The sequence below is a fragment of the Cricetulus griseus genome (genome assembly GCF_003668045.3).
Source record: "Cricetulus griseus strain 17A/GY chromosome 1 unlocalized genomic scaffold, alternate assembly CriGri-PICRH-1.0 chr1_1, whole genome shotgun sequence".
NCBI lineage: Eukaryota > Metazoa > Chordata > Mammalia > Rodentia > Cricetidae > Cricetulus > Cricetulus griseus.
In genome coordinates this window covers 120,888,973-120,961,061 of record NW_023276807.1, presented here as the reverse complement: position 1 = coordinate 120,961,061, position 72,089 = coordinate 120,888,973, and the positions used below count along the sequence as shown (strand labels likewise).

The 72,089-nt window shown below is 42.2% G+C and overlaps 1 protein-coding gene across 1 annotated transcript; it reads left to right on the top strand.

The window, feature by feature from the left end:
• Positions 1–28,106: 28,106 nt before the first annotated feature.
• Positions 28,107–59,853, top strand: Sepsecs (Sep (O-phosphoserine) tRNA:Sec (selenocysteine) tRNA synthase). Its single transcript, XM_027386961.2, has 11 exons — positions 28,107–28,278; positions 28,829–28,983; positions 31,736–31,854; positions 32,177–32,335; positions 33,513–33,666; positions 37,228–37,330; positions 41,965–42,094; positions 42,232–42,323; positions 50,217–50,310; positions 52,061–52,151; positions 55,566–59,853. Exons 1-11 carry the CDS (start codon positions 28,165–28,167, stop codon positions 55,855–55,857), a joined length of 1,503 nt encoding a protein of 500 aa, XP_027242762.1. The 5' UTR covers positions 28,107–28,164; the 3' UTR covers positions 55,858–59,853.
• The last annotated feature ends 12,236 nt before the right edge of the window (positions 59,854–72,089 follow it).

Below are 72,089 nucleotides of genomic sequence, written 5' to 3'. Positions count from 1 at the left end.
CATCATAAATAAGACAAGAATGGCTTATTCAGGGACAACTGCAATGTGCATTTATTTCTATGTAATCTCTGCTCTGCTTCTAATACTGTGCTTAGAAAAATTGTCACGGCCAATTGAATACCTCATTGTTCCTGACTGATGGATGGGAGTGGTTTGTTCTCAGAAAGGAGACAAGGTTTATTATCTGTGAGGAAATCAAAACACAAGTCTTCAGTAGAACGTTGCCTCGCAGCGACATGAACATTGCCTCAAATGGCACATGTATAAAAGGTCCATGTCCCAGCAGTTGTAAACACATGCTTGAGTTTGAAACTTTGTGATTTTATTAAACAATTTGCCTTATTTTGACTCAGTTTTATTTAACAGATTATGTATCAGTTTCCAGGGGCTGCTATAAAAAATGCCACTAATTTGGTAAGTTACAAACCTATTCTTTGGGTCTGTAGAGATGGCTCCGTATCAAGAGTGCTGGTTGTTCTTCGAGGGCATCTAAGTGCAGGTCCCAACACTCATGAGGAGCAGCTCACAATCACCTGACGCTCCAACTCTGGCCAGTCCGACATCTACCTTTGGACTCTGGGGCATCTACCCACATAACGCAGGTATCCACACATGCACACAGCATCCTACATACTCAAACAACCAGCAGAAAACTATTCCTTCACAATTCTGGAAGGCCAAGAGACCCAAGATCAAGGAGCTGGCTATCTGTCTTTTTCCCACAAAGGATCCAAGAAAGGAAGTTCCATTGCCTCTTCCAGTTTTGGTGACTTCGGGCAGACTTTGGCCTATGACTGCATTGCCCAGTATCTGACTATGTCTTTACAGAACTTTCTCTTCTGCTTTTACAGGGACTCTTGGCATTGGACTAAGGTAATTATCTGAAAAGTCCAGAGTGACCTCATTTTGAAACATTTAATTGCACCTGCAAAGATTTTTTTTTTCCAAGTGAGGTCACATTGATGAGAATTAGCATGTGAAACTATTTTGAGGGTTACTCTACCAACAGTAGTCATTTTTTTTGTGTGTGTTTGGTTTTGAGACATGGTTCATCGCTCAGGCTGACCTTGAACTCCCTGTGTATCTGAGGATGACTTAAGCTTCTGACCCTCCTCTTTCTACTTCTCAGATGCTAGAATTGCAGGTGTGTGCCACCTGGAAAACAGTATTCATTTTGAATATTATATGTTTGCCTTATTGTTTCTCCTTAACCCTGAAGAACTACCTGACTTTCTTGAGAGTGCTGTTGTTTGGAAGGAGAAACAAGTTGGGAAGCATGTAGTATAAATACACATGCCACCTACTGTTTGCTAAGAGTACCGCATGACAGTCCTTAGAGGCGACTCTGAATGCAGAAAAAGACAGAGCAGCATACAAAATAAAGTGGAGCTTATGGTACCTGCCAGCACATACAGCAGTATAAAGGGATGTTCGGGTACAGCTCCTTTTCAACCTTGAGCCTCAGCATACTCACCTGTCAAGGTGGGGAACTCACATGTTCCTTCATTTATTGCAACACTGTTATTTGCTCCTCCACTGGGTGATAGCAGCTGGGAATATGACAACTAGCCAGCAGGACCACAGACCCTTCCAGTTATTAATTCCCTTTTGTTGGATTATTGTGAATGGACTAGCTCCCCTTTCGGCAGTCATAACGGCCGAACACGTGCTTGTCTGACCTTGTCCTAGACACTAGAAAGTCAGATGCCTGCCTCATGACAAGGAACCAATCAGAAGTTAGCTGGTGGCGCTATGATTTACGACCCTGGGTGTACTTTATGGACAAGCACACAGCAATGACGCAGAGCATAGCAACCACCCTGGGAGGGCCTATGGGCCATAACAACCAGTTGGCCAATCAACACAGGGCAAACCCTCCAAGGCTGAAGGCACACCAATAGTGAGCCTGTGCGTACCTCTAGACACTTCCCTTAAGCTGCCCTGCAAGATCTCTTGGGAGGCCCTAGGTCTTGTCTTTGCTAGCCATCCGCCATGGTGGGTGGGTGAAAGACCCAAGCTAACATGGGGTTAGCTTGTTAAATTACAATAAAGCCTCATGCAGTGTGCAGCAAGCTCTCCAATCTGCCTGGTGATTGGGGTGACCGAGGTCGTGGCCTGGGACCCCGGATACCTGAGTTTTCTGGGGGTCTAACAATTGTAGGGGTAGAAGGCACTAATTCAAATAAAGGCTCTCCTTTAGTAGTTATGACATTCTTACTAGCCTTAAATTCTGTAAGATCCAAATGTCTAATTACAGCAGGATGCTTAGCACCTGGTCTTATCTTTTTGGTGATCTCCAGCTTGGAGGTGGCTGTGGGACTGTTGATTTCTACAGTCTGTTATTTTTTTCTATTATCATCTAGCTTAGGTAACTCTTCACATCTAAAAAACTACCAAATCCCTGGATTTTCAAGGCAAGAAGAAGGAAAGGGTTCTAAAAACACTCTTTGCTTTTTCCATACCATTCTAGATGCCCCTTTGGTTTGTGCATTCCAGGAGAGACCTGACTTGTCTTGGCGTTACTGAATATCATCTACACGCTGGATAATGTACTTAATCTAGAATATTCAAAGACAATGAATTGGTGTTCTTAAGACTCAAAGAAATTCCAAATTCTAATTCTAAAACTGGATCAGACAGACCTCAAACTCTCTTGGATGAAAGCTGTTCTTTGTTAGGTGTTCGGGCACCATTGTTTAGACTTCATGCTTAAAATTTTTAATATTATTTATCCTCTGTGTATGAATGCTTTGCCTCTATATCTGTATGTACTACCTGTCTGCCCTTGAAACTGGTTGTAAGCCTCCATGTGGATGCTGGAATAGAACTCCCTGGTCCTCTGCAAGGACAGCAAGTGCTCTTAACCATGGAGCCATCTCTTTAGCCCTAAGTCTTAGGAGTTTTAAACCCAAACACAATTGCTTCTTCTCCTTTCAGCTAAGATCAGTCATCCTTTCTGTTCTTGTCTGCTATGCCTTCTCTCCAAGGGCACCATATATGAAGGGCTAGAAAGACTTACCCTAATACAGATGTTATATAATGTTTTCCTGAGGACACAGTACCTATAAATATGCACCGTTCTGATGTATAAGTTTAAAAAAATCCAAATACAGGGGCTGGACAGATGGCTCAGCAGGTAAGAGCACCGGCTGTTCTTCCAAAGGTCCTGAGTTCAATTCCCAGCAACCACATGGTAGCTCCCAACCATCTGTAATGAGATCTAGTGCCCTCTTCTCGCCTGCGGGCATACAGACAGACAGAATTCTGTATACATAATAATTAATAAATAAATCTTAAAAAATTTCAACTGTAACACAGTTCCACATGAGCTTGGAATGTTCTTTGATGCTTTTATCACCTTTATCACCTATGAGCTTTTGCCACATCCATGATCCTCCGTACATCAACTCCACTCCCCCTAACATTGAGACATGTGTCTAAGCAATAAAGAACTCGGAATGTATTTTTCAAAAGTACACTTTCCAACATGGAAGAAATTTCATGAACCTCGCCATTTGCCTAAGGGCAGATGGTTTAAAGATCTCTCCTGTGATACATGAGTGACTGGAAAGCCGATTTAGGCGTCCACGACATTGTTATTTCATAGAGCTGCTTTAGAGGAAGAAATGGCTTAGGGGAATGTTTTTCTCCCAACGTTTTGTGCCTGTTGAAATAAGTCAAAACACCCAGTGTTCTTTGTCTTCGAAGGTGACACCGGTACCAGCACGACTGTCAGCTGCTGTCAGTCCCCAGCTTTGGAAGCAATGTCATCATGCTTTTAGTTTGCTCAGCATGTCTTTGAAGCATCACTGGGCTGTCTCTTCCACAGCTCACTGTTCAGCCAAATTGCACTATTTCAGCAGGAAGTCAGCTAAATACTTAAAAGCTAGTGGGGCAGGGTTTTCCTTGTTGAGGATTTAAGTCTGTGCTTTTCAAAGAGTTTCTCAGAGAGACAGCATCAACATCCCCTGAGGTTCCCAGTACACTGTAGATTCTTGTACTTCATCTTCAGACCAACAGACTTAGAAACTCTGGGAATACTCAGGTAAACTGCATTTTAGACAATATCTCATGGTGACTCTGATATGCTGATGGATTTGATGTCTGAGTTGAGGGGCTCCACACTCAGCACCTATGCTTGGTTTACTCATCTGTCTTTGTTTGCATATGGGTCATCAACTATTTTCAGAAGCTAGTTCCCAGAGTGTCCCCATAGGGTAGGCACATTCATCTGATGTAAGCCTGCCTTCCAAACCCTTTAAATAAAATCCTGTACAGTCAAATAATGTTTTCCTCAGTGACCAGGTAGCTCCCAAACAAAGAAAACAACCAAATTCATAATGTAAATGTATTCTGAGAGAAGACAAGTTTGAATAGTGGGAGCTGAATTACATGTAATCTTCAGCAGCAAAAGCCTCCGATTTCACTGATGATGGAACCCTTTCTGGTATATAATAACGAAACACAAACAGTGACCCGCTGGGATCTTCCTTCTGAGACAAGTCGGTTACAGGTCCAGCCAGGGCACATTGCACTGCCCTCTGGTCTCGTAGATACCATCGGTCTGGACTAGAGCTCCAAGCCCAGTCATAATTCTGTTCAACCAGTGTGTGCTTTGTGTGCTTTGTGTGTGTGTGTGTGTGTGTGTGTGTGTGTGTGTGTGTGTGTGTACGTACACATGGAGGTGGGCTGGCAATTTTGGCTGTCAATCTCCAGATGTACTGGGTTGTTTTGTTTTGTTTTTCAGTCAGGGCCTCTTAGCTGCCTAGAAAATCCTACATCTTCACCTGCCCCTGCCTCCCCAGTGTTGGAGTTTTATGCCTGTGCTACCATGGGTGGCTTTTTATTATAATTTCTGAGGGACTGATTTAGGTACATGCTTTCAAAGTAAGCACTGCACTGACTGAGCTATCATACTAGCGCCCTCAGATACTCATTTTATCTTCCAATTTTGAATAACTGTAGATTTGCTGGGAATATCTAAACAACGAAAGCAATAGTGTATAGAGAGATTTCATATACCCTGCATCCATATTCTTCAATAGAAACCAGAGTGACTATAGTATCATGTCAAAGTCAGGAAACAGATACTGGTCATTAGAATGATCCACAGGATTTGAGCTTTTATCAGTTTTGTGTGCACTGGGTGTATGTATGGTGTGTAATTTGGTGTGCGTTTTACAGAAGGTGTGGATCAGGAGAGCCACCACAAGGTCTCCTTCATAGTCATGACCATCCTTTCCCACCCCCATGCTTAGTCCTAGCAATGATAATCTATATTCCATCCCTATAACTTCATACAATCATTTTAATAGCATTTTAATATCCTTGAGGCAAACTCCAACCAAGCAGCGCTGCCTGCCTGGACCATCCAAGCATCTCTCAAGATACCAATTACTGTTTTGGTTAACACTCTAGTTACAAAGTTGCATAAAATTTTAGTGGTCAAACTATAATCCTAATATTCCTAAAAGTGTTCTTTTTAATGTATGATTTTGCTGAGTGCGTGGTTTTCAACAATATCAATTCTGTGTCACGGGAGAAATATTTGCATAGCAGCTTAAATAATAGAAGTTTAATTTTTATTCACAGAAGAGTTGAAGGAAAATGTTTAGTAAGCATTTTGTCTTCTTTTATTTTTTTTTTCTAAGTCAGGATCTTATGTCACACTTGTGTAGCTGGGGCTGGCCTTGAACCCCTGCTTCTCCTGATTCCATCTCCTATGTGCTGGATTTACAGGAGTCCACCACTGTGCCCAGTCATGGCAAGCATTTATTTTAAATTGTTATTCTTCATAAACTTCCATACATGTTCTTTGCTATTGATGTAGTCCATTTTTGTTACAATAACAGAGTATCAGAGACTGGGTGCCATATATGGAATGAGGTTTATTTTTGCTTTGACTCTGGAGGCCTGGAAGTCCAAGAATCCATGTGTAGCAGGGACACACTGTGAAGTACAGACATGGTAAACAGTATCACATGAGCAGTGGAATGCATACATAGAGCTAGTTGGTCTTAAAACTAGACCCCCCACACACAGATAACCCATTGATGGATTAATCCATTGATATTCAAATGGATTAATCCATTGATGGAGGGGCAGAGCCCTCCCAACCTAATCCTCTCTTAATGAGTCCACCTCTTAATTCTTAACAATTGGGATTCCATTTTAAATATGAGTGATGGTGGGGACATTTAGACCACAGCAGTTATCAATAGCTTTCATCACAAACTCTAATATTACCTTAAAACCTCACAGATGATGACAATCTGCAGTTCATTTCAGCAGATGTCCACATTATGAATCTTCATTAAGGAGAGTGTGGAGATATTTTATTTATGATCTAACAAATAAAGCTTCCTGAAGATCAGAGTACAAAGCTAGCCACAGCCATAGAGAGCAGACAGTGGTGGCCACATCTTTAATTCCAGTACTTGGAATACAGAGGCAGATGGATCTCTGTTAGCTCAAGGCCATGATGAGCTACACAAAATTGATCCAGTCTAAAAGAGAAACAGAGCTCACACAGAGGTTATTTCAGCACTTGGGATCCCATGCCTTTAATCCCAGCACTCGAGTGGCAGAGGCAGATGAATCTCTGTGTGTTGAGGCCAGCCTGCTCTACAGAGTTAGTTTCAGGATAGCCAGGGCTACACAGTCAAATCCTGTCTTGAAAAACAAAACAACAAAACAAAACAAAAGCAAAAAAAGGCCTAGAGCTGGTGAGGTGGTTTTTTGGGTAAAGATGCTGTCTGAGGATGAAGATACAGGCTAGACAACCTCAGCTTGATCCCTAGAACCAACCTAAAGGTGGAAGAAGAAAACTGTCTTCTGACTATGTGTTCTGTAGCAATTGCACCTCCCACCCTTACCCCTGCAAATAATGAGATTATTTTTTAATTGCTTAAAAACCAGCACAGGGAAAGCAATTGTACTTGTTGGTTTCTATTAAAAGTTTCTAAGAAACACACACACACACACACACACACACACACACACACACACACACACACTTTTTTAAAGAGAAGGTAGCTGTTTTGTTTGCTTTGTTTGTTATTTGTTTAAGATAGGGTCTCTCTGTGTAACTCTGGCTATTTATATAGACCAGGCTGGCCTTGAACTCACAGAGATCCTTCTGCCTCTGCCTCCTTTGTGCTTGGGTTAAAGGTGTACACTGCCATGCACAGCTTTTTTGTTTGCTTTTTAAAAAATTAAAATTGTGGTAGGGAGCAAGGGAGAAGGGGATATCTAAGCATCAAAGCAGAGACATCTCAAGACAAAGGATGAGGCAAGTACTCAATATGGTACTGATGGTATTTTAGAGATTAAATATTACTTATCAAGCAGTAATAATGGCAAGGAAATTCATGAGATCATCACAGAAGAGGGGTGGCAAAAGGGTAAGAGCCAGAGAGGATGTCTGTAGTAAAACTATTTGTTGAACAAAACAGCACAGTTGCACACATGAATTCATAAACTGCATGCACAAGATCAAGCCAGCCAAAATCCTAGCATGGATGGGCAAGGGGCTTGAGGAGTCCCACCCCTAACCGAATAGCCATTGGCAGTTGATGACTACTAGGAGAAAGAGAGTCAGTTTCTTCAGGATAAAGGCCCTGAGATGCTATTCATGCTCTGGTAGATGGTCCCACACCCATGCACATTCAGGCAGCATTGCATGTACTCAGTGGGTTTTAAATGTAAAAGACAAACAGAACAGAACACGAGAACTTGGGAGGAGAATAAGGGAGGAATTGGAAGGTAGGGAATGAAGGATGGAATGGATTCAAACATATTATATGCATGTGTGAATATTAAATAAACATTTAATTAAATAATCAGTGAGGATCCTCAGATCTGGAATGGGGCCCAGCTCCTACACAAGTTCTTAGTAATGCAGATTTCTTGAGTAGAAGGCTGAAATATGAATTCCTGTCATTTATCCTCAGTAATCACTTGTCAGCTTGTTTATTTTAAGGTAAATTTACATTGATAATTATTTTGATGAACCTAATATGATCCATTTTGAGTTTCCTAAGTCCATAGACATCAGGATAGCATTTCACGCTTGCTCCTGTTGCTCACCTGCCCACACCTTTTAACTGTTCCCTTTTACTAGCAAGCTCAATGGATGAATATATGAGTGTGTCTGGTGTGTGTGTACACACTCATGTGCAATGTCTATGCAGTTGTGTAAAGATCAGGGACCAAATTTGGTTGTCTTCCGCAATCTTTGCTAGCTTATATTTGTTTTGGGAACCTGTGACTTCAATGAACTCATCTAGACTGCCTCTGGCTGTGAAGCCGCAGGGATTCCAGTCTCCTGCTCCATAGCTCTGAGAATATAGAGGCTAGCCAGCACACCTAGCTTTTCAGCTAGAGATCTGAATTTATGTCCTCAAGTTTACATGGCAAGCACTTTACTGACTTGAGGCATCACCCAACACCCTTCAGTAAGCTTTCAACTTTATGAAAAGGTACCCTAAAATACAGTGGTTTAAAATGACCACTGTTAATTTTGGTCACAGTTCTGGCTTGGGCTCAATTGAGCAGCTTTTACTGCCCTTGACCAGGCTCATACTAGGTTGCTTTAACTGTGGGTGCTGAGTGTTGACTGAGCCATGACAGAAGTCAGGGTTACATGTTTCCTGTCATTCAACAGTCTAGAGCAGGTTTGTTCCCATGGTGGTATAAAGATTCCAACTGGAACGGTAGTGCCAACCCTTACGTGCAAGCTCTTTGTTCTAGTCCACTTTTATCTGGTTGGTCAGACACAGCGGCATGGCCAATTCGGGGGGAGTGGGGGGGCAGGGAACAGAATTGCCTGAGGACACTGATGCTGCAAGCAGGAAGCATTTGCTGGTGCTTTTGAAATCTGACTACACAAGTTGAAGTTGGCCTCTGATGCTGGCCCAGAAAGATCTATCAGGCTTGTTTTTATCACACACAACGGCTCTTTCACTTCCCTCCTCCTGGAACTTTCTTTTTCCCTGTCTTTGGCCAGGACCCTAATGTGTTTTGAAATGCTTCCTTCATTACAGGATGAGGGTTTTTAGTCATGTGCCACAACTCCTTACTCAGGCCTTATGAGCTACTTGCATTTATTCTCCTTCAGGAAACCAGATATTTCAAAAGGGCTTTGCTCATTTTTGCATACCTATAAAGTCAAGCAAATACTAATTACTACTATCTCCTTTTTGTTCTTTTCATACAATATATTTTGATCAGGTTTTTCTACTTCTCTAACTCCTCCCAGAACCTCCCTACCTCCTTACCCACCCAATTTTAAGTCTTTAGCTCTTTCTTTGTTTCTTTTTGTTTTGTTTTTTGAGACAGGGTTTCTCTGTGTAACATCTCTGGCCATCCTGGAGCTATGTATACCAGACTGGCCTCCAACTCACAGATATCTGCTTGCCTCTATCTCCTGTGTGCTAGGATTAAGGGCATGTACCTCCTTTGCCCATCTTTTCTAGCTCTTAAAAAAAAAAGACAAAATAACAAATTTAACAAGCAAAACAACAACCAAAAACAAACAAAGGAACAAACCAAAAAACTCACAACCAGGTGTGGTAGCTAACACGCCTTTAATCCTAGCATTTGGGAGGCATAGGAAGTTGAATCTTTGAGGTCCAGTGAGACCAGTCTGGTCTACAGAGTAAGTTCTAGGACCACGGCTACACAGAGAAAGCCTGTCTCAGAAAACAAAACAAAACAAAACAAGCGAACAAAAACAAAGAATGAAAATCAAAACAAACAAAAAACCAGTAAGAAGAAATGACAGGGGCTGGAGAGATGGCCCAGAGGTTAAGAGCACCGACTGCTCTTCCAGAGGTCCTGAGTTCAATTTTCAGCAACCACATGGTGGCTCACAACCATCCGTTATGAGATCTGGTGCCCTCTTCTGGTGTGATGATATAGATGGAAGCAGAATGTTGTATACATCATAAATAAATAAAATCTAAAAAAAAAAAAAAAAAAAAGAAATCAAAGCCGGGCATTGGTGGTGCACGCCTTTAATCCCAGCACTTGGGAGGCAGAGGCAGGTGGATCTCTGTGAGTTTGAGGCCAGCCTGGTCTCCAGAGCGAGTGCCAGGATAGGCTCCAAAGCTACACAGAGAAACCCTGTCTTGAAAAACAAAAAAACAAAAAAACAAAAAAACAAAAAAAAAAGAAGAAGAAAAGACAAAAAAAAGCAGAAAGTCCACAGAACAACAAACAAAAACAAAACCACCATAGAGTTCATTTTGTGTGTTGGCCTTACTCCTGAGCATGGGGCCTCCGCTGGAGTGTGGTTGATATGCCCAGTGAGGCTCCATAAAGGAAAATGGATTTTCTTTTGGCTAGTGGATATCAATTGCAAATAGTATCTTGATTAGGAGTGGGACTTCATATCCATTTTCCACTTTCTGCCGTGGAACTCTACAGGGCTTGTGCATGCTGCTTCAGTTTCTGTGAGTTCATGGCATATACAGTCTTACTGTGTCTGGAAGACACCATTTCCTTGGAGTCATCCATCACCTCTGGCTCTTACAATCTCTCTGCCTCCTTTTCCACATAGCTTTCTGAGCTTCGAGGGGAGCAGTTTGAAGACATCCCATTTAGGCATGAGTACTTCAAAGTCTCTCACTCTGCACATTGTCCAGTTATGGACCTCTGTGTTAATTCCCATCTATTGCAAGAAGAAGCTTCTCTGATGAGGGTTGAGTCAGGCACTGATCTGTGAGTATAGCAATATGTCAATAGGAGTCATTTTATTGCTATGTTCCTTAGCAGAATGATAATATTAAGTTTTCACATAAGGGCTATGACCTATTTGGTTTTTGATGGTAAGGTCCTATTGCTGAAGACAACGTTGTTTATGTCATCAAATATGGTGAAGTAGAACTGGTGCCAAACTACAATCCTACTGACTAATGTTCATTGATGGGAGAAGTCCTTCTGTGTATATGTTTGTCTGATTGGTTGATAAATAAAGCACTGTTGGACAATAGGAAAGCAAGATAGGTGGGGCTAGGAGTCGAGAAGGATTCTGGGAAATGTAGTAAAGACAAGAGTCATGATGTGATGGGGGGAAGGACACACATGCCCCATGTCCTCGATAAGATAAGTCTTTATAAAAAATATAGATTAGTAGTTATGGTTGGTACTTAAGACTGAAATAGCATATAAGAAATCCTAGTCATTGGCCAGCAGCATTGTACCTAATATTAATCTCTGTGTTATTTTGGGAACCCACATGATTTCGGGACTCAGGCAGCTGGTGGAAAGAGTTATCATTACGGTTCGTGGTGCTAAAAGGTACTCTGCATGCTGCCAGAGGAGGCATGTAATCATTGGTATCACCCAGCTACAAAACCTGTGACCTATAACAGGGACTTGCCTGCAGGATATACTGGAACAATAGTGGCACAAATGTCACAGGAGTAACAGTAATGGATAAAGAAACTCCATTGTATTCTAAGCATCCATCTTGGTACCCACTAGTCATCTATCTCTGAGTCTAGTCCCTGGAAGATAAATTCCCAGGAACCCTGTCTCAGTGCCCCTACACCCAAAAATGTACAACCATGATCATCTACTTGTTATGATATGACTAACTGCTTTTTTGGCTTCTGTAACTTGTCTATACAGATAAGCAAAGATTGTTTTGGGTCACTTAGCTTGGCAGAACAGATCAGTTTTTGCTCGTTTGTGTAGACATTGCAGGTCTTCTTGTGCTTTTTCCCTTCAAAAATCTTTCCCTTAACCCTCTTTTCACGGCGATCTCAAATTTGGCTCAGAGAGTGTTCATCCTGCTAGCAGCTAATCAGTAAATCATTTCATTATGATTGGATTGAGTCTATGGTTTTTTTCCCCAGGATCACAAGCTCCCTAACAGTAACCAAACATTTTTTACTTGAATTTAAGGCCCACTCTACAAGATAGAACCCAAACCTGACACTGCTAAAATAGTCAAGAACTAATTCCTATTATTTTTATTTAGACCTGTTAATTTTATGCATTTTAACCTCCACGTAAAAATTCCCACTGATTCCTTTAAAGGACAGGGAACTGAAGCGCAGAGAAGTGAAGTCACTTACCCAAGATCATGAAGCTAGGACATCAAGGCACACTTTGAATCCCCTCTCTTTTGATCTTGAGTCTGGCTGTTTCAGTTAGGCATGGCCCTGAATGAAAATAATTGCTTTTGAATAAGCCCCATGCAGACAAGTAAGAATTGACCCAGGAGTGTGCTTTTGTCCATGTTTTGACTGCTGGTCAGGCTTTGTGGGAGTAGATGACAATTGGAGGCTTAGTGAATTCCCACCACAACCTCAGATTTTGAATTTAGCTTTATAATGTAATTAGGGTAAAGCAAGAAGTTAGGGAATTGGGAAAGGAGACAGATTCTCCAAAAGGCAGCAGGAAACTTTTCAAATGCTAACACATCTGCAAGCAGTTCTCAAACTGCCTGTCACTGCTTAGTTAAAAACAAGCAGCTTGGGCTAGATGGGGTATGTCTTTAATCTCAGCACTCAGGCGGCAGAGGCAGGTGTATCTCTGAGTTCCAGGACAGCCTGGCCTATATAGTGAATTCCAGTCAAAAGTACAAAGTAAGATCCAACCAACATCAAAAAAACCCAACCAACCAACCAACAAAAACAAACCACAAAACATAAAAAGAAACAGCTTAAGATTTTAAAGTGACCGAGGAGCTAAAAGAGAAACAGATGACAGCAAATACAATTATCTGTGTCTTGCTGAGCAAGGCCACCAAAACTAAAAGGGGAAATGCATACGTAGCTCTCTTTTCTCAAACTCCTAACCCTAGTTTTTGGCACTAGTTTGGTTTCATTAGAGGTTTTTTCAACCTTGCTTCTTGTTTCCCTGACAGCTTGTGCAGGAAGGTGCTCTGCAGCAGGTGCCCCTAATCTTAAACCACTTCACCCAAGGATTGAAATGATTCTCCAATTGTCAGGGAACAGAGTCAAACATTTTCCCTTGGTACCTTAGAGATTCACAGGCTCAGTTGAGTTGAATCTCTACAACTGGCTTTACAACAGTCTCAAAAGGAAAACAGAGAGCTAATAGTTAATGCAAGAAATAAAACAGAAATGGGTCTATTTTCAATACCCAAAGTGCCTTAATAGTCTTAAGTTTACCTCGCCACAAGCTGGAGGTCGATGGTCCCTGGCCCCTCCCCTAGCTGGTGCCTGCCCTCTGTACTGTTAACTTAGCTCAAGTGGGGCTCAGCAGTAGAGTGCTCATTGCTTTTTCAGAGGAACCTATTTTGGTTCCCACCACCCAACTTGGTAGGATCCCATTCTGTAACCCCAGATTCAACACATTCTTCTGTCCTCTGAGGGTACCCATACATACATTCACACAGACAAATACAAATTCACACAAATAAAAATAAATACTAAAAAAAATTATAGCCGCCCAGCAGTGGTGGCTCATGCTTTTAATCCCAGCCCTGGGGAGGCAGAGGCAGGTGGATCTCATGAGTTCGAAGCCAGCCTGGTCTACAGAGTGAGTTCCAGGACAGCCTCCAAAACAATACAGAGAAACCCTGTCTCGAAAAACCAAAAAAAACAAAACAAAAACCAACCCCCAAACAAACAAACAAACAAAATTACAGCCTGCTCTGTGATTGAGCCTACATGTCTGAGAGACAGGAAGGGGTTCTCAAGCCACCGGAGGAGAGGACGTTTGGGGTGGGGCTACACTATATGCTGGGCAGCACCCAGCCAATAGGGAAGAGAACAGTTACTATAATATTGTTAGACCCCCCGGAAAATTCAGGTATCCAGGGTCCCAGGCCACGACCGAGGTCACCCTAATCACCAGGCAGATTCAAGAGCTTGATGCAAACTGCATGAGGCTTTATTGTATTTTTAACGAGCTAACCCCATGTTAGCTTGGGTCTTTCACCCACCCGCCATGGCAGATGTCTAGCAAAGACACCTCAAACCGGCTGCCAAGCAATCTTGTAGGGCAGCGTGAGGGGAGTGTCTAGGAGTATGCACAGGCTCAGGATTGGTGTGCCTCCAGGCTTGGAAGGCTTGCCCTGTGTTGATTGGCCAATTGGTTGTTATGGCCCATAGGCCCTCCCAGGGTGGTTGCTATGCTCTGTGCGTCATTGCTGTGCACTTGTCCATAAAGCACACCCAGAGCCATAAAGCATAGCGCCACCAGCTAACTTCTGATTGGTTCCTTGCCACGAGGCAGGCAGCTAACCTCTAGTGACCAAGACAAGGTCATAGCGAGCACGTGTTACTGTCATGGCTGCCGAAATGGGGGGCTGGTCCCTTCAATATATTACATCCCAACTGCAGTTTTCTCTCCCTCCAGTCCTCCTAAGCCTCCCATCCCCCAAACTCCCTGGATTTTTTTTTCCAACAACAACAACAAAAAAGGTAAAAAGAGAACATGGTGCCTAACAAGATACAATGAGACTGGACACATGCCCTCATATCAAGGCTGGATGAGGCAACCCTGTAGGAACAAAAGGGTCCCAAGAGCAGGTAAAAACAACTCCCATTGTTGGGAGTGCCACAAGAACACCAAGCTACACAACCATAAGGTTTATACAGAGGACCTAGCTCAGACCCATACAGGGTCCGCGCTTGTTGTTTCAGTCTCTATGAGCCCCTATGATCCCTGTTTAGTTGATTCTGTGGGCAGTGTTCTCATGCTGTCCTCAACCCCTCTGGCTCCTCCAATCCTTTCTCCCCACCCCAACCCAGAAGTTGGGCATCTTATGTAATTGGTTTGGGATTGGGTGATTCTGATTTGGAACAGGAGGAACTTATGTACAGACATACCTTGGAGTAACATTTCTAAAATACAAGATGTATTGTCATGAAGCAAATCGGGTTGGGTGTCTGAGGAGTTGGCACAGGACAACCAAGACCAAGCTATCAGCATGAAGAAGCACCAGAGGGACAAATAAGGGAATGGCAGACAAGGGAGAGAGGAGAAAAGGGACAAGGGAGAGAGGGAGGGGTATTTGTCCTGGGAGGGACAAAGGACTGCCTCTGAATAAAGAGGAAACAGAAAAGGTCCTTAGGCAAATGACAGTTTATAAAGAGTAAACCCCTGTGTTAGGATGAGTTGGTTAATTTTGATTGGATGGCTTGATGGATGGACCTTGGTAGTCAGCCTCAGGAGGAGGAAGTGGCCAAATGAATAGGCCTTGGTGGCTAGCTTTAGAATGTAACCTAACAGTTTAGCAAGGAAGAGGGAATGGGGACGGGCAAGACCTACGAGAGCCAAGTTTGCCATGCTTGGGCCTACTAGAGCCCTTCAGTGTCCTCTCCAAATAGAAAGTGGATTCTGGTTGGGACACAAGAGATTTGGGCATGGGGGGAGTGATGACTCATGACACAAGGTTGAAAGACCCCCGCAGAGGTACTTTCGTAGAAGGAGACCCACACCCAGGAATCAGCGAAACCACGAACTTTGGATGCAAGAGCAAGAGGGTTTATTAATAACACGGATATCCGGGGCTTAGCTTCTGTTTTGCCAAGCCCCGAGCCCCAGAAGGAGGGTCCTTTTTATAGGGGAAAACAGGCACAGTACAGAAGCGAAAAGCATCAAATCAGCATTTTCTCAAGGTTTAATAGTCAGGCGAAACGGCCTTATCTTCTGCTGGTCCAGATGGCTGGCCTTGGGATGGAGCGATCCGGAGCGATCCGGCGGGGGTTGGCCTTGCGCGGGGCGGGGAGTGAGGGCCAGCAGCTGCAGGGATCAAAAGGTCGGTCGGGGAGAGTGCTGGGGAGGGAAGGATGTATTCGCGCGCGCGCCCCGCCAGCTGCCGACCAGAGTAGAAAAGCTACGGCCCGGGGGGGGGGGGTCTTTCATCCCCCATTTCTCTTGTAACTGAATGGAATCTTTCATTCAGAGGTCTCTGGATATTCTGGATCTATCTGCTTTAGCTGGTGGTATTGTTGAGTTAAGACTAAGGTTTGTATGGCAGATAATCGTTCTCTAATGAATTGAGTTATCTTGTTCAGAATGCAGGGACCAAGTATAAGGATTAATAATAGAATAATCAGAGGTCCCATGAGAATAGATACAAGAGTAGTGAGCCAGGGCGACTTAGCAAACCATCCTTCGAACCATCCCTGTTGGGATTCAAATAATTGTCGTCTCTGGTTAAGTCTTTCTCTAAGCTTGGCCATGCTGTCTCTAACTATTCCTGTATGGTCTGCATAAAAGCAGCATTCTTCCTTGAGGGCAGCACATAGCCCCCCTTCCTGTAAAAATAATAAATCTAATCCTCGTCTGTTCTGCAGGACCACCTCAGAGAGTGATGTTAAGGATTTCTCGAGTGCACTGACTGACTCTTCTAGGACCTGGATATCTGTGTGCATGGCTTGTTGTAGAAGCTTAAAATGATTAATTCCCTGTAGGGCAACGGTTCCGGTCCCTATGCCGGCTGCTATGCCCCCCACTGTTATCCCTCCTAATAATAGGGCCACGGTAAAGGATATTGGCTCCCTCTTATATCGGGTTGATTTCCCTAGTACGCTGTAAACATATTCAGGTTGGTGGTATGTGACTTTGGGCCAAAGTTCTATCAATATACAAAAGTCAATGGTGGTGTTGAGAACAGTGGTAGAGACACAGGGAGTCAACCCAGTACTGCAAGCCCAATAAGTTCCATAAGGGGCAACAAGGTATCGGCTGTCCTGAGATAATGGCTCTACTTGGTTACATAATTCTTGATGTGAGGGAGGAATCCTGCCTATGCATAGCCCCTTTCCTGAGACCTCAGATATTGTGAGCTTGTGCTGCATAGCAGCTCCACAACTGGTAGGTGCTGAGGTCTGGTTGGAGTAGTTGCCCAGTATTGCCACGCCTTCATAATATGGGGGCCGGGAAACTAGGCATAACCAGCATTCCTGAGTCTTGTTGGGGTCTGAAAAATTTAAGGCTTGGTAAACTCCTTGGATTAATTGTAATAATCTATCTCCGGTACCTGGAGGGTCTCTGGTTATCTCGATGTTTAGGGCGTCTGGGGTGGGGGAGAAGATGACAGCACCTGGGGTAGGAGTGATAGCTTTAGGAACGGTAGGGGGTTCAGGGACTTGGAATTGGGTTGGGGCTTTCTGGTCCGCTATTACTGGGTTTGGCCCGACTGATTGTTGGCTTAGGGGAGTAATTTGTCTGTACAGGGAGAATAAGGTCACCGGATCTTTCCCTGCTCGGTACAGCCGGAGTCCCCAGACTTTAGGACTATCCCAAGTAGTCCTTTTTCCAGCATCTGTGAACCTTAGAATGAGAGGGTTGCATTTTCCTCCGGGGGTGGCGCCTTGAAAACCTCCCCCTCCGGCATTATCATAACAGGGTCCGCAGGCTCTTTGCCCACATCTCCATGGTCCTTTCCCTGCGTACCCTGGGATCTCCCTCCGTTTGAGAGTGATGAAATCCCAAGAGGAAGAGGGTTTCCAGTAAGCCTCCCCTGTGGTTTCACATCCCCAGCTTGCACAGTACCCTTCCTGTGGCCCCCCGCAGTCATGAGTTGGTCTATGGCCGGGGCAAACATAAAAATCCTTGCTTCTTGTTCCTATCCTTCCCCCAGGGTGGTGGCATCCGTACCCTGGGAATGGTTCCTGGTCAGAGGGATCCCAATCAGACCCTACTAAGTCACATAGGTCGACATAGAGAGGAGGGAACCCATCATGTAGAGTCCCTATATAAGTGCTGAGGTTGGCTATTTCCCCGGTCCCTAGATTGGCTATTTTCCAGGTGATATTATAAACCCTGTGGGGGTTAGTTGCTACATGGGGGGTAAACAGACAACCAATCAACAGGAGGGTGTACGAGAGAGTCTTATCTTTAAAGGATTTTGAGTGCGGTGTGCGGTCCATTCTGATGCAGTGGCTGAATCGGTGGGTCGGGCTGGCTTTACATGTGAAGCATGTATCCAAGCTGCAATGCCGTCTACTTTGAGTGCGGTGGGAGTGGTAAGCAAAACGATGTAGGGTCCCTTCCAGCGGGGTTCAAGGTTCTTGGCCTGGTGACGCCGGACCCAAACGGTGTCCCCGATCTGGAAGGAATGGGGGATGGTGGGATGGTCCCTCTGGTCTTTATAAGCTTGAGCAAGGGGTTTCCAGATCTCCCGTTGTACTAATTGTAGTGCCTGTAAATGAGCTTGGAGAGAAGGGGAGTTAGCAAAATCTGAGACATCTTGATCAAGAAAGTTAATGATAGGAGTAGGTACTCCATGCAGGATTTCAAAAGGTGTGAGCCCATGTGGCCCAGGGGTGTTGCGAGCATGATAGAGGGCTAGGGGGAGTAGGAGGACCCAGTCTCTAGTGCCAGTTGCAAGCGACAATTTTGTTAAAGTCTCCTTGATTGTTCTATTCATCCTTTCTACCTGTCCTGAACTTTGGGGTCTGTAAGCACAATGTAATTTCCAATCAATCCCCAACAAGGTGGCCACTGACTGACTTATCTGGGAGGTGAAGGCGGGCCCATTATCTGTTCCCAGTACCTGAGGCATCCCATAACGGGGAAAGATTTCTTCAAGCAATTTCTTAGTAACGATCTTGGCTGTTTCATGTTTAGTAGGGAAGGCTTCAACCCATCCTGAAAAGGTGTCTACAAAAACTAATAGATACTTGTATCCATATTTACCTGGTTTAATCTCAGTGAAATCTATCTCCCAATGTGTTCCGGGCCGGTAGCCTCTGACCCGGTTCCCGGGAGGAAGCTTCAGTCTGGATGCATTGACTCGGGTGCACGCATCACATTGTTCAGTTACCTGTTTTAAAATGTCATTCTTCCCCAAAAGGAAATTGAATTCCTCTTCTCGTTCGAGGAGCTCCCGCATCTTCTTGGAGCTCAGATGTGTCATCTTATGTAAAAATGTCACTAGGTACTTGGTTACCCGGTAGGGGATGACAGTCTTTCCTTCATAAGTCCAATCCCCGTTTGGTTCCTTTGTGGCTCCCAATTTCTCTAGGGTTTGGATGTCTCTTTGTTCATAGTCCCATGAGGGGGAGGGACGGTCGTTGGTGGGCTCTAGAGCCAGGAGGCTAGTGGTGTCTGTGGTCAGGGCCGCCTCTCGGGCAGCCAAGTCTGCCCTTCGATTGCCCCTGGCTTCAAGAGAATCCCCTTTTTGATGTCCGGGGCAATGTATGATACTTAAGGCGGAGGGCAGATGAAGAGCTCTTAGGAGAGCGAGGATTTCCTCCTTATTCTTAATGTCCTTCCCTTCTGAGGTAAGCAACCCCCTCTGTCTGTAAATTTCTCCATGTATGTGTGCAGTGGCGAAGGCATAACGACTGTCCGTGTACACGGTGAGCCTCTTTCCTTTTGCCAATTTTAGAGCCTGCGTGAGGGCAATGAGCTCCGCCCTCTGCGCGGAGGTTCCGGGAGGGAGTGCCTGAGCCCAGACGACCTATTCTCTGTGGTGACTGCCGTGCCCGCCCTTCGTTTTCCTTGATGCAAAAAGCTGCTTCCATCCGTGAACCAGATGTGGTCCGGGCTGGGTAGAGGCTGGTCAGTCAGGTCGGGTCTCGCCCCATGGGCCTCAGCCAGTACCTGTAAGCAATTATGAGCCTCTGGCTCCCCTGGGAGAGGGAGCAAGGTGGCTGGATTCAGAGTCACCAGAGGCCCAAAGTGGACCCGGTCTTTGTCCAACAGCATAGTCTGGTAATGAGTCATTCGGGCATTAGTGAGCCATCTGTCTGGAGGCTGTCTGATGACTGCCTCAACCGCATGAGGGGCATGTATGGTCAAAGGCTGCCCCAAGGTTAGCTTGTAAGAATCTTTTACTAGCAGGGCTATGGCGGCAATCATTCGGAGACAGGGTGGCCATCCCGATGCTACAGGATCCAATTTCTTGGAGAGGTATGCAGTGGGCCTTCTCCAAGGCCCCAGTTTTTGGGTGAGGACTCCCTTGGCATAGCCTTCTTTCTCATCTATAAAGAGTTCAAATGGCTTAGCTAAGTCCGGTAGACCCAGGGCTGGTGATTCAAGGAGAGCCTTTTTGATGTCGGTGAAGGCTTTCTTTTGGGGCTCTTCCCATTTAAAAGCAACCCCTGGCCGAGTGAGGGGGTAGAGGGGAGCCGCCATTTCGGCAAACCCGGGGATCCATAGGCGGCAGAAGCCTGCCGTTCCCAAGAACTCTCTCAGTTGGCGGGGATTTTGTGGGGTGGGAATGTCTAAGATGGCTCGCATACGGGCTTCCGTTAGCCATCGCCGTCCATCCTTTATCTTGTATCCTAAATAGGTCACCTGTTTCTGACATATCTGGGCCTTCTTGGCGGATGCCCGGTACCCTAGGCTCCCAAGAGTCTGGAGGAGGGCTTGAGTGCCTTCCTTGCATTCTTCTTTGGTTTTGGCTGCCAGGAGGATGTCATCTACATACTGTAAGAGGATTAGCGCGGGGTACCGGACCCGGAATCCTGCCAGGTCCTGATGTAAAGCTTCATCAAAAAGGGTGGGGCTGTTCTTAAACCCTTGAGGTAACCTAGTCCAAGTTAGCTGCCCAGAGATTCCAAGGTCAGCATCCTGCCATTCAAAGGCAAATATAGGTTGGCTGGTGGGATGCAGGCGGAGGCAGAAGAAGGCATCTTTAAGATCTAAGACTGTATACCAGGTATAGTTGGGTGGCAATCCGCTCAGCAAATTATAAGGGTTGGGGACAGTAGGGTGTATGTCCTCTATCCTTTTATTGACCTCCCTCAGATCCTGTACTGGCCTATAGTCATTGGTTCCTGGCTTCCTGACGGGCAACAAGGGTGTATTCCAAGGAGATTTACAGGGCGTCAGAATCCCTTGTTCAAGTAACCTTTTAATGTGTGGCCGGATTCCTTTGCGGGCCTCTTTAGGCATCAGGTACTGCTTGACGGATGCAGGAAGGGCGGCAGCTTTTAAGGTTACTATAATTGGGGCCTGGTTGATGGCAAGGCCCATCCCGCCTATCTCAGCCCAGGCTTGGGGAAACTCCAAGAGCCAGTGGTCAGGGGTTTCCTGGTTGCCTGGGTTAGTCTCTTTTTCATGGAGCCTATATTCATCTTCTATGGACATTGTCAAGATGGTGAGGGGAATTCCTTCTGGCCCTGTGACTTTGACTTTTGATTTCTCAAAGTGTATTTGAGCTTTTAGTTTGGACAATAGGTCCCGTCCTAGTAAGGGATAGGGGCAATCAGGCACATGGAGGAAAGAGTGCATGACCTTACCGGTCGCGAGCTGGAGCTGCCGATCTGTGGTCCAACGGTACTGCTTTCCACCCGTAGCCCCCTGTACCCATGCAGTCCGGTGACTCAGGGGTCCGGGTGACTGATTCAGAACGGAATGTTGTGCCCCTGTATCTACTAGGAAGGTGACCGGATGCCCCCCGACTTGCAGTGTTATCCTGGGCTCAGGGGGGGGGCTCCTGGCCCTGACTTCTCTAATCTTCTAGGTTTAGAAGGTCAGAGGTTCTTGGCCGTGGAGGCTTGGCCCGGGGGTTCTTAGGGCATTCTTTTGCCCAATGTCCTTTTTCTTTGCAGTAAGCGCATTGATCCCTGTCCAGGTGGGGCCCCCTTCTGCCATCCCTCTGCCTATTCTGTCTCTGACCTGTCACTACTGTGGCCAATAGCCTGCTCATCTCTCTATTCCGCTTACGGTCTCTTGCAGCCTCTTTTTCCTCAGCTTCTTTTCTCAGTCTTTCCTCTCTTTCCTGGGCTTCCTTTCTCCAACGTTCTTCTCTTTCTGTCTGTGTCTCTCTCTTATTAAAAATACGTTCTGCTTCCTTTAACAAGTCTTGGAGCGTATATCCTCGTAAATTTTCTAGCCTTTGGAGCTTGTTTCTTATGTCTGGAGCTGACTGCCAAATAAAGGACATAGAAACGCTGGTGGCCTGCCCTGGATCTTCCGGATCATAGGGAGTATACATTCTATATGCTCCTTTTAGTCTCTCTAGAAAAGTGGCGGGCGATTCCTCCGCCCCCTGTATCACCTGCTTTACCTGGGCCAAATTGGTGGGTCGGCGTCCTGCCCCCCGGAGACCCGCTACCAGCAACTGGCGATAGAGACGTAGATGGGTCCTACCTGCTTCAGTAGTAAAATCCCATTCAGGTCTTTCAAGAGGGCAAGCCGCATCGATTTCATTGGGCAGCTGGGTGGGCTGCCCGTTGGCTCCTGGGACATTCTTTCGTGCTTCTAGTAGAACGCGCTGTTTCTCCTCCGAGGTTAAGAGAACCTGCAAAATCTGTTCACAATCATCCCAGGTAGGTTGATGAGTTGTGAGGACCGATTCTATGAGAGATGTCAGCCTCACAGGGTCTGCAGAGAAGGAAGGATTATTATTTTTCCAGTTATAGAGGTCCGATGCTGAGAATGGCCAATATTGAGGTTGGCTATTCGGTCCAGTTCGGAGGGGCAAAGCGGTTGAATCTGGAACGGGCTGCTCCCTACGACCTCTTAGTCGGTGAGCCATTGGGGAAGGGTCAGGTGGGGGAGCTGAAGCCGTCTCTGCCGAGACGGCGGGGGCCGCTTCTGCCTCTGGCGGGGGCGGCAGCGCCGGGTATGGCGGGGGCTCCTCAATCAATAGGTCAGCCAACAGGTTTTCTCCCGGGGGAAGCACCTCAGGCGTCTTCTTTTCTTCAGCTTTAGCGTCCTTTACCGCTGTAGGGTAAAGGCTGGAGTGGGGAGGGAGCTGGGGATTGGAAAGGGTAGGGGTTGAGGGAATGGGCCGGTTGGGGCGGTTAGAGGGAGGAAGGGAGGGGGAGCCCTTGGGGTGTAGGAAAGGACGTATCCAGGGGGGGGTCCTGAACCAAGGCCTCCCAAGTGACTATGTATGCCACCTGGTCGGGATGCCCCTGTGGTCCAGGATCCATAGTCTTCTCTTTCACCTGAAATATAGTTTGGAGTTTAAAGGTACCATCTCGCGGCCAGCCAATGTCAAAGGCTGGCCATTCTGAGGAACAAAGAGTAATCCATTTGCGTTTACCCACATCAACAGATTGGTTATGAGCATAATCCTGCACATCTCTCCAGTGTGAGAGTGTTAGGGACAAAGGAGTGGTGATAGTTTGTCCCATAGTTTCTAGACTTAGTAGAACACAGATAATGGTTATAATACAAAGACTAAGCAAAACAGAACAGGCTTTCGCTGCGCGGTTTCGACACAGAGTCGAGAGTAAGATTTGAGAGGGGGTTGAAGAAGGGGGCCGGCCTTCTTCGTCCCCGGTAAGGATTGCAAATCCCTCAAGCCGAGGACCCTCTCCAAAGAGGCTGGGAAGCTGTCCAGTCATAGATCTCAGCTCAAAAACAAAAGTACAAAGGTGAGCCCACTAATGCTTCAATCGCTACCAGGACGTCTCCTGGAGCCGCGGTCGGGAGTCCGAACCCGTCAAATACAAATGTACGCAGCTGTGTACTACCAACGCGGGCGCGCAGTTCATAAAATGGTTTCAGACAGAAAGACAGGACAAGACGAGACAAGACAGTGGATCCACATAACACTTACCTCCCAAATGTGGGTCGGTGGTCCCTGGGCGGGGGTCTCGATCCCGGACCGAGCCCCCAAATGAAAGACCCCCGCAGAGGTACTTTCGTAGAAGGAGACCCACACCCAGGAATCAGCGAAACCACAAACTTTGGATGCAAGAACAAGAGGGTTTATTAATAACACGGATATCCGGGGCTTAGCTTCTGTTTTGCCAAGCCCCGAGCCCCGGAAGGAGGGTCCTTTTTATAGGGGAAAACAGGCACAGTACAGAAGCGAAAAGCATCAAATCAGCATTTTCTCAAGGTTTAATAGTCAGGCGAAACGGCCTTATCTTCTGCTGGTCCAGATGGCTGGCCTTGGGATGGAGCGATCCGGAGCGATCCGGCGGGGGTTGGCCTTGCGCGGGGCGGGGAGTGAGGGCCAGCAGCTGCAGGGATCAAAAGGTCGGTCGGGGAGAGTGCTGGGGAGGGAAGGATGTATTCGCGCGCGCGCCCCGCCAGCTGCCGACCAGAGTAGAAAAGCTACGGCCCGGGGCGGGGGGGGGGTCTTTCAAGGTAGAAACCAAGGCTTTTATTAGCTGGGATGCATTTTTGGATCTCAACTAGTCACTTCCAGGTGGCAAGGATTTGACCCATTACTCTATTAAGGTTGTTGAATTCAAATTCAGAAACACCCTTGGTCTAATCAATATTGTAAATAATAATCTTCTCTTTTCATGGAGCAATGGACATAAGTGAAGTGGTTATGCTGAATCATTTATGATCACTTGTTCATGGAATTGCAAGTGGGAGCACCAGTGGTTGAGATCCCCTCTTGTCTTGCTTAATGAGGTTGAAATTGCTTGGGTGTTTTAATCATTGGGGCTAGTGACAGATGGTCCATATAGCATGCACTGTGACTGAGGGAAGTGAATGGCATTAGAATAACTATGTCCTGGCTTACACAAATACAAGAATAAAAAGAAAAGAGGCCAAAAGCCAGGATGTGAGCAGATTTTATAGCTAAAACAAGCAGATGGAGACCTTGGTTTAATGCCTGGAAAGGGAGCCATCTACTTTGAGGCCATTGGCTTGTTTTGAAGGTCCTGTGCAGCCTATAGCTTTAGAAGATGAGCTGTTTCTGAAAGATCTCTTTAAAATCCTGTTTTCATTCTGACAGAATTCTGATCTGCTTTCTTCTATGAGTTTAAAAAAATACACATCAGTACACACAGAAGTGGGTTTCATTCTGGTATTTACATACATACTTTGTTCTTGAACTCCCTTCCTCTCCTTTCCTCCATCCCTTGCCTTCCTCTCAGTGTTCCTTTCCTTCCTCCAAGAGCCTTGTTTGCTTCATGTTGCATGTATTCTGTTACCCTCTTTTCTACCTCTGTGACTGGGAAAGAGTGCAGAGATTTCTCCATCTCCTGTTCTTGCTAAGGCCATTTTAGGTTTAACTAGAATCTGATCTCCTTCATGGAAAATCCTATGGAAAATACCTGAGTCTATTCTAGGTACTTGAGGCCAAGATGCCCCAGCTAATTTATCTTGGCTTCTGTCAAACTGCCTGCTTGTGCAAAACCTCCCCCTCCAGCTAACTGCTTGTCTTAGCTTTCTATTAAACTGCTTGTTCGCACAAAACCTCCTCTGCACTGCCAAGCAAAATAATACAATGTGGTTTTTGCCTTTAAAAGGTGTTTGCTCTATACACTTGGCAACACACTTGGGCCCCACATACCTGAGTGTAGTCCCATCCAGCTGGAATAAAGACTTTCAATTAACTATAAACTATCTTCTCTAGTGGTTAGTGGTCTCCCCATAACACTTCCCTCTTAAGATTTATTTCTGTTTTGTTTTTATGATCCCTTTCTTTGTTCCATATCTACCCCCTCTCTCTCTCTCTCTCTCTCTCTCTCTATATATATATATATATATATATATATATATATATGCGTGTGTGTGTGTGTATGTCCCTATAAAATGAAAATCTATGATCTAAATATGAGAGAAAACATGCATATTTATTTTTCTGAATCTGGCTCCCCCCAACAATAGTTTTCAGCTCTGTACATCTTCATGAAAATGTTATGATTTAGCTTTTCTGTATGCCTTCATAAAATTCTACTAGGTGTATATACTCCATTATTTTATCCATTCATTTCTTGATGGGCATACAATCTTGTTTTTAATTTCTTAAATATTATGGCTCATGCAGCTATAAATGTGGCAGGTATTTTTGTGGCAGGTCTACAGTACTACTTTTTAGACTTTCTTTGTTTTTGGAGATAGGGTTTCACCACATGGCTCTGGTTGGTCTGGAATTTACTATGTAGACCAGGCTAGCTTCAAACTCACAGAGATTTGCCTCTCTCTGCCTTCAAGTGCTGGGAATCAAAGACATGTGCTCCTTGGCCCAGCCTCTATTTTTAATGTTTTGATGAAACTTTCTGCTGACTTGTGTAGTGACTGCTTCCCATTGCTTTTCTGGTTGTGAAAGACCGACTCTCTGGAATTTCACTGTTGCATTTCATGTTAATTATAATAAGTAAGATTCCTTCCAGTGAGGCCCGAGAACAGTCTCTCCTGTTTTTACCAAGAGATGGACTTTTTTTGTTGAGGAACACAATTAAGAACTTACATAGGAAGGTGTTGTGGGGATACTAGGACTAGGTATTGAACATGACAATATTTCATTTTATGTACGTGTGGCGGGGTAGATTCTATTACTAGAAGTGAAATCTCTAATTCATGGGCCTTCCAGTAAATGATTCATAGGAAATAACCTAAGTATCCCTAGGGTAATGGAGTACTCAGCCATACAGATTTATGGAATCACTTCCTTTGCACCTTTGGTTAAGAAATCTTAAAGTTTTGCTAATTTAAATATGAGGATGTTCTTGGTCCTTTCAGCTCAACAAAAAGAGTTGCAAAGGCAATGTAGTTTTCAGGAAAGATTATATATTATTCAGAATTGCAATTGAGTAAGGGATAACAACTTAGGGTAGTAATTGCATAAAATATGTGCCTTGGTCACTATTGAGATTTTTTTTTCAAGACAGGGTTTCACTGTGTGTAGCCCTTGCTGTCCCTGGAACTTATTCTGTAGACCAGTCTGGTGTCAAACTCACAGAGATCTGCTTGCCTCTGCCCTTCTGAGTGCTGGGATTAAAAGTGTGCACCACCACTACCCAGCAGGATTTTCTTTTTTTCTTTTCTTTCTTTTTTTTTTTGACCCAGGTTAAAACAAAATAAAATAACTTTCAGTGACTGTAAAGGCTGTGGCTTTTGGCAAGGAAATACTGTAGACCACCCTGAGAACAGACATACAATTACTAAAAGCTGTTTTTTTTTTTTGTTTGTTTGTTTTAAATCAGTCTAAAATGGTGAAAAGGCTACTGAGGTCATGGCTCAGTGCACTATTTAGATTTTTCCTAGACTATGTTTAGGCAGGTTACACATGATTCTCAGTTAACCTCAGTGATATTTGTAAAGCTTCACAGCTAATGTTGACTTGAGAGAGTAACCAGCTTGCCTATGTTACAATGAGTGGCTTCATAGAGACATGTGATATGCTTTGAAGATATCTAATAGCCCCAAGCAACTGTCCTGGGAGGGTCAGAGATTAACTCAGCTAAAGTCCAACCACATTTCCCCCATTTTTTCTTTCCAAAGGCAAGGGACTTAGCACTGGTATTGTACAATGGAGTCTTTGAGTGGCAGAAGAGCTGTGACCTTTACATGGTCAAGGATTATTAATGGGTAAGGATTCTGGCTTGGCACAGTGATCTCTCAGATCATTTTCGTTATTTTCCACATACCCTTCTTTTCACATGAGCTTTATTTTTATTCGGCTACCAATCTAAAGGTAGGAGCACATCACAGAACCCCTTAACTTCTCGTCTATTTTGGTTGTGGGTTCTAACAGAGATGAGGAACTTTTCTCCCTTCAAACATCTCATAGTCACGTGGAATTTGTAGGCCATGTTTGCTCTCTTGCTGACATGCATGTACATGTGTTCTGCCATAGGGGAATTCTTCCATCTAAAGGTACACTATTTATGAACAAGTAATAGTAGTAAAGGTTCTCAAAGGAATTCTGTAGATCAAAATGAAGTACAGAAGGCTCCAGGACTCAGGTAAGACATTCCATAGGCTCCTCTTCCAATAGCAGGGTTGTGGATACAGTTATTGCCGCTTATTGCATGATTTGAAAAGAAAAAAAAAAAAAGAGTATCATGAGATAAATTCTCCATAGGAGTAGGGATCTATCATTTCATAAGGTTGTGAGGCAGTTAAACATATCAAGGTATGGATGCAAGGTTCTGGAATCTGACACAGTCTGGGGAAGGCTGAAACATGACTGGAGCAGATCAGAAATCTTCATTTCTTGAGAAGGCCACACAAGGGTACTTGTGTTTTCTCAACCCTCTCTTGAAGCCCTAGTGTTCTTGACTATAAGAGGGTTTACCTAGCCCAAGTCAACGCCCCTTTCCTCCCTCCGCTAAACTTGCCAACTCCCTTATGAATGCTCAAGGTCTCTGACTTCTTTCCAGTTGATGGTGGTGGGTGTGTGTGTGGTGGGGGAGGCGCGCGGGGGCGGGGGAGGGGCGAATGCGGGCAGACGACTCTACACATGCGCGTAAACCGGCGCCGGCAGCCTGGGGTATTTTGGGTCCACAGCCGCCCCGTACTGTCTGGGCGGCGCGCTGCATCCTGGACCTCGGCGTGTACTTTGCGGGTGCTGTCATGAACCCCGAGAGCTTCGCAGCGGGCGAGCGGCGGGTTTCGCCTTCTTACGTGAGGCAGGGCCGGGAGGCTCGGCGTGCGCACGAGCACCTCATACAGCTGCTACTAGAGCAGGTATTCCCCTGCCTCGGCGCCCGGGTTCTGCGTCTTCCGGGTGGGGAGAGGAGGAGCAGCGCACTCCTCACTCAGTTTGGAAACTGCCAAAGTCCAGGTCTTCGGCCAGCCTGGGCCACTCGGGGGACGTGTGTTTGGTGAACCCACTCCCGCAAGGCAGCTTTCCGCCAGACGTCTCAGGCAGGCCTGGCTCCTGACTGTAGTCCTGAACTTGAGTGCCCCTAAAGTTTGACAGCCTCTAGTTCGAAAACGCCTCTTTGAGGGCATTGTCTTGTCAGTTACCAGTTACCCAAACTTAGTTGAGATTTTATTAAGAATCCTAGCAAACTTGAGTGTATTACGTCAATTTGCAATCTCTAGTTTGTAGTTAAATAGAATACGAACGTTTGGTCAACTGGCAGTTTCTCCATAGTTGCTAAGTTTGTTTCTGATTTGAGGAATCAAGGGGCACAACACAGAACACATTTAAAAAAATTCACGTACATTGATGTGGGCTTTTAGGGAACGATAATTTTCCTGAATATAAATATCATTACCATTTTTCTTTAAGGGCAAGTGTCCAGAGGATGGCTGGGATGAAAGTACACTTGAAGTCTTTCTTCATGAACTTGCAATCATGGATAGCAACAATTTCTTGGGTAATTGTGGTGTGGGAGAAAGGGAAGGGAGAGTGGCCTCTGCTTTGGTTGCTCGTCGTCATTACAGGTACGTTTCTTAAACTAGTTGTGAAAACATTGGGTTTCACAGCCCCCCTCCAGGGAGTAGGAGGCGCTTAAAGATGGTGTTGGTATTCTTAAAAGTTTTCACTCACAGATAATTTCTTCCCTCTGCAAATGGGCATGGAAATCAAGTGGAACCAGGAGATGGGAACTCTGAGCAGATGCTTTTCATGACAGAGATGAAATTCTAATATATGGTGGTTTCCCTTTAGACCCTTCATGGTCAACAGCGCTGTGTTCTAATAATATTTAACTAGTAAATCCCTTTGGGTCCAAAAGCTTAATGTTGTCAATACAAAACACACAATTTACTTCAGAGGAGTATGAGTTACTCTAAAGATACATGTAAGTGACAAGTGCCACACATATGTTCTGGTGTAACCATTTCATGAAATTTTTACAATAAAATAGTCACAGAACAAAGAAAATCATAGGCTAAGACACTTTTAAAATACACTAGTAGAAATATGGAGGTAGGCCAGTTAACAGCAAAGCAAGGAAATCCTATTGTAAGCTTCAGATAGCCTTTAGGTAGGTGAAATCCATTACAGGATCTCTGTCCATACCACAAGGATTTACCTAATAGTCATGGAGGTGACAGGTCTCACACAGGGAAGATACTTTGGTTCTGGACATACCTACAACTTGCCACAATCATAGAAGTTCAGACAGCCCTGTAGAATGTTTAATGTAGGTATGGCCTTTTTTTGTTTAGTTTTTGAATTTCAGTTGACATACATCATAGTCGTCTTTCTTTTCTTTTTTCTCTTTAGTTTTTAAAAGTTAAGTGTCTCAAAAAAAAAAAAAAAGGCTTTGTTTAGCTAGGCGTTGGTGGCGCACGCCTTTAATCCCAGCACTCGGGAGGCAGAGGCAGGTGGATCTCTGAGTTAGAGGCCAGCCTGGTCTCCAGAGGGAGTGCCAGGATAGGCTCCAAAGCTACACAGAGAAACCCTGTCTTGAAAAACAAAAGACAAAACAAACAAACAAACAAAAAACAAAAAACAAAAAAAAAGTAAGTGTCTCACTCTATAACTGTGGCTATTCTGGAACTCACTATGTAGATGATGCTGGCCTTGGATTTATAGAGGTGTACCTTCCTCTGTCTCCTGAATGGCAGGATTAAAGATGTATGTCACCACACCAAGCCATATTTCCTTTTTAACTTGCAGGTTTTATTGGAGACTAATGACCTTGAAAGCTTGGTTTATCAGTATCTGAATTCCATTTTATAAGTGCCTTTTTGTTTTTGTTGCAGTCAATGGAGGAACAAGTGTATTAGATAATTACATTATTTGCATTAGTTTTGAAAGGTTTTTTTTTTTTTTTTAATCCAGTCTGAAAAGTGTTTTATTTACTTTTTTTCTTCAAGACCTGCCTCTGCATCCTGAGTGCTAGGATTAAAGGCATGAGCCACCACTGCCTGGCAAAAATAATTGAGTTATTAATTGATAGTGCTTTTGGATATGATTGCTTATTTCCGTCTACTATCCTTTCTGTGAGAAATATGAACTCTTAAAAACCATTTTGATTTTTAAATCAAGGTGCACTTTTTGAGGCACACTAAGATTTTTTTTTTATTTTAATAAAAACTTTTGCAGTTTGAACTGTTGATAATGAGTATGGATGTAAATTTCCTGTCTAATAGTGCTGTGGTAGCATGGTTCATATATAATTTATGTAGAAGGCATGTATATATAAGGTTTGCTCATAAGGAAGTACAGCACTAGTGCTCTATGATACTCTCCTTATATAGTTTCTGACCTAACTGAATGTAAGAGATTGAATTTACAGAAGGATTATTTCTTTATTTTAAAGAGCATTCAGATGCATCTGTAAGTGTATAGGACCATCTAAGGCAAGTGGATTTGTACACTCATTTTCAAGAAACGTAACTAAAAAAAAAATTAGGACAGTTTTTGTTAGGAATGATGGTACTGCATGTAATCCCAGCAGTTATCAGAAACAGGGAGGATCCAAAGTATAGGGTTGGCCAGTGCTACCTAGTGAGATCCCATCTCAAAAGACCACCATCAGCAAATTAGGACAGTTTCTGAAGCACTAGTTCTTTCAGGTTGGAATCTGTCCCACTGCTGTGGTGGGGGAAGGAAAGGGAGTAGGATGTTTCCTGTACCATGTTTTTAAACAGATCATTCCAAAGGTTAAGTGGCTTAAAAGGATCACTATTTCTCCCGGTTTGCTGAGTGTTTTGGCTTTCTTATGTAGTTGTCAAATGTCAGCTAAGAGTGTAGTTTTGTTGATGGGTAGAGTCGGCAGTCTATTAAAGATGACTTGGTTCCATGACTGAGGGTTCAGCTTGCCTCTTCCTGTGATGTGAGCTCCTCCCAACATGGCAGCTGAATTTTGAGAGGCAGTACACACTAGCAAACTCTTCAAGAAATCTGATGAAGACTTTAGTGCTCCTTATGACCTTCTAGAACTTAGAGGCGCCAGACAATTATTTTTATGTTCTTCCCAGTCAATCATGTCAGTAAGGACAGCCCTACATATGGATCTAGATATGTGAGAGAATTAGATTTTTTTCTTGGTTTGGATCAACAGGAGAAAAGAAATTGATATGATTGTCTTTGGAGATTATTCCACATTGGGTAATAACTGAAGTGTACAAATACAGTGAAAGATTGCGTCTGCTAGTTTTTGGTTATTTATTTGCAAACCTATGTATTGATTACTTGAAGATTGAGTGTCTTTGTACAGTTTTTGGTCCATTTTTTGCTTAGGTTCATCCATGGAATTGGACGATCTGGTGATATTTCTGCTGTGCAACCAAAAGCTGCAGGCTCTAGCCTCTTGAACAAAATTACCAATTCTTTGGTGCTTGATGTCATAAAGCTGGCCGGTATGTGTTATGTCAATCATAATGTGACTTGTGAGTAAACAGCACACTAGTTTCTTATATTTAAACTCTTCAAAAACAATATGAGTGGCTTTTAAGAGGTCACACGTGTAAACCTATTTCAGACCAAGACAGAAAATAACCCCAGGAATGACTTAAAAACAAGTTTCATGAGATCAAATGAGAAAGAGAAACACCAAAGTTACAGGCCATTTTATTTTATAACTGAAATGTATAATGTATGATTTCTTCCAGAAGGATGTTGACTTTTAGTTGTTTTTATTTTTTAGATGGGATAATAAATTGCTTTATTTCTTATTTGTAGGTGTTCATTCTGTGGCCAATTGCTTTGTAGTTCCTATGGCAACCGGTATGAGTCTAACTTTGTGTTTTTTAACATTACGACACAAAAGACCAAAGGCCAAGTATATCATATGGCCACGGATAGACCAGAAGTCCTGCTTTAAGTCCATGGTCACTGCAGGTAAAAGACATGCAGCATATGTAGTGTTTTAAATGTCCAATGGGAAAATTCAAGATTTTTATGTAGCTAGGTAATGAAAAATTAAATGTGCACCAAATTCATGCTTTAAAGAAATTGTAGTATTCATAAAACTTAGCACATATTTTGTTTTAGCAACTTGTAAGCTTATGTATACTTATATTTGCCATTAAAGTTTGCATAATTATTTGTGAGGTGATCTTTAATTATGTGCTAGTTAAGTACAATATTTTAATTAAAAATCCAAAGGACTCTTGGGCCATGAGATGAGTCAGTAATCTCCAGGAAACAAATTAATTTTCTTCAGTGGTAAAACAAAGTTTATGTGTGTGATTTATTTTAATACTTGAATTTTGTTGTCTATCTCTGAGTAAAGTAAACACAAGTGAAACTGATATGTTTCTAAAGAATAAGTAGGCTTCATTTTTTTTTTTTCTGTTTTTGATAGAACTTGAACTAGAGAATAGTAGTATTTTTGGTTACTAACACCTGAGCAATTAACTTCTGTAGACCTCTGGTTAACATGTGCTTTCCTTACTTTATAGAATCTGTTGGTCCCTGTCATTTCAAAGTGCTAAAGGGCCAGTCTTGTTGTCTAATTGTCCTTCATACCCTTTTGACTTGTTTCTGATTAATGCCAGTTTTGATTGTCTTAGTTAGGGTTTCTTTTGCTGTGAATAGACACCATGACCATAGCAACTCTTAAAAAGGAAAAACATTTAATTGGGGTGACTTACATTTTCAGAGGTTCAGTCCATTATCATTATGATGACTGGCAGGCTGAGTCATGGTGTGGGAAAGTAGCTGAGAGTCCTACATCTTGATGTCCAAGCAAGAGAAAGTGTTCTGAGACACTGGGTGAGGCTTGAGCATAAATGAGACCTCAAAGCTCACCCCCACCGTAACACATTTCTTCCAATAAGGCCATACCTACTCCCATAAAGCCATAACTCCTAATAGTGCCACTACCTATGAGCTTATGGGGGCCAATTATATTCAAACTACCACAGTGAGCCACTGTCTTTATTTCTAAAGGAAAAGCTTGTCATTTAAATAAGTATTTAGAGTTCTTATGTGCAATTGCATTGCTTCTTAGAGTTCTAGAGTCATCTTGCATTTAATTGACACTAATGCTTAGATTTCTGGTTGACTTGGTTAGGCTTTGAACCTGTGGTGATAGAAAATGTTTTGGAAGGCGATGAGCTGCGCACTGACCTGAATGCAGTGGAGGCTAAAGTCCAGGAACTCGAGCCTGATCATATTCTGTGCATTCATTCTACTACATCCTGTTTTGCTCCACGGGTGCCTGATAGGTAACTGACTTGTGAATATTGGTCTTTAGATGCTTGCTTTACCAGTCTTTTGGATAAATTGTGTTCACCAATTCTTAAGCATGTTGTGATAACATTTGGTAGTAAGTAGTGAATATATTTGCCTGAGAGAATAGGTTGACTGTAGGCAGAATTATTGTAGTGGGTTGGAGAAGCTTGATACTGAAGAAAAAACAGCTGATATGGAGGTGCAGATCTGCTTATCCAAACCTTAGTATATATTATTTGTCTGCTTTCCTGCTCTTGCCGTCTCAGTGTCATTTTCTTCATTGCTTAAGCTTTTCCAAGTGAATTGCTGGCTTAATAGTTTTTCCTATCTCTATTTCTTTGGCTTTGCAGTTCATTTGCTAAGTAGGAACTATCATCACTAATAGATTATAAATAAAGTATTTTAGGATTATTTACATTTCTTTGATTGGGAGATTAAGCTAGATGTGTATAGTAGTTGTCCACATTTTGATGATAATATAAATTAGAAAATTAAAACCATGGGGTGGCAGATGTCCCCTTTTCTAAAGGGTAGCCACAGGTTTTTTTTTTTTTTTAATTTTGAAAATGTCATATGGCTTAAGTTTATTAACAGAAATTCTGTTTTTGCCAGAAGCTCTGGTTTGGTCTCATTTCAACGTCTTTAACAGAAGTGCTAATAATTATAAGAATTGTGTAACTTTGGACTCTGGTTGCTAAACTTTTGTATTTGTGGATTCATGGTTTGGCAGTGATAACCACATGTTAGCTTTTATTATCTTACAGGCAAATTTTAAAAGATCATATTGAAGCCGTGCTCTTGAAAATTTGCCTTGGGTCATTCATGAGCCTATGAATGCTGTTTTAAAATTATGTTGCATATGCTGTAGTAGTTTACTAATGACCAATCATTTTAAAATTCTATCGAAATAGTAAAGAAATGGTATTCCTTAAAAATTTTGATATCTAGAAAATTTTAATGAATAGAAGTAATCCTCATTTCTCAAAACAGCAAGTATGTAGGTGTTGTATTAGTTGAATTATTTTTCTCTGGGGAGTTTTGCTTCATTTTGAGCCATGTTTTCAGTGTGTGTAGTGCTGCATTGTTTTACACATAGTCCTGTTAGAAAAAGAATCAGGAGAATTTAAAAATCAGCAAGTCGTCATTTGTTGTTCATTAGTTGTATGATGTAATGAATGCATTTGATGAGTGAAGTTTATGAAAATGTCAGTGTAAAGTTAGTAGTGTATTTGATTTTCTGATTTTATAGTCTTAATTTTAGTGGTGTAGCATTTATTTTGTTTTTATTGGTCAATTATTAGGAAGTATTGAATAATATGAAATCCATGTAAAAGAATGTTACCTTTGGTGGCTATTAAAATTAGCTTCTGATTTAGAATACAGTGGGATTCACATGGAAAATCTGTTTTCTCCTTTTCTTTGCCTTTCATTTAATACCTTTTTATGACCTATTAACACATCGGATTAATTTAGATCATTTAAAAGCTACTTACAAGTTGTTTTTTAAAATAACTTTAATATTATGGTATTTTATTTTCAAGGAAGTTATCAGAGAATTCTTTCACTACAGCACACACGTGAAGAATATATGTGTGTGTGTTCAAAGTCTATTTTGTTAGTAACAGAAGTGATTTTGGTATTGATTGTGAGGCAGGTGTGTGTGTGTGTGTGTGTGTGTGTGTCCCAATGGTTGATTTTGGGTGTCTTCCTCTATCACTGTCCACTTTATTCTTTGAGACAGGGTCTCTCATTGAACCTGGAGCTTCCTGCTTCAGTTAGAATGGCTAGTGCTCAAGCCCCAGAAATCATTCTGTCTCTGCCTGCCTGGTGCTGGGATTATAGGCACACAGTGCCAGCCTGACTTTTTTAAATGTGGAATTGAACTCAGGTCCTCATGCTTGCAAGGCAAGCACTTTACTGACTGATTGATCCATCTCTCCAGCCCTAAAAATTATGTTTTATTCATGTCTTAGTCAGTGTTCTGTTGATGTGAGAAGACCCCATGACCACGACAACTCTTCTAAAGGAAAACATTTAATCGGGGCTTGCTTACAGTTTCAGAGGTTTAGTTTATTACCATGGCAGGGAGCATGGTGACATGCAGCTAGACCTGGTGCTGGAACAATAGCTGGAAATTCTATATCAAGATCCACAGGCAGCAAGAAGAGACAATGGGCCTGGCTTGTGCTTCTGAAACCTCAGAGCCCACCCCCAGTGACACATCTCCAGCAAGGCTACATCTCCTATTCCTTCTCAAGTAATTTGACTTCCTGATGACTAAGCACTCAAATGTATGAGTCTGTTGGGGGCCATTATTGTCCAAATCACAATTCATAATACTTAAAGGAAGCAAATTGAAAGTTTGACAAATGAACATGATCTTATTCCCATGTATAGTTTTAAAACATACTTGTTCACATCTAGGAAAAAATATATTTCATGCATACCACTCATTTATTTATTTACTTGAGACAGGGTCTTGCTGTGTATCTCTGACTGGCTTGGGATTTGCTATGTAGAATTGGCTAGTCTTGAACTCACAGAGATCCATTTACTTCTGCCTCCCTGTGCCATGTATTTTAGGTACCTCCTTTTGGAAAGAAACATAAAAATGCTTTGCTTCCAAATTCTATTTGTGAAACAAAACATTTTAAAAAATTAGATTAATTGCATTGCATGATTTAATTATAGTTTTGCAGTATGCTGACATTTTTTTATGGGTGGCTTTGGTCAGAAGTAATATAGGATTTTGAGAAGGAACCTCTGCTGTGTTGTGGTTCATTACCATACTTAACATAAATTAGACTTTCAAATTGTCTTATGTGAGAGGTGTCAGACTAAAGAGTGAAGAAGGGTAGATTTTAAGCCAGCAATTTTTAAAAGGATGTAGCCCCCCCATCCAGCCGCTTTTTTTTTTCTTTTTAAAAATTAAGGTCTACTTGAAAGTGTATTTTTTTAAAATTTTTGTGAGATTTCTTAGGGTTTCTAGATACGCTTATTATTTTGCCAGTACTAGCTTCATTATGTTGAGCAGTCAAATCGGGAAGAAGAGGATTGCAGCACTTCATGAGGTGTCATCTAATCTTTGTATGTAAGAAGTTTGTATGTAAGAAGTTTGGAAATTGTTTAAAAGTTACTATCATAAACTTTTTTTGTTGGTTTCTTTCTTTTTTTTTTTTTTTCCTTTGAGACAGGGTCTCATTATGTAGCCTGGAACTTGCTGGGTATCCCTGGCCTGGACTTGGTATGGTAGACTAGTCTGGTCTCAAACTCAAAGAGATCCCCTCTGCTTCTGCCTGCAAAGTCATAAGCTTTTGTAAATATTTTTTTCCTCATTTATTGGAAACATTAAGAGGTTTTCTAAGTTTTTCCAACGTGCTTGCTATTTATTTCCAGGCTGATGAATTACATGTGAAGATACTACAGAGGGGATTCCGTTTGTCATTCCCCTCTTCCTTTCCTTGATATACCTTAAGACTATTAATAAAAACTTTCCATAATTATTTATAAAGCACAGTATGAGTATGTCTTTCTGTAAATGTTTATGTTTATAGATTAGAAGAACTGGCTGTGATTTGTGCTAAGTATGACATTCCGCATGTAGTCAACAACGCTTATGGATTACAGTCTTCCAAGTGCATGCATCTCATTCAGCAGGTGAATTATTATATTAATATTATATACTATAGGTTTATCACTTTTTTCCTACAACCTAATATAGTGAAAGTTATTTAGCTCTCTACTTTGGGGAGCATTAGAAACTTGTATCCAGTATTCTCTTAGTAAAAGTCATTATTCCTAGGTAGTATGATGGTAATTGGATAGTAGCTTTTAAAGATTTGTTTATGCATATATTTTATGTATATACTTGTGTCTGTGTAAGTGTATGCATACCTATGTGTCTGCATGCCTGTGTGCTTGTTTGTGCAGTTGGGGGCCAGAAGAGGGTGTTGAGTGTCTTATTGTTCTCCTATTCTGCTGAGGCAGGGTCTCTTCTGGGCCTGTGGGTTGAATTTTCTCAGGTAGGCTGGAAGCCAGCAAGCCCCAGTAGTCCTCCTGTCTTCACCCTTGTTGGTGCTAGGGTTTTAGGTGTGTGTGAAATGTCTGACTTGTCATGTGGGTTCTGGGATCCAAATTCTGATCCTGTGGTTACACAGCAGGTGTTCTTACTGGGTGAGCCATTTCTCCTGCCCCTGGGAAATAGATTTGATAGTCCTGAATCAACATAGAAATATTTCAGTAGCATTCTTAACTTCCTGGGATTTTTCTTTTTAAACCCAGGATACTCATTTTTCTAATGTATTGAATTACAGTATTTCAAAAACTATATTGATGATCATATTTTACATGGAAGAAAAAGAAAACAGGAAGAGTAAGAATGAACCATGGAAATATATAAACATTTTCAAATGTTAAAAATATAAAACATTTAAGTATTTTCCAATATTTAAAGAATCTTTTGGTAGCTGCTGCTTATGATCTTTACTTATTCACTCTTACCTTCTCTTTGGTGTCTTTTCATCATTCCTTAACTTTTCAAGGCTGCCTCACAGGTCTAGATGGATCGTGTATGATGCATATGGAGCAGAAGAAAGATATACAGCGTATACAGTGTTCTGTGCTGGAACTTGTGGAAACACTTTACATGGATGACTCACTTTTATTGCCTCCCTTTTCCCATTGTTCTCTTTAATTTCTAATACTTAGTGTGTGTGCGTTCATGCACACACATGTGTGCCATAACATACATATGGAGGTCAGAGGACAACTTGTAGGTGTCAGTTCTTTCCTTTAACCATATGGGTTCCAGAGATTGAATTTGGACTATCAGGGTTGGTGACAAGTGCCTTTAACCACAGTCATCTCACTGCTTCCCCTCCATCCTTTTGTTTTGTTTTGTTTTGTTTTTGTTTTTTTTTGAGACAGGGTTTCTCTTTGGAGGCTGTCTTGGAACTAGCTCTTGTAGACCAGGCTGGTCTTGAACTCACAGAGATCTGCCTGCTTCTGCCTCCCGAGTGCTGGTACTAAAGGCATGCACCACTACCGACCAGCCCCCACCCCCTCCGTATCTTTAATGCTTTCAAAATTCAAATGCATCAGCATCTCTAAAAGTATATAAAAGGAAGGAGCAGGTGGGTCATAGCTATTGTTTTTTCTTTTTTAATCTTAACTATCTTCTAAGTACCTCTATCATTTGTAATGAATATTTTTTCTGTTTCTGTGAATGTTCTGTTTTCACATAGTTGTAGTCATTTGTATATTTAACAAAGTAAGCCTTGTTAGTTATATGTTTATACTTTCCACATGACTATATTGTCTTCATACACATCATTTTAAAGATTTATTTATTTTATGTATGTGAGAGAGTGAGAGAGAGACGGCCTGGGGAGACCAGAAGAGGTATTACATCCCATGGAGCTGGAGTTAAAGGTGTTTTGTGAGCTGACATAGGTGGGTGATGGGATAGGAATTCTGGTCTTCATGCTAGAGCAGCAATCACTCTAATTGCTGAGCTATCTCTGCAGCCCCAGATGAGTCATTTTCTCAGTTATTCCCTAATTGAGAAGTACTCAGGGTTCTGGGGCTCACAGCTTACTTTTGAATACTTGAAAGTGGGGTGGTATGCTTATGGAGAGCAAGACTAAGGGAAGCAGTTGTGGAGCTGATGTGAAAGGTGTCTTTGGGGCCACTCTTCCTGGTACCCAGCTTTGTCTCTTGTGTGTGTGTGTGTGTGTGTGTGTGTGTGTGTGTGTGTGTGTGTGTGTGTGTGTGTGATGTTTCTCAAATACACATGCTGTCTTGTAGGTATTATAAAACCTTCTAAAATCAACTTGTCTTTAAATAGTAAATAAATATTTCTGTGGGTTGGCATATATGAGGAGAGGTCATGGCGTTGTTTGTTTAAACAACATAAATACATAGGTCTTGTTAAGTTCTGACTGCTATTTCATGACATTCTAAATAGTTAACTTTCACTTACAGCTGTGATAATTTAGTTTACCAAGGAGCCACCATGTGTGTTAGGCATCTGATCAGGCTGTTAATGTTCTTAAACTAATCCTAATAAGTTAAGGTGTACTTTTCATTGTTCTTGTTTGTATATGAGAAAACACACTCAGTGGTTTACGTGATTGGCCTGAGGTCCAATAGCTTCAGAATAGCTTGTATAGCAGTCTGACACCAGGACTCCACATTTGCCTAAAATACAACACATTGAAACCACAAGTCCAGAGAAAGCAGTATCACAATAATCACATAATTGCGAAGAAAACAGTTATACTTGAAATGTCTTAGCATTTTCAAATGATGCTCCAGAATGACTTGGTTCTGAGCAGATAAGATATTCTGTTGTGCATACAAAGTCTCAAGAAGTACACTTCTGATTCTGTTTACCGAAATGCCTAATTTGAGATGTTAGGACTGATTAATAGAGAGCTATAAAAATATGTGTGTGGGATTGACTGTTTAGAGTGGAATGTGAAGTTCCAAAGTGTGGGAAGCAGTGACTTCAGTTATTAACAATTGGAGTAAAGTGGATGTTACTGCTACTTAGCCACATGCCTGATTGTTATTTCATTCAGTAGATTTTCTGAGTTCCCATTAGTGTGTGAGCTACCAAAATATGGTTGCAGCCTATTCCCCATCAGTCTCCTCCCTGCTAGGTTTTTTCGTTTTCTTCTTAGTGACAGCTGCATGTTTGAGGCATGCAGCCCTTGGACATTTCTGAGATCTAGTGTTTTCTTACAATGGATTGTGAGAGGCCTTGTGTAGCACTCTGGAGCACTGATTCCTCCTCCTCAGTCTTCCCACTCCCAGTTGAGTGAGGTTCAGGTTCCTCTCAGAAGGCCTAGGCAGTATTCTGTCCACTTTTCACCTGGCACCACTTGCTGTGCTTTTTTATCATTTATTCTGTTGGTGTTTATGCTGCTTTCTCCTTCTGAGGTGAGGTGGGTTTTCTTCTGCTCATAGTTTGTTAGGAAGTAAGAATCATGGCCAGAATAATGCTGAAACAGTCAAGTGATAGTCTCTGAATAGTCTGCTCCCCTCCCAGCTTCTGCCACCTCTACCTGTTGCCTACATCTGGTCTGTCAGATTAGACCAGCTATCTGTGATTTCTATTCTCCCTGAGATATAAAAGTGGGGAGGAAGTGTGAAAATGAAGGTCAAATGTGGTTATAATATTAATAGAAATGTGGATTGTGAATACAGATTGAAAATCTGTGGCTGCAGATAAAGGAAAAACTCTATGAGTTGAAATTTAGATGGTATCTTCATTTTTAAGAGGAGAAAATTACAGCACATTAGACAGAAGGTCATAGCTGTGTCGGATGGGAAGCAGAACTTGGTTCCACATTTCTGGTAGGTCTGTGTTCAGCATTGTGCTGGGATATTAGACTTCCATTTGAAGTTCATTGGCAGTGGAATGAGACCATATAAGATATCACAACATTAAGGATCACAAGTTATGGAGAAGCATTGATTTTGGAACTGCCCAGAATATACAGATGAAATTGCCATTGGTTGATGATAAACATAAAATTGGACTTTCCTCTTTTGTGATCAGAGCTTGTTTAAAGGCTGGGCTTGGTGTTTTATGCCTGGCCTGCATAAAGCTCCTGTGGTCAATCTCCAGCACTATAAAACAAACAGCAAGCCTAAAACAGAAAAAAGTTAGTAGATTGTCCCAAATGTCAAAGAGAGGCACTTCATTTTCTAGCCACTTGGTTGGCATTTTGGGCACCTGTAGTTTATTAGATTGTGATGCTAGTATTTAAAACTATTTAATCACCATAGACCTTATTGTCAAATAAAAGTAACAGATGTGAGACATGGGAGAAATGCTTTGTCTTTTACTCAGTTTTAAGGTAAAAATCTGTTTCAGAGGGATTCCCTCTTGCACTGGTAATGAAACCCTACCTGCTTCATGGAGTTTATGAGTTTGGTGATTGATTTGTGAAAGCTACCATACACTGTAGTGTGCTGGATGTTGGGCATATAACGAGCCCGCCCAAAGCTGTGTTTCACTTATGTAAACCCTAGACTTGCACTGCTACAAAGAAAATTACAGCCCTTCACCTGTTTTTTAAGGAATGTCTATACACTGTTTTACGGGTACTTATTTTTACTTTTTAATTAAGATAAATTAGCCTTTGTAAATGTGGGAATGAAATTAAATTGAATGTGTCATTTTGTATAACATCATTTTTGTTGTGACCTTTGCTTGTTAATAGTAGTTGTTTTGTTATCTGTACTAGTGACTAACATGTGACCCATGTGTTACTTGATTCTAGGGGTCTCGGGTTGGTAGAATCGACGTTTTCGTTCAGAGCTTGGACAAAAATTTTATGGTTCCAGTAGGTGGTGCTATAATTGCTGGCTTTAATGATTCCTTCATTCAGGAAATCAGCAAGATGTATCCAGGTAAATAGATAACTTGTTTTTCCAGAAAAAAATAACCAATGAACAAAAATGCATGTGCACATAGCCTGCTGTGATGAATTAATTTCCAGACCTCCCCCATCAGTCCTCCTTCATATGCCCTGTCTATCTGTTTTTAGGAAGAGCTTCAGCTTCACCATCCTTAGATGTCCTTATCACCTTGTTGTCACTTGGCTGCAATGGCTACAAGAAGCTGTTAAAGGAAAGAAAGGTGAGGTCTGCTCCCTTGTTGAGTGCTGGTGTTTAAGCCTGTGTGACTCATATGGGAGCCACTGTTGGGTTTTTTAATCTCTAATTTGTCCTGTAGACGCTAATCATCCTGTCTGTCCAGATATGCTGAACAATAGTTCAGATGCATTATTTTACTATTAGTATTTGTTATTTAGAAACCTCTGTATTGGGAATTATTTGTTCATTTATCACCTAGATGTAGAGGGACTCTCCTTTTTATGTTATTAATTTTTATTAACTGATTTTCTTTTATACTTACTGTGTGCTCATGTGCATGTGCCATGGCACATGTGTGGAGGTTGGGGACAATCTATGGGAGCAGAATTGAACTCAGGTCATCAGGAGTAAGAGGAGGTGCCTTGACTTTTACCTACTTTGCAGTCTTACCAGCACTGCTTTTTCTTGTAGGACAGGGTCTTGTTGTGTGGCCCTAACTGGCCTGGATCTTGCTTATGTAGATATTGCAGAACATACTGTAACATTTGGAACATACTGTGGCAACTTCCCCTAACACTAGGCAGTCCTGCCTCTGCTTCCTAAGTGTTGGAACTTTAGGCATCCATCACCACTGCTGGCACAGAGGCTCTCTTGAAAGACTAGTGGAAAAGTTTTTGTTTGAGTGATTTGGAAGCCTGCAGGCTTGTTGTGGTGTGAAGGGCTAGTCCTAGATGAAAGAGCTAGTAGGAGTCGGACACCTTCTTATACTAAAATAATAAATCTCTCCATCATTACTAAAATGTTGGACTCATTACTTACGTTGGCTGTGAAAAAAAAAAGTCATAAGCTTGATGGTGTGGGCCTGTAGTAGTCCCAGTTACTCAGGAGGCTGAGGCAGGTGGATCACTAGAGCCCAGGAATTTTGGTCAACATAGTGAGATACAATCTTTTAAAACAAATTAACAGAAAAGCTTCATTCGGAACAGTTCTATAATTATTGATGGGTCAGGTCAGATTAAAGAGTTTATCTGTCTTCAATCAAGGACTACTTAGAAGCCCCTGGCATAGCATTTCCTTATAGCACCAACTAGCAATTGTAATCCTTCAATGTACTTCATATTTTGAAGCATGGACGTAACTATTATCTCACAGATACTCTCACAATCTTATTCCTCAAGTAAATTTAATGTTTAACATTTTTGTGGCATTTTACTCCAATCTTCCTTTCTCTATTAATCCATGGAAAAGTAGTTGTTTACTTTTTAAATTGTGAGAATATTTCTTAAGATTTACATGATCATTCATTAGAGAAATGCAAATTAAAACTGCAGTGAGCAACCATTGCACACTTACTGGAAATGGCTAGTGCAATAACAAAGACACAACTAAAACAACAAAAACCTGACAGCCTTGAACTCTGTTGAAGATCTGAAGCAGGTTAAACTCTTAAACACTGCTGATAAGAATATAAAGTGCAACACAGCTTTGGAACATACTGTGGCAACTTCCTAGAAGTTAGACACAATTTACACAAAGCAGCTATTCTGCTTCTAGTTGTTTGCTCAAGATAATGAAAGCTTGAGTTTGTCTAAAAATCTATAGTTAAGTGCTTATAATGATTCAGTTTATAATTGCCCAAACCAGAAGCATCTGATGGACAGAGGGACACACTGGTGCATCTGACCTTAGCAATAGACAGATCCAACTACAGATACACAGCAAATGATAACACAAGTGCAAATAAACCACATAAGCCCAACTCAGAAAACTCATGGGGTTTCATCAATACACTACTTTGGAAGAGGAGAGAGACGGGGACAGAAAAACAGATGAGTTCTGGAGGTTAGGGTGGGAAAAATGTCTTACAATTATGTCTTTAGTTGAAGTGGTTTTATGGCTGTATATGTTTATTAAAATTCAGAAATGTGAACATTTGGAAAGTGGACACTTGAAGTTTTACCATGTATAAATTGTACTTTGTTAAACCAGACAAGAAACTTTTATATGTAAGAATCAAAGTATAGTTTTATTACTCCCATAAAGTAGTCACTGTTATATATTGTTGTTACTCAGGGAAGACAAGTCTTTAGAGAAACCTTATTCATATCATTCAGGATTCTAAGGTGATGGGTTCATGCTTGTGGGGGTTAGAGGACAACTTAGGAGTTGGTTCTCACCTTCCACTGTGAGTTCCAGACAACTTCCACTGTGAGTTCTCGGGTTATCAAGCTTGCTCAGTCTGCTAAGCCATGTCACTGGTCCTCTGCTAGATTCATTATATCCATTCTTTGATGTAGTATTCATCAAGTTCATGTGTAGGAATTGTCTCCATTTTGCATATGAAATTGTGATCTGAGAAGACAAACTTGCTCAAGGACTGGCTGGCCACTTTCAAGTCCCAGAACTGCTGCTCAGGCTCCTGTGTATGTTGTCTTACTACGGTCTTCTCATGTTTGCAGTTACTGATATAGCACTGAGGGAGGGATCGATCTTTCTTCTAGGCATTTGAGCCATAAAGATGATGATTGATCCAGTGACCCTCCCATTCTATCTAGTGGAGGTATTTAAAACCCCAGAGGCTCTCAAATGCACTAATTGATTTTATTTAAAATTCTTTGTATAGAATTACTTAGAACAAAGACTGTCTAATGGAGTAATTTCTAGAATACTAAAATACTGGTCTGAGAACTCAGGCATTGCATATTAAGAAATTGTTTTTTAATGTCTTCACACAGTATGTCTTCCTATGGAAAATGTGGATGTCCTCCATAATGACAATTGTGTATATGTAGCATAAATACTGGTTTTTTGTTTTTTGTTTTTTGTTTTTTTTACTATTATTGGATTTGGTGCAGAATGAGCCTTTTTTGTCTAAATGGACTTCTCTCTGCTGTGAACAGTTCATCATGGTAGTTTATTGGTTCAGCTGTGGAGAAGCTGAGGCAAAGCTATTTTACGCCAGCCAGAGCTATTTATAAACCATCACTGAGAGCGCCTTTTTATGTTATTGCTGTTATGTGAACTAAAAAAGGAGTGTTAAAGGAAAACTTGGGATTTCTTTTTATTCTGTGCCCTTATTCCCCACAATGGTATTTTTAGAGGTTATTTCTTCAAGCTGTATCTCTTCAGAAAAGGCTTTACCTTTGTCACATAGAAGCAGACAAGAACTCAGCTTGAAGCCATTCCTTTTCTCAAGCTTTGCTTTTTGAAGGGTGAAAGGATAAGAGAGTGGAACTTTGTGTGTGAATTGAGCCTCTTTGCCCTTAGCCCCTTCCTGATAAGTGCATCTGCTTCATGGAGGGAAGAATGACCAGGAGTTTAACGAAGAGGCATTGAAGAAGAGAGGTTAAAATACAAGAGACTGTTTTGAGTTTTTTTTTTTTTTATGCAAAAAGAAAGATCAGCCTTAGAAGTTTGTCCTCACTTCTGCTTTGCTTCCCAAGAAGCCCATTATTCTGCCTAGCTCTCCTTGTAGAAGAATGCTTTGCTGACCAGGATGGCAGATGGTCATTTATTGTTGCAAGTGTCTGCTGGATTGGGCAAGAGGGATGTAGTAGAATTGCTGTTCTGGGGCTAGAACTTGTGAGCTGAAGCTTAGAGGACAAACCATGTTCTAGAAGAGCACTAGATTTGTAACTTCAGTGGCTTAAAACAGGGCTAAATTTGGAAGAAGTAGTACATTTGTGCCTTAAAAGTGGAATTCTTGAATCTCTTGTCAGTGTCTGATTTGGGGCCTAGATGTGAGGCTTCAGCATCTTGAAGGCAGTGTTTTTGCCACTGAGGCAAGCCTTGTTGAAGCCACAGTGGAGACCACAATAATAAGTTCTTCAGCTGTGGACATCTGTGTATGTGGATATGTATCCGTGCTGTTGTCCACCTGTCTATGCTTTGGTTCCTTACCTTCTGAGACAGACATGGAACATACTTTTTCTTCTACCCCATCACATGACACAGCATGTTTCACAGACATAGCCTAAGACATTTTCTTGGAAGCTTGATGAACTGTGCACATCTAGATTCTAGTGAGGGATGGTCTAGATGTTGGGTTTCTTGATTGAAGATCATTCTGCAATCCAAAGACCATACAAAAGATAATGCTTAATATAATTCAGCTCCTTTTTCATGAAAAGTATAAGGTTTTGTGTTTTTATTCTAGAAATATAGCTGACATTAGCATTCAGGTATACAGTTCCGTTTATCTGTAGTGAGAGTCTTTTAAAATTAAGTTAAATACAGCACAAAGGACATAGAAAATCAATATTATTTCATTTCTTGTAAGTAAGATCTTTCTATACACATTTGCTTGGGCTGCTTATAAATTTCTCCCATCACAGAAGTATTTTATAATAAATGTCAGTTATAGATCTAACTGTAGCAGAAAATAGTACAAGTTCTGTAGCACCTTCATGCATCAGGTAAAAACTGCTTAGCTCAGTGTTAGCAGATGATCGCCATACAATCCTCTGAAGGATAGTTTTAAAGTGAGGTGATATTAATAGGACATTTAGTACTCTAACACATGGACTTGTACAATTCAATATATTACACTTGTGGTATTAGTTTACCTATTACAACATCTACATTTAGTAAAGAATCTGTAAATATTTGCTATTGAATATGAACCTCATTTGAAAATAATTTTTAAAAATTGAGTTACTTTAACACAATGATATATGAGATTTAGTTGCCTCATGATTATAACAAAGATGGCTCTCCTTATGTTAGTTACAGTTAAAACTGAATTCTGGCTAGGGGTGGAGACATAAATCTGTAATCCCAGCACTCAGAAGGGCAAGACAGTCTAAGCTTCATGGTGAGACCAGGTTTCAACAAATAAAAGCTGAATCTCTGAATTTGTTGGCATTAGCCAGTGATTGCTAGAGCTGGTTGAAAGTATTAATGGATTAGAATTGAACATGTACAAATTCAGTTTTCTAATAACCATATATGCATATTTGCAGGTATCCTCTAGGTAACTTTTCAGAAAAAGTTAGCTCAGGTACAAATTAAGTACTCATTGGGTTCCACTCTACATATGTGACGGCCACACTAGATAGAAGATTATTTTAAATTGAGCTTCAGCACTAAAGTACATAAACTGAAGAAGTTTGTTTCTTTGATGTGCCCTTAATAATAAATGAAAGGTGAAGGTTGCCTTGTTGATAGGGGGACATCGGGATCTATAAAGGGCATTTCTTGGCTGCTAGTGAGAGTTTGGAAGTGTTAGAGCTACTGATAGAAATTAGGATTTTAGTAAATAGTATAGATAATGAGACATTAGCATCTCATAGCTATGTGGAAAGAAGCGGCTGTTTTTTAAAAAAAGTGCAGAGCATTTAAAATTAGCAACTTGCTGGATGGTGGTGGTACACATCTTTAATCCTAGCACTCAGGAGGCAGAGGCAGGTGGATCTCTGAGTTTGAGGCTAGCCTGGTCTACAGAGTGAGTTCCAGGACAGCCAAGACTGTTACATAGAGAATCCCTATCTTAGAAAACCAGAACAAAAACCAAAAAACAAAAAAAAAAAAAAAAGGAAGGAAAATAAATAAGTAAAATTAGCAGCTTATGTACTTTGTAGCAGATGAAAATACACACAAAAACCCCATGAATTCTACTTTTAGGGACTGATGCAGTAGTAAGAGATTGTGAATTGTTCTAATTGTCTTATAATTCTAGGTATTTTGGTATTTTTACTTCCATTTGATTTTTTTTAAAGATTTATTTATTTTATGTATGAGTGTTCTATCTGCATGTACACATTTATGCCAGAAGAGGGTATCAGATCTCATTTATAGATGGTTCTGACCCACCATGTGGTTGCTGGGAGTTGAACTTGGGACCTCTGGAAGAGCAGCCAGGGCTCCTAACTGCTGAGCCATTTCTTCAGCCCCTCCATTTGATTCCTACGTGTGCTACTTTTTGAAGGAGTATTAGAATATTGGTTTGTGGATGATCCAATAAAATCTTTTGCACAATGTTCAAGAAAAGATACCTTTTTACATAACTTTTTCCATTTCATTTCTGAAAATGACCACAGTTGTCTTAAATATTTCTCAAATTTTTAAATTCAGATTATGTTTAATTATAATTTAATGAAGTTATAAATTACACAGAAAAAAAAAGATATAAGCAGAAACATTTTTCCATATACTTTTTGGCTATCTACATAAAATAGAATACTGATCATTCAATACTAGGCAGATTTTTGGGAGTTGTGTATGACAATTGTTCTTGTCATTGTCAAGCATAGCTTGCACATAGGGATTTATTTTGACAAATAGGCAAATGTTGACTGTTAATAAATATGCTCAGAAAAAAATAGCCTGTTAAAAATATTAGTTGCTAGAGGAGTTACTGCTCTACACAGCTCTGAAAATGGAGGCGCTGTTGAAAGTAAACTAAAGAACAAAAGACTTGAAAATAAAGATAGAAGAGATGCTCTTCTAGAAGACCTGGGTTCGATTCCTAGTACCTACATGGCAGCTCATAGCCATCTGAAGCTTTCGTTTCAGGGGATCCAACAGCCTCCTCTGGCCTCCAGAAGCACCAGGCACACAAGTATACATGAAATATTTAAGAAAATATTTCAAGATAATTTATACATTCAATAGCTCATGATTATATATATTATATAAAATATATTTATGCATAATAAACATTTTTATGACAAGAACATCTTACCACAGCTAACAGATAACATTTGTGATTTTTGACTATTTTTGGTTATAAAAAGAACTAATTAAGTGAGCTAATATTTCATGATTATGACATGCTAAGAATTGTTCTTATAAAATATCCTAAAATTTAAGAATGGTTGTTAGTATAATATTTTAGGTCAGAATATAACATATATTTTGTCAGCAGGACAAATATATATTGTCTCTGGACTTTAGGCCTAAAAAGCTGCCCTGAGAGAGCTACCTTAGGGAGAAAGCAGAAGCAGCTTTTGTGGCCTTTGAACTCTTAGAAGTGTTTGACCATGGGTGGAGGTCAGTGAAAGACTCATCCAACTGCAGATGGACTTGGGTAGGCTTTCGTTTTTGCACCTTTTCAAAAGCAGAGGCAGAAGAAAATAACTTTTCAGTTTAAATAGCTGCTGACTCAGTTATACTGCTGTGTCTGTATGTGTGACACTTTAGATTTAGAAACATTTATTGTATTTCCTACTATTGGCAAAGTAGAACAAGTTTTGGTTTTAGTTATTGTCTTTGAACTGAGTTAAGAGAATTGTTAATTTTATCTGTGTGTACCTTAAACAGACTAGATTTGGGGCTGGGGATATAGCAGAGAGGTAGAGCACTTACCTGGCACACACAAGGCCCCTAGTTTGACCGGGGATGCACACGAGTACAAACATACAAGACAGTGTACTTTCTAAACTTCCACTTACTGTGTAACTTGCATACTAAATGGATACATTTTAGTGTTGCAGAGATTTTCTAGTAGTTACAGGAGGAGGTCATCTGAGAAGGACAGGAACTAATTATGGTATGGAAGGACTTCTGTGTAGAATGGTGCATAGGGCTGAAGAGTTGGAAGAGCAGTCATCTGTTGTGCTGATATTGTGTCCAGAAATGGATGGCTCTTGCCAGATGTGTCAGTACATACTTAAATCCCAGCTACTTGGGAAGCTAAGGCTGGAGGATCGGAAGTTTGCCTCTAGCCTGGGCAACATAACAATAAGCTGCCCTTCCCATCAAAATAATTCTGAAGTATCAACTCTGAACGTTCTGCAGAGGTGAGTTATAGTATAGGCCAAGACCAGAAGTGGACTGAGCTGCCTTTCCCCCAGTCTGCTGTTTGCAGGGGCTCTGACTCACTGCAAAGGGGAGACCTGGGAGATGGTAAATAGTATACATTTCATACTAGTCAGAGTTTATATTAAGGTTGAGTTGTGTTTATTTGACTTTTAAATGTGGTATTTTGTTATTTCAGGAAATGTTTGTATATTTGTCCACTGAACTGAAGAAGTTGGCAGAGGCCCACAATGAAAGACTGCTACAGACATCTCACAACCCTATATCTTTAGGTAATTTTCTTTCTTAATAAAAGAAAGTATTTCTGAGATATCCTTAGGAGGAGGATGTCATTTATAGAACAGTGAACTTGTTTTGATTATGCTGATATTTCTAAATCCATCCCAGTATTAATTGATAGCTTGAGGTTTACTTAGCCTTTAGAAATGCTTTAATTTTCTCTAAGGTAAAACCTATCTAGTGAAGGAATCAGTCAATAGTAAACATAACGAATATGCAGGTAGTAATTTAGGGCTTGCATCTTATACTGAAAATTTGCTCAGTTAATGAAGCACCAACATAGCATTGTCAGTGCCTTTGCTTATTTTCCTAAGCCTCTGTATGTTAGGAAGAGCTGTATCATGAACTGATCTGCTGATACAAGGACTAATAGTTCTGCTAAGTAGTTCAGAGACTATTAAAGTGAATGTAGTGGTCTAGAGGGATGCCCAATAGTTAAGAATGCTTACTGCTCTTCCAGAGGATTTGAGTTCAGGTCCCTGATTTGTGATCAGGTTGGATCACAAATGCCTTTAACTCCAGTTCTAGAGAATCTAACATTCTCTTCTGGCTTTTGAAGCACCCAAACATACATGCACATGCCCACAAACACATAAATAAAAAGCACTTTTTAAAAGTGAATAATTGACCTTTACATACTTCAGTATTTAAAAGCTTCATAATTAATTTGTGAATATGTGAAGTAAAATATATTTTATATTTCTCATCTAGTTGAGGAAAGTGAATAATTTATAACTGAAGCCTTTTTGAAATGTACATTCATGGAGGACCAGTGTGGGCACCAACACCCTAATATAACATCCCTAATCCTTTGCCCACATAGCAGGTCATGTTGGGAACATCAGTTCTGCCATATTTTAGTTGCTAATCCCTTTTCCCTATCTCTAAGATAGAGATAATAATCTATCATGCAAAATTGCTTACGAATGGTTGGGATAGTTGTCTTAGGGTTTCTGTTGCTGCAGTGAAACACCATGGCCAAAAAGCAAGTTGGGGAGGAAATGGTTTATTTGACTTAACACTTCAGCATTGCTGTTTGTCACTGAAGGAAATCAGGACAGGAACTCAAACAGGGCAGGATCCTGGAGGCAGGAGCTGCTTGCTTGCTTGTTTTCCATGGCTTGCTCAGCCTACCTTCTTGTAGAACTCAGGATGGCACAATCCACCATGGGCTGGGCCCTCTGTCATTGATCATTAAATGAGAAAATGCCTTACATCTGGATCTAATGGAAGTATTTCCTCAATTGAGGCTCCTTCCTCTCTGATGACCCTTGCTTGTGTCAAGTTGACACACAAAACCAGCCAGTACAACAATGAGTGTAAAGTGTCTAGCTTCAAAAGCCAGTCCTCAATAAATGATGAATACAGCAGTGGTGGGGTGCCAAGCATGTGGCTTACCATGAGGTCTCAGAATGACAGTTGTACATTTGTGTATGCAGAAGTTGATCCTGGGCTTATATGTACTGAGATATATACATATAATATGCTTAAGTTCTTATAACTTGGTTGCATTCAGTTAGCAGCTCCATTGATCACAGTGATATGGAAATTTTGCCCATGATTTGTGAACATGTTTGCTTAGAATTGTGTTTGATATGGAAACAATCCTTGCTATAATTTATCAAGTACAGTAAGTGCTGTTATGCTTTGGAACAGTGAATGAAAGTAGTTGCTTAATCTTATTTGTCTTTGGTGGGTTTTGTAATTCAAAAGCTTGTTGGATTTCTTTTGTTTTTGTTCTAGCTATGACACTTGGGACACTAGATGGACAACATGACAAAGCTGTCACTCAGCTTGGCTCAATGCTTTTTACCAGACAAGTTTCTGGAGCCAGGTGAGTAGATTGAAGAGATGAGTTTATTGCTTTTGATGTCACCTCTAGGCACAATATGTGTCTGTTCCTCTGCCAGCAGGACCATCTGTAGCTTTTGTGACATGTTTTGGTTTCAGCCTATGGTTTTTCTAATGGATTTCCAAGACTTTTGTAATCTTAATAACTTCGAAGCTCCACTTCCTAAGTTTTAAGAACTTGAAAGTTCAAATGGAAGAAAGATACTGTTTATGTGCATGCCAACAAATGAAAGCCCAGTGATAAAGAGTGTTGACCAAGACAATGATGCCATCATTTTGGCCTTATTACTTCCTGGGTTTGTTGCTTAGCTCTCTGCTGATTCTGGCAGAATCCTGGCTTTTTCTTCTTTAACTTTTCTTGTCTTTTTCTGTACTGTGTGGTGATTTGGTGAGATAAATATTTTTTTGTCTGAGTCCCATACCACATAATGAATTTCAGGTTTTATTGAAATAAAAGTGCTTATGTTGGCTTTTCTTTAAAAAAAAAAAAGAAAAAGTTTAATCAAGGACTTCTCATCAGTAGTCCTTCTTTGTGTACTGAATCATGCCTGAAACTTCTGTGGCCAAAGAACAATGAGGTAATGAACCTGTGAGGCTATTAACACCCTATTCTGGACTCTGGTCACAAACAGGAAGACAGGAGTCTTGTTTGTTTTAGTACCTCTGAGGATGAGGAGTTGTTGCAGCTGCAGCTGCTGCTGTTTTTGCTGCTACAGTTCTAGGGATTGAACCTAGGCTCCAAGGCATGCATGGTAAGCACCTGCCCACAGATACATCCCCACCTCTCTTTTTCTTTTCAGACAGTGCCTCACTAAGTTGTCTAGGCTGAACTTGAACTTACTACATGGCTCAGCCAGGCCTAGAACTTGCAAGCCTCCTGTCTTGCAAGGCCCAGCTTCTGTGTAGATTTTTGTCTAATTCTTTCTTAGATGATCTTCAGTACTGTCACATTATAAGAGTAGACTTGAAATAAGTCATCTTTGCTATCAATTTCAAATGACAAGGGTGCTAAGGAAATAATGTTTTCTAATTGTTCTAGTTAGATTTCTGTTGCTGTGATTAAAACACTCTGACCAAAAGCAAATTGGGAAGGAAAGTATTTATTTAGCTCATAGTCCATCATTGAGGGAAGCCAGGGTAGTAACTCAAGCTGCAACTGAAGTAGGAACCATAGAGGAAAGATGCTTTCTGACTTGTTCATTCTTAGCTTTCTTAAATAGTCCAGGACCACCTGTCTAGGGATAGTACTGCCCACAGCGAGCTGAGCCCCCCTAGATTAATTAGCAGTCATGGTAATATCCCACAGATAAACCCAAGGCCAGTCTGATATGAGGTTCCCTCTTCCAGTTGACTTTAGGTTGTGTTAGGTTGACAATAAAAACTATTCAGAACACTGAACTAAGAGAGCTATGCCTTTCTTGACCAAGTATTATCTTAGAAGCATACTTTCCACTCACATGTATGTGGGCATCAAAATCAGCAATTTTACATTAGGGAAAAATGATGTATCTTGCTCTAAATGCTTTCATTACATCTCTACGAAAGCATTTTACTCTGACTAACTGTCCCAGTGTTCTATTGCCTTGAAGAGACACTGTGACCATGATAATTCTTAGAAAGCAAAGCATTTAATTTGGGCTTGCTTATAGTTTCAGAGGTTTCAGCATAGTGACAGGCATGCAGGCAGACATGTTGCTGAAGAAATAGCTGAGAGTTCTACATCTATATCTGCAGGCAGCAGAAAGGGAGAGAGAGCCACTGGGCCTGGCTTGGGCTTCTGAAACCTCAAAAACCCACCCCCATGGACATACTTCCTCCTACAAGCCCACACCCACTCCAACAAGACCACACCTCCTAATCCTTCTAAGTAAATCCTTACAAGTAGTATCACTTTCTGATGACAAGCATTCAAATGTATGAGTCTATGGGAGCCATTCTTTTTTTGTTTGCTTGTTTGTTTGTTTGTTTTTTCCAAGACAGGGTTTCTCTGTGTAGCTTTGGAGCCTATCCTGGCACTTACTCTGGAGACCAGACTGGCCTCGAACTCACAAGAGATCTGCCTGCCTCTGCCTCCCAGTGCTGGGATTAAAGGCTTGCACCACCAACACCCGGCTATGGGAGCCATTCTTACTCATACCACCATCCTTGCAGAGGATAAAATGCCTGTGTTAAAGGTTTTTATTTGTGCTTTGATCAGATCTTCCTGGAGCTGGAGTCATAGGCAGGTTGTGAACTAGCTGATATGGGTGCTGGTAATGCAATTTGGATCCTCTGGGTCTTCTACAAGAAGAGTATGAGCTCTTAATCACTGAGCCATATCTCTGGCTCCATTGTTTTGTTTTGTTTGAGCTAGTGTCTTGTGATGTACTCTGACGCAGGATCCTCCTGTCTCTTCCAGTGTTAATCACAGCTGGCTAAATGACAGCTTGTTCAAAGAAAAATAAATCTTAGGTCAGTTCAGCTTGAGAAACCATCTGTATGCTGTACAGTTTTGATGATTTTAAAAAGATTTTGTAAGAGGCTAGTATTTGTCTTTATATGTGGATTGACCTTGATCGATTCCTTCCCTCCTTCCTTCCTTCCTTCCTTCCTTCCTTCCTTCCTTCCTTCCTTTCTCTCCTCCCTCCCCCCTCCTTACCCCTCCCTCCCTCCCTCCTTTCTTCTTTTTTTTTGTGTGTGTTTGAGACAGGGTTTCTCTGCATAATAGCCCTGGCTGTCCTGGAACTCACTCTATAGACAAGATTGGCTTCCAACTCACAGAGATGCGCTTGCCTCTGCCTCCTGAGTGCTGGGGTTAAAGGCGTGTGCCACCACCTCCTGGCCTTTAATTAGTTTCTTAAAAAATAAAAGATTAGAAATCTGCTTGAGCCTAAGGATGCTATGGAAATCAACCTTAAATAATGCATATACTGTTGTTGACTGTTGCTGTCTACTGACCTCCACCCACTGAAGCAGTTACATAGTTTCTAGGTCTCACTGTGAGCCCTTTCATTACCCAGTGCTAGTTGCATGATTGAAATTGTCATTTGTTGATGGTGAGATAACGGTAAAACAAAGTAGTTTGGCTTACACAGTTGACATCAGCTTCTGGATTTGGCACAAAACTGAATTTCTTATCACGTATTACTTTGAAGAAGATATAAAGATGGTGGGATTCCTTGAGCTTCTTGCTCTCTATTATAGAAGCTAACTAAATAGTCACTGATTGGCAGACTTTTCAGTTGTATTTTACAATTTCATTTAAAGCTGACAGTTTGTTTGCATAGGTCATGATTTATGCTGTTTCTCAGCATCTTAATTGGTGGTTATATGGCTTAGTGAGACAGGTGCCTTGTTTCTGGGTGGCATCTATTAACATCACCAGACACATCAGGTTGATAAATCTTTTTCCTTTCAGGGCTGTGCCTCTTGGGTCTGTGCAAACTGTGAGTGGCTACACTTTCCAAGGCTTCATGTCCCACACAGATAATTACCCTTGTGCTTACCTCAATGCGGCAGCAGCCATTGGGATGAAGACACAGGATGTTGACTTGTTCATAAAGAGACTTGAGAAGTGCTTAAACACAGTAAGAAAAGAACAAAATAAAGCAAGTGTATCTGGAGTTGACGATTATGACAGAACTGGAGATGTGGACATTGAGGAAATGGCTTTGAAACTAGATAATGTGCTTGGTGACAAGGACCAATGACCTTCTTCATGATAAAGGTTTCTTTTTGCTACAGTTCATATAAGCACTTTAAAGGATATATGTAAAGTTTTTGAATTGAGAATTTTATAAAGAATGTTCTCTCAAGGAAAAGACTGGTCTGAGTGTAGCCATTGGTGATTGCTGCTTTTTTATCCTTAAGAATACTTCAGTCCTTATGATTCTTAACAGGTTATAAAATGCAGTTGCAGTGAACTTTTTCTGATTGTTATATTAGTTAACCAACACAATTCAGATGATTCTTACTAATATAAATTGTAAAGTTACCTGTAATTCTCATTGAAATACAGAGTTCTTCTTAGCCATTCTCCAGCATTCAAAGATTTCTTTTGTTTCTTATCACATGAATTGAAAAAGATGTTTCTAGTGTTGCTAAATACTAGATGTTTGTTTAGCTGTCTCTTTGCCTATAAAAGGGATTCCTCAAGGAAGCAGAGCCAAGACATAGACTATATAAACTTAAGGGCAGTTGTTCTTAACTGGGATGGCTTGATTATATATAAGCAACATATAGACCCAAACTGGTACTAGTGACATTAAATGGTAGAAATCAGCAGTTTTGCTCAACATCTTACCTACTGCCCAACACATGATTTCCGAAAAAGAATTCTCCAAAATGTCAGTAGTGATGTGGGTCAAGGAAATGAGCTCCTCAGTAAAGTTGCTTTATGCAGCATCTTGGTTATGTGCTGCCTGATGGCATTGTTATTGGTGGTGGGCTTCATGGAAGTCAGTGGTCCCATTAGATATGATGCCTCTCTTGGTTTGTTCAGTATGTATCATGCTGTTCACATATGTAAAAAATCAGCTAATTATACATTTGTAGACCATATCTCAGTGACATGTGACTGCATATCAAAAAAGATAGCTCTGTGAATGTTACCAAGTCTACTGCATAGAGACAGCCAGAATCACTAGTTCTAAACAAGTGGTTATAAATTGTTTTATATAGAACCTGCTCATTTTTCCATTTGGGCAACTGAAAACTTCCCCATGCTGTCTTGGCTTTAAGCAGCCTTTGTGAACTGACTGGTTCACTGAGGTAGTATGTTCGGCCACCATCAGAACTAATATGCCTGGCTTTGAACATGTTCTTGCTAAGGAGGTCAAAATTATACAGTACTGCAAACCCATGTTTTATATATAGGCAGAAAGAGAATATATAGGTTTGCAGTACTCTGTGTATGCGTGCGTGCGTGCGTGCGAGAGTGTGTGTGTGTGTGTGTGTGTGTGTGTGTGTGTGTCTAAGTGTCTGAAATTATAGACTCAATGGCTCTAACAGTGGTTTTTCTTAATTTAAAACAAAAACAGACTGGGGAATTAATGAAGCCTCTTGAAAATGCCACTATGCCAAAGCCATATCTCTCAGACCTGCTCTGTGGAGTGTCATTCCACTCAAGACATACTCACGGGGAAAGGTCCATGGAGAAATAATTTGGGGAAATGTCTTTGTAGATTTGCTCATAGTGTATTAAATGCTGCAAGAGAAAGGTTGGCCTGCTTTTCCGAAGAGAAACCAGTTTTCTGAACTGAAACACTCATTAATGTTTCCTGAAACATACTCTTCCAACACAATGAGCCAAATGCATTGACCTCCAGATTCTATTGCTTGTATTAGTGCCACTGACCTGTGTATGAAAAACGGTCTTTCTTGTGCATGATCTTAGAGGGTAAAGGTGAGTTCAGCCAGATGCTGAGTATTGGGCTATGGGAGCCACAGATGCCCATGGAAGTCAAGGCTGGCTGGCTGGAGATAAAGAGCTCTTCCAGGTATCTAAGTGATTCCTAAATGTATTCTACACTCTGTGGGCCAGACACTGAAATGGCTCTTAAGTCTATAGTGACTGGTTACATGGTAGTAAATCCTGTATTGAAAAGGTATGTGCTGTTTTTGTGGTGGATGCAAGTCTGCACTATAGACCTGATGAAGCTACAGAAGCCCGGTCTCCATGGAGCCCAGGAGGGTCAGATAATGCTATCAATGGAAATGCTGGCAGTGCAGCTTCCTACGCATCAGGCCAATACGATTTTCTAGAACAAGTGATCTATATTGTGTGATCATCATTTTGTTTAAGAAAGGCCAGAGTCCAGAGACTGAAGATGCTTCCTCATCTGCCGAGTATCAGCAGTTCTTGGCTTCAGCTGCTGAATGGATAATAATTCTAATTGAAGATAAATTACGTGAGCTCACATGTGAATGATAGATATGGTATAACATTTATTCCTGGTGCATAAAATCTGCTGCAGTTTGGTTATTAACCCTTTCCCTTTTAAGTAGTTTTAAATTCCAGCTGTTCTTCCTGGCTCCAAGCTTGACCCTAAAGTCACAGAACTCAGTTTTTTAAAAGGATAGAATAGTTCTTTGTTTTCAGACTTGCCTTCTCCCTCAACCCTATGGAACTTACTAATTCCTTCCTGTTCACATATGCATTTTAAAAGGACTGTACCTAAGTATCGGCCATGAAACATTTACACTGCTTGGGATGCTTTATGATCTGCCTTTGGTGCCTTAGACTGTGGCAGTGGAGGACAGCATTCCAGTTGTTGCCTAAGACACTGCTACTATCTTCCTGGCCCAGTTCCTCTTATGAATAAGGCATAAGGTAGATTTTGGAGGTTGGTTTTTAAAGTCATTGCGCTGGACTAGTCTGCTTAGAGAAGAAAACTGAATCACAGAATGTTTGGTCACTATTGTGGCTTACTCACACTGCAGGGAAAAAAGTCTCTGCTGATGCTTTCTCACTGTCAGGGAAAGATGTGACAGCAGCCTTGGATCCAGTGTTAACTATGAAGCTGCCTATTGGCTTCTGGTAACAGTTGAACAAAGTTATACAAGATGAGTTATGTAATACAGTTCTGTTCCACCAATAGGCCCTTGATTAAATATGATTTAATTAAATTAATTTTTTACTAGCTTGTTTTTACTAGCACATAATTATTCAATGATTCCATTTCTTATAACCACATGACAGTAAGAACTGTCATTGAGGCCCTAGCTGTAGAATACATCTATGCCAATGGCTTCCACAGGTTTTAGTGGAACTTATGCAACTTGCTTTTTAAACTCCTGATAATATTAAAATAGTGACCTCCTTCTAACAAATTCAATTTTATATCTTTTCCATGAAGTAGGTGACTAACATTAAAGATAGCTTTGGAAAACATGAATCTTCATTCATATTGTTCTCAGAAAAAAATTAATATATATATATATATATTTGTTACTTATAAAAATTGGATTTGCTTTGCCTAGAAATTTAAGATGCACTAATGTCTGCCAAGCCCAAAATGGTTTTGTGTTTTACATTGATGTGATTGACCTTATATTGAGTTGAAAAATACCCAGTTTTATATGCTTAGAAGTTGGTTAATTTCAGAAATTTCATAATCTCTGAATAATTTTATAAGAACCAATTTGCTATGCTAGTAACAAGTGTGCATGCATGCATGCTTGCTTGCCTGTGGTGGGTGGGGTTCATCCAGCCAGTGATGGGTGCTTCCTTGTCTGTTGGTTCTACTGTTTGGACAGCCTTACTCCACAGGTCTGACTTGCTGCCTCCTTTAGTAAATTGCCTTAATTTTATTTTCATTTTGGCCTCATGGTCTATGTGACATAAGATGATGATTTTACAGCTAATGCATATGTCTCTGTAATATACCAGTCAATATTCTGCAGTTCAACCTAAGTCCTTGGACAAAGCCAGATCGTGTTTATACCAACCCTTTTTTTTTTTTTTTTTTTTATTTATTTTTTTAAGTGGTGCCAGCAAGAGCTTTTGGAGAAAGGTGAAGGAAGGCCGAGTTGACTGTGTAACTGGGGTGGTGGTGGGGATGGGAGCTGTGAGACTGTGATGCAGACCTGTATATTACCAAAAGCGAGAAACACTTCCAGAAATATTTTTGGTATAGACTGTTTAAAAATAAAAATAAATTGTATAATTTATTACATGAAATAAATTTTTAATAAATAACTGGCAATACCTTATATTATTTCACTGGAGCATTACTACAGATAAAATCTGAAAGTGCCCTCTTTTTAATTCCATCATCAGTATCAGCTTGCTCAGAAGTCAGCAAGTAAAGTATGGCTTGAAATGGAAATCATGTGTCATAGATATTGACTGTAGAAGGTTGGCACTTAGCAGTATTTAATCAAGGACCTACAAGATGGCCCAGTGGGTAAAGGCACTTGCCACCCAGCCTTACAACCCTAGTGACCCACATGATGAAAAGGTAGAACTGACTCCTGCAGGTTGTCTTTGCCACATATACACACCATTGTAAATGTACACATACAAAATAAAAACCAATACATTTTTAAGAACTCATTATTTGAAAGTAAAAGATTCTGTCAACTTCAGATTTTATTGTTGACCTGTGCATTTCTACTGATCAGCACGGGAGTTTTGACCTGCTCCATTTCCGACCTGGGCTGGTTCACCCCTCCTTAGATAACCTGGTGGCTCCCCGCTCCGGGGAGGTCACCATATTGATGCCGAACTTAGTGCGGACACCCGATCAGCATAGCGCACTATAGCCCAGAACTCCTGGACTCAAGCGATCCTCCTGCCTCAGCCTCCCGAGTAGCTGGGACTACTCCGGAGTAGCTGGGCGTGCGCCACCGCGCCCGGCTGACCTGTGCATTTCTAAATTGGGCACTTGTCATTAGCTGGGAGTTTGAATCTCCCTGTTACTTCACCATGAACTCATAATAGAACGTCTCCAAATCTTGGTCACATCAGATGTGGAATGGAGACCTCCCTCAAGACTGAGGATCAAATGGATAATAAATGCAAATAATATTAATAAATGTTTCAGGGCCTGAAACAGCATGAACTATAAATACCAACATTCTGTATGAAACTGTATTGTATTAAATTGTGCTAGATTTAAATGAAAATGTGTTCCAAGAAGGATTATTGGGGAATCTTACCTATTCTCAATGGGAAATCCAAAAACTGATTTGATGTTAGATGACTTTTTTTTTTTTTAATTTTCAGGGTTTTCCTATTTTTTTAAGTGAATTTAGTTTTGCAGTTTCATTTGAGAACTGAAAAACATATTAAGGTGTATTGACTATTTTTTGCACCTGAAGTTACATGTTATATATAACCTAGGGCAGACTAGTTGTTTTTTTTTAGTCTTTTGGGGTAGCTCACCACCCAGCTCCCAAATAAATCATGCACAGAGGCTTATTATTACTTATAAATGCTTGGCCTTGGCTTGTTTCTAGCCAGCTTTTCTTAAATTATCCCATCTATCTTTTGCCTCTGGGCTCTTCTATATACCTTTTTTACCTCTTACTCCATGGTAAGTAAGTAGCTGTAGCTGGGTGGCTAGCCCCGGGAGTCCTCTTCCTTCTCTTGCTCCTAGATCTTTTTCTCTATTTTCCTCCTCCTATTCTCTCTGCCTGCCAGCCCCACCTATCCTTTCTCTTGACTTCCTGTTGGCCATTCAGCTCTTTATTAGACCCACCAGGTGTTTTGGATAGGCAAAGTACCACCGCTTCACAGAATTAAACAAATGCAACATAAAAGAATATAACACATCATTACATCATTAAACAAATGTTCCATAGCATAAACAAATGTAACATCTTAAAATAATTTTCTACAACAGGAGGCATTCAGAGTAAGTTCATGTCAAGGTGACTTCTGCAGAGATGTGTTTTGATGGAGGCAGCCATCTTACCAGCATGACTTGTGCAATACAGACAGCCTGTTTCTATATGACTTCTTTGTGGAAGACAATGGTTCCTACATTTACACCTATAACCAGCCTTTCTAAACCCAAGCTCTAGTACATATTTTTTGGATATATTGTTCTTTTAAGGCAATTCTTGGATCTTTCTCCTCAGAATGTGCTCGCCTTCAGCCTTCCCACCTCATTTATTCACACTCCTTCCCACTGTGTAGGCCAAAAATCTGGGAGCTAACCTTGACTGTCTTATATTCTTTATGTACATCAAGAAGTCATGTAAAGTTGGACATGGTCTCACATTCCTGCACTCCTGGCAATCAGGAGACTGAGGCAGGAGGATTGTGAGTTCAAGATCACCCTCAGCAACAAAGTGATGCCACTCTTGCTAATCATCAAATTCATATGTAATATCGTATTGTACCCACTTTAAAAAATTTCCCCAGAATCATGCCTTCTCTGTAACAGGTTTGACCTATCTGTGGGTTTGCTTATGTTATTACAGGACCTACTTCCTGCTCCCCTAAAGAGACTTCTTCCTAAACTTCCTAAAGGCAGTGGTGGTGCACACCTTAATCCCAGCACTGCTGAAGCAGAGGCAGAGGTAGGCAGATCTCTGTGAGCTCAAGGCCAGCCTGGTCTACAGAGTGAGTTTCAGGACAACCAGAGCTGTTACACAGAGAAACCCTGTCTCAAAAAACCAAACTAGAGAGGGAGAGGGGAGGAGAGAGACAGAGACAGAGACAGAGACAGACTTTTTCCTTGATTCTGCTCTACAGTCTTCACAGTACAACAGCCCGTGTGACCCTTTAAAAGCATACTGTGTCACTCATGGCTCAGCAGCAATTCCCTGTATCATTTGGACAGCTGAATTACCCACTGTCCACAGAGGCCCTATCACATCTAACCATCTTGTCCCCGGCCCCTCCATCTTTCTGACTCTTGCCTTTTGGCTTATCACTGTCCAGCCAAACTGGTCAGTTCAATCCCCCAGAACACCTTGCTTCAGAGCTTCTCCCCTGAATCTCTCCCTGTTTGGGAATGTCAGCCCAGGCTCCTGGTTAACTCACTTTCCTTATGGTTTTATTAAATCTACTCAGAGAGTTCTATTCACATAACCTTTTAAGAGTGATAACTGCCTTCTCCCTTGCCTTCAAGTGTATGGACTCGTGTGTGCTGTGAGCCACCTGGAGTTCTGTGTATGGCAGATTATGATTCAGTATGTCAGGGCTTGTGATGTGTGTAGCACAAACCTCTGTGCTAGCTGTCCTAGTGGTCCTAGCCTGTTGGCCATGCCTCATTCTGAGGAACAGAGGTCTAACACAGCATGTAATTTACAGGTTTGTGAAAGCGTGTTTTCCCCTATGTCCCTGGCTAGGCCATTAGCCCCACCAGAACAGCGTTCTCTTCACTCACATTCTAAGCACCTAAGCAGCAGCTGCCACACGACACTCTGCTATTTATTGTATGAAAGATTGAAGAGGGATTAAATATTTATGCAGCTGTGAATCCCATCATGTCTGATTGAAACTCTCCAATAGTTCCATCTCTAATACATCCCAGAATCTTGCCTTGAGGTGCAGATGTAGGAGTCCTGCTCAGCTCTCCTTATGCAAGGGGAGTCTCACACCCTCTCCCCTCCAGCTGCAAGGAATGCCCTCACCTGACAGCCTCCTTGCTGTTCCAGGGTTGGCTTTAGCCTGTCAAATCAAAGTCACAGTCATTGGCCAGTGTCTGAATATGGCAGTGTCACAAGGCCACCCACTGCTGTGTCCTCCTCTAACAGGCAGAGGACTTTGCCTTGGGACTTCCACCTGGCTGGCAAGCACACCTTATCTGTCTAATGATTCCTCTGCCTTGCCTATGCTCTCTTCCCTCTCTCTCTCTCTCCCTCTCTCTCTCCTCCCTTGTTTCTTTGGCAGGCATTGTTCCCCAGTAAACCTTTTCTTTTCTAGCATGGCCGCCTCCTGTGCTCATAGGTTCTGACCTATGAGGCCTCCACATCCTGCCTACCTTTCTTTCTTGCCCCTCTTCCTTGCTCTAAACCAACCCTAGGGTAACCACTTACAGTGTTTCAAATAATGTTAATCTATGTAGTTCTTTAGCCGAATGAATCTCACTTGGTTGCCGTCACAGACATGACATTGTTTTAATCTTGTGTGCCTGCATGTGTGGGGTGAGGGGGTACTCACTTCTGTGCATGGGTGCAAGCCAGAGATTGACTATCTTTCTCTGTCACTCTCCATGCTATGTTTTGAGACAGGACCTCTCACTGAATCTGTAACTTGCTGTTTTGACTAGACTGGTTGGCCAGCTAGCCTTTGGTATCCTCGCCTATCCTCCTCCCTCAGTGCTGCCATGACCGGTTTTTATGTGGATTCTGGGGATCTGAACTCGGGTCCTCATGCTTGTACACCAAATACATTACCCACAGAACCAAATCCCAGTTGCTTTTTTTTTTTTCTTCTTCTTCTTTCAGGCAGGGTTTCTCTGTAGCTTTGGAAACTGTCCAGGAACTCACTCAGTAGACCAGGCTGGGTATTAAAGGCATGCACCACCACTGCCTGGCTCCAGTTGCTATTTTTAAACTTGTGTCAAGAATTTAGGTTTAGCACATTTTTGATAAGTGACCCATAGACCCTGAATGAATGGCAAATCTTCCAATGAAGACTCTCCAGAAAGGCTTTCTGTCATGGTCAAATAATGACTACAAAGGGAGAGGTTACCTTCAACCTTACCCTGCTACAAATGACAGTTGGCCTGGTTAGGTTTTATTGTCAACTTGATGTGCCTTGAATTGTGGAATTGCCTCCATCAGATTGGCATGTGGTCCTGTCTGTGAGGAAATGTTTTGAGAGGTGATTGATGTTGGAGGGGCCAGGCCACTGTGGGTGGCACTATCACTAGGCAGGTGGGCCTGGGCTATCTTAGAGTTAGCAGAGAGTGAGCTAGCAGCCACCATTCCTCTATAGTTTCTGCTTCATTCAGTTCCTGCCCTGTCTGCCCTCCGTGATAGACTGTGGTCTGGAAGTGTAAGATGAAATAAACTCTCCCTCTACATTGCTTTAGGTCAGACTGTTTTATCACCACAGCAGAAAAGCAAACCAGAACACTGGGCTACCTGACCTTCCGAAAGCTAACTTTTGACTCATCTGAAAGGATAACAAGACCTCCTGGGACTGAGATAAACATCCAGTGAAATTTTATGTGTGCAAAGTAGCTAGGGCAGGATGGATATGTAGCCCCTGGTCAGATAGTCGCTATTATTGAATGGTTGTTAACACAACACACCGAAATTGTAAAGATCTTTAATGAAATAGCATCAGAATTGGGCTTTATGCAGTGCAGCTGTGTTGGCTTGGCATTTATCACATCCTATCTGTCCCAGTAAAAACGGAGACTGCAGCTATGGGAGACAAGCCCCAGTCTCGGAGCTGGCCCTGCTCCCACTTCTTGCCTCCTGCTGCTGGCTTCTCTTCTTTGTCTCAAGGCATTTTTGTGCTGTTGGAAACACAGATGCCTCCAGAAATAGCTAACTGTTCAACCTTATCAGTTAAGGACTTCTTAGTTGGGGAGAATTTATCAGATGTTACTGAATAGGTTTTTTAAGAAGCAAAAAAAAAAAAAAAAAAAAAACAACGCAAACTTTAGCATAGAAACTTTTAATCTACTAGCAAGCTGCTTAGTGCCTGCCACTCACAGTGCCCATCAGTGCATCCTAGCCATGTGATTGGCACTTAACAAATCCCATTTTGTTTCGCTGGCCCCACTAGCCACACCTCTCTGGTTTGTGGATGAGGTTCATAGCCCCACCCAGACATAGCCCCAAGGTGAGGGAATATTGCCCACCCCCCATACTGGAGGTTGAAGCCTATTGAGACAGGGTCTTGCTAAGTTGCCCAGGCTGAACTTGAAATTATTCTGTACCCCAGGGGGATTCTGAATTTGGATCCATGCTCCTGGATAATAGAATTTCAATACCAACTCTCCTAAAAAAAAAAAACCCTGTAGGACTAGGTTTTGCAGTTGTCTTAGCTACAGAGATCACCTGTATACTGAAAAGAATAGAGGGTGAATGGAGCTGTGTCAGGCTTCAGGAGCAGTGGAACGTGTACATCTTAACTGTCCAAAGGGAAAGGAAGGGAGAAAAGTATGCGTGGGAAACATGAGAGATGGGAAGAACCCTCCCTGATCTGTCATCTGACCTCCACAGGCAACCACATGCACATGCACCTGTCTGTGAGCTCATGCACACACACGGTGGGGGGTGGGGAGAATAACCAGAAGAAAACTAAATCAGACCCCCCCCCCTTTGGAAGAGTTTGCCTGTTAATCTGAGTTCTGGATCCTTGGGCATATGTGAGCCTGTTGGAATTTCCCAGGTAAGAAACCAGATTTGGAGAATTGCTCAGAGCTGCCTGTGTCGGGCAGGGTCCTGGAGGCTTCAACTTCTGCTGTCTGCATGTGCCCAGCCCACTGTCCACTGCCTGTCCCCACTCTCCTTGGGGGCTGGAGGCTTTCAGACTATAGGATAGGGCAGTAACCTTTTGAACGATGACTTCTGCTGTGGTTGAAGGCCAGTGAAAATATGCCTCTGTTTATTTACTAACTCAAAGCAAATGGACCTTTTAACACTGGGAAATTCGGCATTTTTTGGTGTGTGTTTATGGTCATTGTCTATTTTCTGTTTATTTCCATTTATTTACAGCCACTGTGTTTTGGGGCCAAGTTGGTTTCTGCCAGTCTCTGTGGGGGGTGGGGGGGGAGAAAAGGGAAAATAAAGTAGGACTCACAACCAACCACACTGCTTATAGAGTCATCCCCGTGGAGCCCAGTGCTTCCTAGGCATGACATTGACTGACGTGGGAGGCAGCAGGTGCGGGGCCACATGCCACTTGGTGCCTTTTCCCCCCACTGTGCTTATAATCAGTAAATGGCTATGGATGTTTAAATGGTTCCCTAACACTGATGGAGAGCGGATGCCATTACATCCTGAACTGGTATTGCCACGCAGATGGTAGGAATAAACATTCAATTCGGCACAGTTTTGTTTGTCTCACTTTTAAAAGATCAGCTGAGTGCCACACTATGCTGGCATCCATAGTGCCAGCCTGGGGAGCGGGGGCGACTGAGCACCTCTGTCAATGTCCTTTCAGACTAGCTTTGTGTTGAGGGAAGGAGGGAAGTTCACTGCAGCACATAAGATCTCCCTTCACAGGATCAAAACCTGCCTCCATGCCACATGACTTAAAGGTTCTGCTACCACCACCCCCCCACACACACACTGCAAAATGATTCCACCCCACATCTCCTGGGAACTTGGGATGTGCTTCTTTCACTGTCTTGAACATCTTGAAACTTGGTTGTGCCCATTACACCAGATTCCACCTCCCACCTGTCCCTCAGGTTGCTGCCTTTCTTGGTTCCACTGCTTCACTACTTAGCCACTAACCATATTCTTCATATTGTTACTCCAGCTTACTCCAGAAGTAACTTTTTACCAGGTTTGAAACAATAGAATGACATTTTGTGAATCTGAGCAGAAAGGAGGAAGACTCAAAAGTCAGACACCCTTCCTAGTCCATTAAGGTCATCTCAGGAGTAACTGTCTCTTGAAAAGTCCACATTCATATTTGGGTGTGTCTTTATACCCTTCCCTCAACCTTAGCACCTTTTTATCTAGTAGCCTGAATATAATATAATAAATCTATATTTATTATTATTATTATTATTATTATTATTATTATTATTATTATGGTTTTTTGAAACAGGGTTTCCCTGTGTAGCTTTGGAGCCTGTCCTGGAACTAGCTCTTGTAGACCAGGCTGGTCTTGAACTTACAGAGATCCTCTTGCCTCTGCCTCCCAAGTGCTAGGATTAAAGGCATGCACCACCACCGCCTGGCTAAATATCTTTAAAACTTCCAGCTCTGCTTTTAAAAAAAAAAGTCACCCAAGTGAGGAAGCCCATCCCCTAGAAGAAGGCCAAGGCTGGGAACACTCTCCAGGTCACTTCTAGGTTGGAGACAGGGACACTGATTCCAAGTGTTAGTGTTGAAGAAGCAGTCCAGCAGGGTGGGGAAATGGAAATGCATGCTGATGCTCAGCTAGTGCAGTTTGAATGAGACATTCTTATTGTCTAGATACCCAGTTGGTGTCATTTTTCAGGTAGGTTTAGGAGCATGTGTCGCTGGGTCACTGGGGATGGGTTTGGGGAGCTTAAAGACTTGTGCAATCTCAAAAAAAAAAAAAAAAAAGAAAAGACTTGTGCTATTTCTAGTTTGTTCTTTGCTTCATGCTTGTGGTGTAAGATGTGAGCTCTCAGCTTCATGCCTTCTCTCTGCCATCATGGACTCTAGCTCTGGAACTCTAAACCCAAATAAACTCTTCGGTAAATTGCCTTGGTCATGATATTTTATATGAGCAACAGAAAAGTGACTGATAATTCTGCATTCAGTTTGGGACCCACAGCCCATGGAATGTATTAGCAAGGGTCTTCCCACCTCAACCTAATCTAGAGACTTAACATAGTCATGCCTAGAAGTTTGTCTCCTGAGTGATTATGATATTAGCTGCTGCAGTGTGTTTTACTGACAAACCATATAAAGCAGGGCACTGTTCACCTCATCTCCTCCAACTGGCTTATTTCTTTGCCAGATTATAAAAGTGCCTCACACGATATCAAACTCACTGGTTCACTAAGTTGGACTGTGGTCGTGACTGTGCTTTCATCTGCCGTGGGCTGTCTATCTGGGGTGAGTAGGAGTGTGTATGTGTGTGTTACATCTCCCCAGGAAAAGTTAGTTCCACAACATAATCTCCTATGATTCTCACAGGTCACAAAATGCTCCTCTTGATTTTCCTTTTCCAATCATTAAAAGCATCAAGTCTGTTCTTGGCTCATGGGCCATCTAAAAATAACTATCTTGTGGATTTTGCCAGTGGGCTAAGCGGGTTCAAGTGTTGGTCCAGCATACCATCTTGAGCAGGTCCCATGGTTTAGCATTGAGGTCCTCAGTTACAAGATTGAGCACAATACAGATGGCTGCAGCCTTCTGGTTCAGGAAAACCAAAGGCAGCCCCAGGGAGATGGGTAGTGATTAGACCACACTTAATTCCGAAGAATTGTTTGTTCTTCCCAAATGCACAAACTGGACATCCTGGCTCTTCTGGCCACCTCAGCCTTTCCCACTTCTGGTGCTGATGGAAAGGCAAGGGGGCATTCCAGCATGCTCCACCACAGAAAAGATTGCCTTTCCTAAACCAAAGACAAGCTTTTAAAAATACCTCAAGAGAGACAAGAGGGGCCCCAGGGAGGAGGCCCGTTGTACCTGCTGACTTGGAAGGAGCTTCTCTGGTCTTACTGTTCCCATCTGTGAAAGCAAGATGTAGGCATCAATTCTTCCAAGAATGACCCATCCTTAACACCCATGCACCAAGGAAGTCACTGAGAGACCTAGAGCCAAGTTCACATCTGCACTGCTCTTACCAGGCCAGCCAGAGGTATCTTCTCCCCTTCTGCGGGCATCAGCTTCCATGCAGGTGTCATTCTCAGGAGAAAGTCATTTTATACCTGCATGGGAATGCCGACAGCTTCTACAGTGAAGTGCCTACGGGGAAGGTGAGGTGCTGGCTGCAGCGACCTGCTTCCACAGCAAGGGACGTGCTTCTGGTGTCCAACTTCTCAACTCACCTCTCAGCTTCTGGACAGACTGCTGGTGGGGGAGTTTTCTTGGCGCCACACACACACCTCCCATTCCTCAAGACTGAAGAGGCTGGGAACTACAGAAATCTCGACTTCCAGGGAACTCAGTCCCTGTTCCTGGAGCTTCTCTGTCCTGCCAGGTCCTTCAGCCCCAAATAAATACACAGATGCTATATTAATTATAAAATTGTTGGCTGATGGCTAGGGCTTCTTATTGGCTAGCTCTGTCTTAATTTCTATTAAAGAATTTCCATGTGGTCTTATCTTACCGGAGAAGGTTCTGGACCTGTTACTTCTTCCTCCACTACATGGCATCTCCCTGCAGCACCTCTCTACCTCTCTCCCCAGCATCCTCCTCGATTCCTCGCCCTGCCTTCTTCTTGTCTCTACTGGCCAAACTGTGTTTTATTCATCAACCAATAAGAGAAACATATATACAGAAGGACATCCCCCACTAATTTCCAGACCAGGATCAAGTTCAGAGGCCATTTTTGCTAGGTAGAGAAGGCCCAGATTGTGTGCACAGGAAGCTGCCTGTTCAGTGGCCCAGGAGATGGGGCCACTCAGAAAATGGGGACTCAGCTGGCTTCCTGTTCTTGTTCACCTTTCAGAGGTAGAGGCTGTGGTGTGGTACCTGGAGCCCAGGTTCCCAGCTGTCTCAGAAGATTCTTCATGCTCAAACCTCTGGGGCTGTGGACCTGGAGGCTAGAATAGGACCCAGGGACCCAAGCAGCCTGTGAGCACTGTCCCAGCTTGAAGTCTTCTGGTCAGCAGGATTGTGCACCTGCCCAGAGGATGCTGACACCCTCACCAACACCCATAGCTGCAATATGACAGTCTGCATCCCATGCTGGGGCTGGGGTGGGCCTGGTGTGACAAACCATCAAAGGCCAAGCATGGGAAACCTGCCAATCATGACAGCCTTGTCCCAGCTGTCCCCATCACTGGACAACACCCTCATCTGCCATTCATTCCTGTGGGTCTTGGGCCGCTCCCTCTGGCAATGGCTTTGGGACAGAGAATGGCTTTTCCTGCCTGTCCCACTTTCCTCTGGCAGCAATTGAACTCTCACTCAATCATATTCCTTTTTTTCCCCTGACAGGGGAAAACCAAGTCAGGACCTGTCACAGTCAACTGTATGATCTGCTGTGCTGTGGGACTCTGGGGCAGGCTGGAAGTCAGGGGCTGCTGGGCCATGTGTCTTCCTGACAGAGATTCACCCAGCCTGGCCAGAGGCTGGCTTCTCCTCTGTATTCCCCTTTGGGAACAGTGACTGTGAGCTGAGAACTCTGGGCAGGAGAGGTTTGAAACAGATAAGCTCATGGGATACCTCCTGCTCCAGAGGCTCCTCCTATATCTACCTCCCTCCCCCAGACCTTGGTCAGGGGAAAGCTGACAGATGTCCCTTGCTGAACTTTCTCTTTCCTTTATTACATCACAATGTGTCCTGTAAGGCCTCAGACTGGGTGGGAGGGAGGGAGAAGACATGTATGATGAGGTTCTGGGAGGAAGTACAAGATGCTACAGGCTGATTCCAGTAGGCCTCTCTGCTATTCATAGCTTACTGGCCATCTTTGGGGCCCCTGGACCTGTAGCTGGGTCTCACTACATCTGCCTTCAGGTTCCTGTGATTTTTCTACATGTGCATCTAGGTCTAAAGTTCCCCTTTTATAAGGAACTTATAGTCATATTGGATGGGGTCCACCATTCTGTGTGACCTCAACTTAGCTGCAGTCTTGTCAGAGTGAGGTCGTTCTGAGATACTAAGGTTTGGGGCCCTCTGTGTCCACAGGGGAGGCATCACCCCTCACACAGATCCTTTTGTTGTGACAAGGGACTTAACCTCAGCTGTTCAGTAGCTCACAGGGCCTGTGGCTTCTGTAGGCACGGGGGGGGGGGGGCAACGCGTGCGCGTGTTATGTAAGGCTGATGTAGAGCATGCTTGGGTTTCTGGATTAAGAACATTCAGGAAGGACTCTTTACCATGGTGAGCCCACAGAGGCTAAGAGATGGGAACCCCTTCACCTCATCCCCCATCACAGAGGGCTTGAGCTAAGCCCAGAAAAATAGAATGGACAGTTCTGTGGGGGTGCCATGGTCTAGGATATGGATGCTAGGAATCTCTGCCCATGTTATCTGTGGGGCCTTGGAGAAGGAAGTTACCTGCCTCACCTGTGCTTCAATGCACTCCTCTGCCCAGGAGGGTTAATTAGCAATGCTGATTTGCTGAGCTATGGCCTGAGTATGCTCTTCAGAGAATGCTTCCAACATTGAGCAGAGTGTGAGCAGGCATTGAAGCCTGGGATAGACCTGACCACATTAACTTTGCTTCTGGTTCCTCCAGGAATCCAGCTCACTAACCCGTGAGGTGTAGTTTAAACTGTGCCATTCCCAAGGGTTGGCTAGCTCATCTTCTGGATGCTGAAAATCTGACTAATTCAACCAGAACCACAGCTATGTTCTTGAGAGGGTATGAGATGCTGGGGTTGAAGAAAGCCAAGGGTGCTAAGATTCTTCCTAGTTCGTGTGTGTGTGTGTGTGTGTGTGTGTGTGTGTGTGTGTGTGTGTGTGTGTGTGTGGTTTTGAGACAGGGTTTCTCTGTGTCACCCTGGTTGTCCTGGAACTCTCTCTGTAGACCAGGCTTACCTTGAACTCAGAGACCCACCTGCCTCTGCCTCCTGGGTGCTGGGATTAAAGGCATGTGCCACCACCTAGTGCTCCTAGTTCTTTTTGGAGGGGTAAGGGGGGGTGAATTGTGGAAACTGCAGCCTGGTGTGATAACACCCCTTTATCAAGTTGTTAGACCATTGGTT

Excerpts from the sequence above, each read along its gene's own strand:
- Sepsecs (XM_027386961.2), top strand. The coding sequence starts at position 28,165 with ATGAACCCCGAGAGCTTCGCAGCGGGCGAGCGGCGGGTTTCGCCTTCT. Across the intron at positions 31,855-32,176 it reads TGATGTCATAAAGCTGGCCG|GTGTTCATTCTGTGGCCAAT; the intron begins GTATGTGTTATG and ends TCTTATTTGTAG. Across the intron at positions 52,152-55,565 it reads AGACAAGTTTCTGGAGCCAG|GGCTGTGCCTCTTGGGTCTG; the intron begins GTGAGTAGATTG and ends TTTTCCTTTCAG.